At 41.2% G+C, this 60,948-nt stretch overlaps 1 protein-coding gene across 1 annotated transcript; it reads right to left on the reverse strand.

The window, feature by feature from the left end:
- Positions 1–32,535: 32,535 nt before the first annotated feature.
- On the reverse strand, positions 32,536–60,045 carry BRMS1L (BRMS1 like transcriptional repressor). Its single transcript, XM_054971430.1, has 10 exons — positions 59,816–60,045; positions 55,149–55,239; positions 51,906–52,033; positions 49,405–49,484; positions 47,555–47,651; positions 43,262–43,345; positions 40,655–40,719; positions 37,530–37,569; positions 36,598–36,724; positions 32,536–34,832 (listed from the first exon to the last, which is right to left on the reverse strand). The coding sequence occupies exons 1-10, from the start codon at positions 59,949–59,951 to the stop codon at positions 34,709–34,711; spliced, it is 972 nt and encodes a 323-aa protein (XP_054827405.1). The 5' UTR covers positions 59,952–60,045; the 3' UTR covers positions 32,536–34,708.
- Positions 60,046–60,948: the final 903 nt, after the last annotated feature.

Genomic DNA, 60,948 nt, shown 5'->3' on the forward strand with positions numbered 1-60,948 from the left:
GGTCCAGAGAACCAACAGGAACACACTCCTTGTGTCAGAAGGCCAGCATAGATCATCATCATCAGGGTGACCAGGGCAGTTTCAATGCCTCCAACAAGGCAGCAGCCAGAATGGAAATAATCTCAATAATCACACGAATTAAGAACTGAGTGAGAAACCTTTCAAGAATCCTACTTGGTAAATTTGATGTTGCTGGAAATTGTTCAGGTCAGTTTTATCCAAAGATCGCTTTTTCAAGAGTGATCTTACCCCTCCCTCTTTCAAAGCCAGAAGAACAGGCATACACTCCAATGCATTAATAATAATAATAACTATGCATTGGGATAACCCTCTTCAGATGGATTTTATTAGCCCAGTCGCACAGAAGGTGTTTGCAAGATCTCTTGCCGTCAGATCTCTGTCCACATTCTCAGGTTGCTTTAACTGAAATCCATAGAAACGTGACTAATGGAAGCCTCAGGAACACTCAAGGCCTCTGTAATTAATGTGGAGTTTGATGGATCAGGTACAACTGATTTTATCGGCAAAGTAGCCGAGGCAGCTTCCAATAAAAGCCATACTAAACAGATTCAGCAGAACTACATCTACAAAAAAACCTCTCATATAGCATCTCCAGCGGTGTAGGTCACAGTCTATTCCACCATCCAATAACTCCTCTGGAACAAGAAAATAGGGGTGGGGGCTGAGCAACTGACCTCCCTCCACTCTGTCTGGAACTCTTGCCCTCTGGCAGTTGGCAGTGTTTGTTTTGTTGCTCCCAGATTGGGTTGCTAATTCTATCTTGGGAAATTCCTGGATTTGGGGGGCAGGGGAGGGATGATACCTGAGGAGGGCAAAGTTTGGGGAGGAAGCTCAGTGGGGAGGAAGCTCAGTGGAGATGTGATACAACAGAAACTGACCTCTTTTGCTGCCATTTCATCCAAGGGAGCTGATCTCTGGAGCCTGAAGATCAGTTGTAATTCCTGGAGAATGCCAAGACCCACCCAAAGGTTGCTAATCCTGTTCCAAGAAAATGAGAGACTTACAGACAAAGTGATACTTCTTGGGCCAATGTCTGTGAGAATATTCCAGACTTAAAATAGCACATTTGCTGCCTTCTAAAGGCATTTATGACATGATTTATTTTGGATATTTTTAGTTCACCCAGTTTCACGGGCTCACAAGATATTGGCTATAATTAGAGCTGCAAGTTTTAATCAGTAGATTAATCCACTAAAACCATAGTTGATTAGCCAAGGAGGGCCAATTTTAATCAATTTCAGCAAATCTTAATTGATGGGTCTGAAGGTTAACAGCACACTAGTGCATGTGTTTGAGTTTGAGGGTATTAAGGTTCTATGTTGCTGTAACAGGAAAAAAACAAATATGGCCATTCTTTTATGTTATCCCAAACTTCATTATCCATCTGAAAAAGCATGTCCTTTGAAGGTTGTTGTGGACAATACATCATGTCCTTTGAAGTTTTGATAACATATATACATTTAGGTAAGCCATCCATTAACTAACTAACTTTTAAAAACAGCCTCCAGCTCTTCAGTTTCCAAAGAAATGTTCACACAGTGGTTCTTGAAAGAGTCAACCCCGGGTGAGGTAAAGGGGGCAAGTAGGCACATCCCCTGCTGCCCCCTTCAGATTGGTTGAGCCACCTCAGCCCCACCCCCCAAGCCTCATGCCCACTCAGCTCATATGGGGCTGAGGCAAACTGGTCCCTGGCTGAATAGCCATGAACCTCACTTTTCACACAGTGGTTCTTGGAAGAGTCAAACATATAGATTCTGCATATTTCATACCCACAAGCAATACTGGTATTGTGTCAGCTACCGGGTAGTAAGTACCAATAGCAGAGCAGGGCCTGGCAGGACATGCCCAAGTAGGAAAAAAATTGCACCAACTTCTGATTTTAAAAAATATATCTTTACATATATCTCCTCCTCATTATTGTTGTTGTTGTTGTTGTGTTCTCCCCATTGGGACCCAAACCCGCTTATATAGTTTTCCTCTCCTTTTTGCAATGACAACCCTGTGAGGTAGTCTACATTGAGAGAAAATGACTGGTTCAAGGTCACCAAGTAAGCTTTTAGCCCACTACAACACATTGACACTAGTCAAAGTCTGCTACAGTTCTCCATTTTTGTTATAACTAAAAATAATTCCAAAGCACCTCAAGTTGATTATCATCTATTCTCATGTGTCGAGAGATGCCCCCTCCTTTTTTCTCAGGGCTCCTGTGCATTTCACAGAAAAATATATTGCTGTCATGGAGAACCTGAGCTGATGTATTTCTGCCAGCCACACAGTCGTTAAAGGCATAAACACCTTCTAAGGAAAAAAATGGCAGCTCTAGATATGAGTCCTAAAACATAGCAATAACAGTATGGTCTAATGAGCACTCACTGAGAAGAGTAAAATTCAATAGCAGTGGACTTGAAGGGGTGCTTTAGATAATTCACTCCAGCCCATTAAAGTTACTAAGCTTTTCTTTGGCTGCATCCTGGGAAAAAAAGCAGCCATAGGTGTGTGTGAAAACTTCCTGCAAGCTCCATGTCCCTAGTTTGGTATTCCCTGGCCCAGCAATTGGGTTAGCATGCCTTCTCACAGTGGAGGAAACTCAACTCTGGTACCATACCATTCCTCTGACTGAAGGACATTTCTATTTGGGGAAGAGGTGTGGTGATTTCTGCCAATTCTCTTCTCCCACTGCAGACTCCCGCTTTTCTCTCTATGCTGTTCCAGAGGGTCTTCTGACTCCCAGCAACAACCTTTGGGGTGGGGGCTCAGGGGGCTGAGGGGGAGGCAGAACAATCACACTCTGTGAAATCTGCAAATTCTACGGTACCTAAGATTGCCAACTCTGGGTTGAGAAATTCCTTGAGATTTGGAGGTGGAACCTGGGGAGGGAGCTCAGCAGAGATTGGATGCCATAAACTCCACCCTTCAAAGCTGCCATTTTCTCCAAAGGGGTGTATTTCTGTAGTCTGGAGATCAGTTGGAATTCCAGGAGAACTCTAGGCACCACCTGGAAGTTGGCAATTCTAGGGATACCTGGCACTATCTAGAGTTAGGTCATCAGTTCTGAACTGCAAGATTCAAGTCCAGTAGCACTCTAAAGACCAACAAGATTTCCAGGATATAAGTTTTCATGAATCAAAGCTCCTATATCTAATGAAGGGAGCTTTGACTCTTAAAAGCTTATACCTTGGAAATCTTGTTGGTCTTTAAGGTACTACTAGACTCAAATCTTGCTCTTGTACTGCAGACCAATACAGCTGTGGCTACTATCTGGAATAGTTCTTTTTTTTTTTCAAAACAAAGAGGGGTACAGAAGAAAGAAGGGAGGGGGATAACAGGGTCCAAGGAACGGTAAAATTTTGCACTACAAGGGTTGTTAAAACACAGCATACATCAGAGTTCATCAATGTTAAAATGAAGATTGCATCTAATATTCCACCTTCTGTGTACCATACTAAATACATTCTTCTTCTACAGAGTGTTCACTTCTAGATCAACTAAAGATCATAACGAGTGGTCTCCATGCACATTCTTACTGCTATATCTTAATATAGTCTAATGCTTCTATACATATCATTTCTATTTCTTTTAACTATTATACCAAAGTTTCCATATCTTGTGTTCTACCTCATCAATGATATTTAAGCATTTTCCATCTTATTGGATCCTAACCTTATATTCAGTCTAGAACAATATATCAATATACTATCTTATTCAGATTTCTAAAACTAAAACATTTTATGCATTTTCTCCTTTGTAAGTAAAATAATTCCCCCATTTCTCTTCAAATTCTCTTATTGGTCTTCTGTTTAAATAGCGTGTCAGTTTTGCCATCACTGCGTATTCTGCCATCTTGTCTTTCCAGATTTCCCTAGTTGGACATTCTTCTTCCTTCCATCTGGTTGCAAATATCACCCTTGCCGCCGTCAGTAAATATCTAAATAGTTCGTGTAGTTTTCTATCTACATTTTCTGGTAGTATTCCCAACAGCATAGTTTGTGGGTTCATGGCAAACTCAAATTTTAAAAACTTTTGCATCTCAGCATGTATTTCTTTCCAGAAGCTTTTGCTTTTGTGGCAAGTCCACCACATATGATAAAAAGAACTATCAGCTTCTTTACATTTCTAACATGACCCCTCATATTTCTTGTCCATTTTCTCGATGTCTTTTGGTGTTATGTACCATCTGAAGAACATCTTATACCAGTTCTCCCTTAATGTTTGACTTGCCGTAAATTTTATGCCCTTTGTCCCAAGATTCTCCCACTGCTGAAATGTTATTTCTTCTCTGAAATTTTGTATCCGCTTTATCATGCAAACTTTAACTTGTTCTGTTTCAGTATCATATTGGAGTAAAAGGTTATATATTAGACCCAGGATGTGTTCTTTTTTCTGCATGATTATTTTCTCAAAATCGGTAAGATTCCTTAACTGTCCTCTGAGTTCCTTCAAGGCTTCTTGCATTCTAGAAACTGCCTGAAAATATATCAGCCATTGTATTTCTTCCCTTTCATCTTGAATTTCTTGCCATGATTTTATCTTTCCTTGAGGGTTTGTCATATCTTGGTACGATATAAAATCGTTATCTTTCTTCTGATTCTCATCACAAAAGGCATCAATTGGTGAAAATAGTGGTGATACCAACGGGCTTCTTCTTCTTCTAACCAAATCCCAAATTTGAATGAGGCTGTCTTTTATAACATGACTTTCTTGTTTTTTTCTTGATCTTTTTGCCACCCAAAGTAGGTTGTGCAGTCCGTCTGTCAGGTCCGCTGCTTCTAGTTGTATTAGTCTATCTTTGGGATTTCTTATCCAGTCTACAATCCAAACTAGACCAGCTGCTTCATAATATAATTTGATATTTGGGGCTCCCAACCCTCCTCTGGAAGTTTCATCTTGTAATACCTTGAATCTTACTCTTGGTTTTTTACTGTTCCAGATGAATTGATTAATTTGTCTTTGCCAATCCTTCAATGTCTTATCTTTTATGCTAATTGGTAACATTTGAAACAAAAAATTAATTTTCGGTAAAACGTTCATTTTAATTGCCGAAATCCTTCCGGTCCAGGACAGATTTAATTTAGACCATCTTTCCAAGTCTTTTTGAATTCTCCTCCACAATGTTTCATAATTATCTCTATACAAGGTGTCCTTATATCTTGTTAGATAAATGCCCAAATATTTCACTGGGTTTGCTGCTGTCTCACATCCTGATACTTCTTGGATTTTTTCTTCCTCCTGCTTTGTTAAAAATGTAGGGATAATTTTTGTTTTTTTCTTGTTAATTTTAAATCCTGAATATTTACCAAACTTCATAAGCTGTTCCATCACATCTAGTATTGTCTCCTGTGGGTTCAGAATCATCAAAACCACATCATCTGCATAGCATTTCAATTTGAATTCTTCATCGCCCACTTTTAAACCTATGATTTCGGGGTCTTTGCCTTATCTTGGAAGCTAAAATTTCCATTGCCAATATGAATAGTTGTGGTGACAAAGGGCATCCTTGTCTAGTACTTTTTTCTATTTGCAGTTCTTCTGTCAATACTTTATTAATTAAAATCTTCGCTTTTTGCTTTGCATAGATTCCTTGTATCCAATTTTCAAACTTAAGGCCAATACATAAATTTTGTATTATTTTTTGCAAAAAAGTCCAAGAAAGGTTATCAAATGCTTTTTCAGCATCCAGAAAGACAAATGCAAACTTATGTCCTTTCATCTGGAATAGTTCTGATTGTTGCAGCCAAAGTCCATTTCCTAGCCTCATGCACTGCGATTACTACTGGTCAGAGCTACAGATCTATCACAGTAAGGGTGTAACTGCAGGGGGAATGGTACTATCTGGGGACATACCAAACTTCTTTTGTGAATCCTCAGCTTTCACTTTTAAAACAAGCACATTTCTAGCTTTCCCTTGTCAAGAGATGGGGAAAGCATATGGGAAGCATTGTGCCCAATTGTTCACTAACAAACAAAACTGCCTTCCAGTGTTCTGACCAGAAGTGTGTACAGAGATGATGGATAAGCTGAAGAAACTGGAGAAGAATGATGTAAGAGGCTTTGGGTCCCCATTGGAGAGAAAAGTAGGAATAAATGAAGTACATAAACAAAACATATTCATATGGTGAATAATAAGATGCATTTGGCTACCTGCAGTTAGGATCTGGCTATTCTGCACTGGTTGCTCATCACAAAATTTGGGGAGTATGAGCACATATCATGCCAAGAATCTCAGGCACCACCTTTGCAGATGGCAGGAATCTTGGTGAAGGTGAAATTGCAGGCCACCATGAAAGGGATTCAACATGAATCCTGCTGTTAACATTCTGCTAACAGGACATGGGAACGATGAGCCCATTCCATGTATACAAAAGAGCCACATTAGACACTTTCCTACATTGAGGGGCGGGGGGGGGGAAATGTGTATATGCTATTGTGTGTAGTGTCATGCAGGTGCTTATTTTTGCCATAAGCACACAGGTCAGGAAGCTGACCTCCACAGAAGAAAAATGTAATGTGTGAAGCAGCCATAAGAGTTCAAGGACACTGGGTACATTCTATGAATTCTTTCTTTCTAGGCAGTGTTGTCTTGGGTATAGAACTGAGCCATTATGATGAAATATTTTATGTGATAATATAACTTAGGTTAAATTTGAGTAGAAGATAATGCTGCAACTGAATATTCAAAATACATCTCTGCATGTTGAATAACAATCACTAACCTTCCTACTTTTGCTCAGATGACCTCCCCTCTTAATAGAAAACTATATTTTAATGGGTACCAGTCTGAGGATGAGTTTTGACATTTGATCTCTCAGCCAGTGAGCTGCTTCTTCAAACATCATTTGTAGATTTTCATCTAGACGCAATGAAAAGAAATATGAAGGTAAATTAGATACGAGGGAAATTAAAAAAGATTTCCTAATTCAGATGTCTCCAGAACATCCAGACTACTCAGATCAGTGGAAGGGCGGGAAACAGGGAGAAATTGCACAGGGCCAGCAGTGGCATGGCATCAGTTCCAGTGAATACCAGATACGTTGTCACATCACTGGCATGAAATCGAGGTGATACTCAAGGATTTGAGCAAAGACCTATGGTAAAACTATAGAGATTTGCCCAAATCCTACAGTGTCACCTTGTCATTGTGCCAGGGATGTAACTTCTGGGTATTTGCCAGAAGTAATGTCATGCTACTGGAACTTATGTCACACTGCCAGCACAGTACCATTTTGAAAACATTTTTTCTCCCCTGTCAATGTAAAGAGGGAGTGGGAGACCTGGCTTTCCTATATCGACACTGAGCCAATGGGTTGTAGTGGTTACCATCTTGGACTGAATTCTGGGAGACATGAGTTCAGAGTTGGATTCTGCAGCAAAGGTCATGGGATAAGAGTCCAGTAGCACCATTAAGACTAACCAACTTTTTTGTAGCATAAGCTTTTGAGAACCACAGTTCTCTTTCATCAGATGCATGTTTTGCCTTAAAGGTGCTGCTGGGCTCTTTACTATTTTGCAATTACAGACTAATATGGCTAACTCCTCTGGATCTAACGCTGATGGGGTAACCTTGGGCTAATGGTTTCCTGTCCGTATAACCTTCCTCACAGGATTGTTATGAGAAAGGGAATATCATGCATGCTCCGCTTGACTCCTTGGAGGTAGGATCACCAGCCTCCAGGTGAGGCTTAGAGATCTCCCAGAATTACAACTGATCTACAGACTACAGAGATCAGTTTCCTTGGAGTAAATGGCAACTAAAGAGGATAGACTCTGTGGCATTGCATCTATTTATTTATTTATTTATATTTATTTATAGTCCACCTTTCTCACTGAGACTGATAGCATTCAGGGCTTTTGATAAAAGATGGTTAATGTGTTTTATGAATGTTTCCTCAATAGCAGGTAATTTTTAGGAAATCATCCCCTGAAAGCTCTTTACTTGACTGAGAGTTTGGAGAAGGTGACCTCTCCAGCTAAGGTGAGGAAGAAAGTGTTTTTGAAGAAACAGCAGTTAGCTCTTTGGAACAGTCAGACATCCTGGGAGAGGGGGGAGAGAGAGAGAGAGAGAGAGAGAGAATGATAAAAGTAGGCTTAAAATGAAGCATCTTGGAGTGAAGTGATTTCTCTCTCCCCCTCTCTGGATTTGATCTACGGCCTATAGGAGTCTCTTTGACTCCATCCATGTTTTAGTTGTACTCTTAAAAAAAAAAGTATAAATACTACAATGTCATATACCTTCAGTGTTTTCCAATCTAAAGAAAGCACAGACTGGGCAGTTCTACTTCTGGAACATCTCACCGCTTGGGAAATTGGAGTATTGATAAGAGTGCTAACTTGCATTTTCATTCTACCATTGTACTTATCATACTAAACATCCCTGCCTAGATTAACGGAGGTGGTCTCAGACTTAGGTCTCTAATTTCAGCTGTCTGGTGATTTTTGACAAAAGTGTGACTTGTGAGCAGAAGATCTGGCCAGGGATGTAAGATGTCACCCATTCTGGATGGGGTTGCACTCCCCTTGAAGGAACTGGTTCATAGTTTGGGGGTGCCCTGGGACCCAGGTCTACTGCTTAATAAACAGGTGGCATCTGTGGCCAGGACCGTCTTTTACCAGCTTTGACTGGGGCTCTTCTTGGGCAGAAAAGATCTGACCCCTCTGATGCATACTTTGGTTAGACCTACATTAGATTACTGCAATGCACTATATGTGGAGCTGTTTCTGAAAGTGTTCAGAAATTTCAATTGCGGCTGAATACTGTAGCCAAGATTTTGATTGGAGGGGGGTTGTCGGGACCATATCACTCCGGTCTTGGCCCATCTACACTGGCTTTCATTCTGTTTCCAGGTACATTTCAAAGTGCTGGTGCTGACACATCAGTTACCGGGCTCAATTCAAGGTCACAGTCAAAGCCCTTCATGGACTTGACCTCTCCTATCTGTCAGACTGCCAAATAAGTAGGTGGCAGCTGCTCCACCATGCTTTACCGTGGCAGCTGCACTCATCTGGTCAGGACCTTCTGCAGATACCATTGTGCAGTTGAGTAAAATTAACAGCTGTTCCTACATGTGCTTTCCATAAGCCCCCACCTTATGGAATGACCTCTCTAAGGAGGCCAAAAGAGGTCCCACTCTCCTAGCTTTTCACAAACTATGCAAGACTGAATTCTTGGGGTGGGGTTCTACTCAGATTATAGGGCCGTGTCATAAGAAATAGCTCAAAGAGATACCTTGGTGAGGGGCAGAGACTATAGACAAGGCTATTAGGTACAGTTTGCTGATACAGATATGCTCCTACTGGGTAGTTTGATGTTGCTAAAGATGTCATCTTAATTAATTACACTTTAATTCAAAAAGGCTTAATCTTTTTGTCTGCTTTCAAATTTACTGCTACCATACCCCATTGTATCTGTTTTCATTGAGTGTCGTATCTCTTGATCATATTGTATTTTTGCTCAATGAATAACCTAGCTATTGATAATATTGTATTCACTTGTAGTGTGTAATCCGCCTTGGATCTTAATGAGAAAGGCAGATTACAAATAAATTTCAAAAATTAATTTAAAACTGTATATGGTTTGGGGCCAACATACCTGAAGGACCACCCACTCTACTCAAACTGTGCCATCATCTTCTGAGGCCCTGCTTTGGGTGCCCACTTTCTGAGATTAGGCAGGTGGCAACCTAGGGCAGGATCTTATTGATCATAGTTCCAAAACTCTGGAACTCCGTCCCCAGGAGGCTTGTGTCTCTGCTTCTGTCTTCCACCAGTAGAGGAAGACCTCTTTGTTCCTTCTGGTGGTCCCTCAGTGATTCCTCCTTCCTACCTTAAGTTTTAATTGCTGTTTTTATGTTTTTGCATATGTATTTTAGTTTTAATTTAGTTTTGCATATGTATTTACTCATTTTAATGATGTTTTTGTTTGGTTTTAATGGTTTCGGCTTGTTTTTAATTATGTATGTTTTTAATCTGTAAGCCTTCTTTGTCGCCCTGATGAGAGCAGAAAAGCAGAATGTAAATTTTGTAAACAAATAGATAAACGTATATGCTGAGAAGTGGCCCATAACTTTAGGACCTTCGTATACTAGTCCCCTTTGCATACACACATTACACAAACACACACATGCACAAACCATCCTTCACCACGATGACATTTTGCCAGTAAAGATACAGATGACAACAACAATTTTTAAAAGCAATTTTTCATATGCTGATTCTTATGCTTGTTATAACTTTGCAGTTCAATCCAGTCCAAATTAAGCAAATTTAACCTCTTATTGGTTTGAATCAAAGAGTCAAGTGCACACTGAAATGTCCCCCAAATGGTACATAAAAGTTCTTAGCTTTGACTATAGCATTCCCTTGCATTGTGCAAGGGTGAGCTGCCTTACATATGCAGTTGAAAGCTAGGATATAATATCATATAGACAAAGCACAGCAAAATAATGCTACCAGTATTTTCTGATTATTATACAAAAATATGCAATTACAAAATCCTAGCCCCTGTTCAGATAACAAAAACCATGTAACTGAGCCAGTCATGAAGGGGAGAAAAAGTTCTGGAGGAACCCCCAAGTATGCAGAAAAATTCTACTTAACTCCTCCAACCTTTTTTTGGTCCCTTCACAAACAGTGGTTATTGTGGTCTGTGCATGCATCCAAGATATATCAGATGCTGATGAGTTTGCTCAGGAAACCAAATAACCATATCAGAGTTTAGGCAACATTTTGATTGCCATATCATCCTCCCCAGGTGCTGAAGCATTGCCACCATTGTACTAAGAGGAAATTGGAGAGGGGTGTGTGGATGGGCATTAGGAATGCTGGTCAGGAGAAGAGAGATCGGGGGACATGAAGGGTGGGCAGGGGGGCAAGAGGAGGAGATGACAGGGAAGTGGCAGGGAAATTAGGTGTGGGAAGAAGTAATGAGAGCCTGGAGGTGGGGTGAGAAGGCTGAGAAGGAATGGTACAATGGGGAACGGTGTGTGGGAGTCAAGGACCACAGAACGGGGCAGACAGTTAAGGAGCTGCTGTAGAGACAGTTGAAGAGTGATGGAAAAGGAGAGGGATTCCGATTTGTAAAATTCTGTTTGCAATGTTAGTAATGACAATCCTAAATCTTTGTTCTTACAATCCTTAGCTATTATGATCTTACAGTCCCATGAACTCTCCCACCCCACCTCGCCCCTATCATGCCTTCTTCTAAGCAAGCACATCCTTAATTAAGACAATGGCTCTATTGTAGGCAAAAGCCTGGTAAAATGGGAGATCATATGCGTAGTGGTTTAGAGTGCATCCAGTGCATTAGAGTATATTGGTGTAAATTACATAGTGGCAACACAACATAATTGCCAGAAGAACCAGGCTCTTACTAGAACATATATATTTAACCTTGGCATTATAAACCATTCAAATCCTGAACACAAAGCAACAGACTTATGTTTGAATTTTCATTGTTGGAGTATCTTAAACCTCTTCATTTTACAACTGACAGTGAAAACATGAAGCCGCGGTTCACAGCCCTTTTACCATTAACTCATTCATGTGACTTTGCATACTCTGCTGAGCTGAAATCCTACATTTGTGATTCAAATTTCCTACATGGTGTATAATTGGCAATGCCACTTGATCCTTCTGGCACTGCCTTGCATTTTGTTCATCAGGCAATTAATTTCAATCACTTTTAGAAATAGACTTTGAAAAGAGAAGTCATTTTTTAAAAACCCACACACAATTGCAAAGAGCTGGGCTTTTAAAAATAACTACTGTTGGAAACAAGTTTTTTTTTAAAAAAACAACAACCAAATTTCAGTATAATTTTCAGTGATCAACCTGTCACAAAGAAGTATACAGCACCAGAAATACAAAAGTAGTGCGGAAGATCAAAATGCTTCTGTTTAGCAGTTGAAAAATGGGGGGATGAGAATATGAAGGACACGTTTTAGAAGCACAATCTGAGGAAAGTGAATAGGGATGTTTGCTCTTTTGCATAACACTGGAACTTTGAAGGTGTCTGCCCCATCGAATGTGGGCTATTACCCCCAATATTTGGTTACTAATGGAGGAATTAGACATGAGAGACCAAGCTAAAAATAATCGGTTTTGTTTCAGAGGCAATCCCTTATCTCCTCCTACCCTCTCCGTGGGTAGCATCTAGTGAAAGAGAATGCTGTGATTTCATCTTAATTTTCCTGACTCCCCTTCTAATTAATTAGCTGTTAATTGGCTGTTTTTACTAATATAGGAGACAAAGAAAAAAGTCTCTCCATCTATTTTCTACAAAACATGCATCATTGTATAAACTTATTATCATGTCCAGCATTTTGTTTTACCAGAAGAGGCTGCTGAGAGACAAGGATGAGTAGGAGACACAGAATGTTGATTTTCAGGGGTAACAATGTGACCCCTATAATATCCAGCTCCATCCTCATTTACGGAGCCCACTGTCTGCTTTATGCACTCCAGTAATCCACTTATATGTATATGCTTTGTGTGGTAGAAGTTACGTAAGTGCTTCTGCTGAAGTAGCACTGCACATAACTCTTAAATTTTGAAAATAATTTGACTATTCAACACATCTTTCAAGGATGCCTTCCAAATAGTATGAATATGGGGGAGAACAAACATGCTGGTGATGATCGCTAGTAATGTCATAGGCACTAAGCATTGTATTTTCTTTAGTTCCTGGTGGGCAATGACTGCGCTCAGTCGTTGTTAGGCTACATGGGAAAGGATTTTTTTTTCTTTTTTTCAAATTTGCAAGCTAATTTTTTCTGCATACAAGCAGTTTCCAGGTACTTAGAAATTGCCATCTTGTCTGTAGATGGCTCAGTTTCATTTCCCTCCTGATAGGTACTGGACCATCCAGTTTTCCTTTAGAAGGAGTGACTGAAAGAACCATGCAATCAAACATTAAACAATCCATCACAGAAAGGAGTTTTTTCCTGTGAAGTTTATTACCACAGATGTCACAAGACACCACAATAAAAATCAAAAATGTTTAAAATATAATAAATAAGAAAATTAATGAAAATGAAAAATAAAAAGCCCCAGATTCCCCTCACGGGATCTATAAGTAGTAAATACTTCTACATCTCACTGTTGGAGACAATGTTGTTCTTGGTGGACTATCAGTCCTCCCCAGCAAAGCTGCATTATCTTCTCATGTATGGGGCAGAGCTTAGGATCAAAACAATCAAACTTTTCAGTTAACTTGTAAAAGAAGTTGTTGTCTTTCATGAAAACAGAGAGGCATTTAGAGGCTTGCCTCTAAATCTCATGTAAGACAAAAAAATTCAATCTTGGATTGCTTGCTTTTCTCATAACAACAATAACATTCAATTTATATACCACCCTTCAGGACAACTTAACACTCACTCAGAGCAGTTTACAAAGTATGTTACTATTATTGTAACTTCTATATTCTTTTTTTAAAAAAAGATACAGTTTTAAGTAGATTACAATTGAAGTTGTAAAGAGCTGGCATAATGGGGGTGGTGGTGATTAAAACACTAGTTAGCAAAGGCAACATCTGTAGCCACCCTATTGCTGAGAACCCCTAACTCTTTAGACTCGTCCACCATAAGGTCCATGGATGGACTTCAGGGGATCCATGAACAAGGAAATATCTTTTCTTTGATTTCCTTCCCGTTGCTTTGAAAATTGTCTTTGTCCAAAAAACCTTTTTAGGTCAAATTATGTTATTAAGTTATTGTTGCACTCCAAACAAGTGTAGGTGGCATGGGATGCTACTGTACATAGTCAATTAATGTACAATCCTCGTTGTCAACATGGTGTGATTTTTTTTTCTGGGGAGGTGGTCCATAGCTTTAATCAGATTCTCAAAGGGATCTAAGACCCAAAAAGTTTAAGAATGACTGCTTTAAGGGGGGGGGGCTTATCTCCTGACAATGGAGCATTGTAATTATGGTAGGGTCAACTGCTCTGAAGGAAAATGTTGTTTCCCTTTAACAGAGACTTGGGCCATTTCCACACACATTAAATAATGCACTTTCAATGCACTTTAGCAATCCTTTGGAAGTGGATTTTTTGTTCCACACATGGAAAAGCAGTTTCAAATGTTCACTAAAGAGTACTGAAAGTGGATTATCCAACGTGTGTGGAAGCAGCCTTAATGTTTGGAAATGGGCAGGTGAATTTTAGAAGTAAAAACATCACCAAGTAAATAACATCTCATGAAGCTTCTATTCAAGGGATAGGGCATTTTTTCTCCAGACCAGCTGGCAACTGTAATTGTGACACAGGCAAAAACAATTAGGTGTTTTAATGAAAGAAGAAAAGACAGAGGATACACCAGTTTCCACAATTAGTTTAGTTTAGTTTATTTGGTGTTTAACCTGCCCTCCCCACAAGTGGGCTCAGGACGGGGTACAGCAGTCATAAAATACAATTGCATAGCAAATTCTACAGTGACATTCAGCAATTAAAATTATATATATACAAAAACCTGATATAGTTGGCTACACACTCCTGCCCCCAGCATACAAAGAGGAGGTAGACAGACACACAAGCTGTACTCGAATACCAGAGACTAGTGGAAGGCTCAATGATGGTCCTGATGCTGGCCTCAGCCGTAAGCCTGGTGGAACATCTCCATCTTGCAGGCCCACCGAAATGATACAAGATCCTGGCAGGCCCAAGTGTCCTCAGACAGAGAGTTCCACCAGGTTGGAGCCAGGACCAAAAAGGCCCTGGCCCTGGTTGAGGCCAAATGAGCCTCCCTAGGGCTAGGGATCACCAGTAAGTTCTTACCCGCTGAACAAAGCACTCTCCAGGGCACATATTGAGAGAGATGGTCCCTCAGGTATGCTGGTCCCAATCCGTTTAGGGCTTTAAAGGTTAAAAACAACACCTTGAAATGGATCCGGAATTCCACAGGGAGCCAGTGAAGCTTCTGTAGGATTGGTGTAATATGTGTCCTGTATGGAACACCCATCAGGACACGAGCAGCAGCGTTCTGGACCCGTTGTAGTTTCCGGATCAGACCCAAGGGAAGCCCTGCATAGAGTGAGTTACAGTAGTCCAGCCTGGGGGTGACCGTTGCATGGATCACTGTCATTAAGTCCTGGGCTGAGAGATAGGGGGCAAGTTGCCTGGCTTGCCGCAGATGGAAAAAAGCAGTCTGGGCAACAAATGCGTCTTGGGTCTCCATAGATAGGGAGCAATCCAAGATCATGCCAAGACTTCTAACCGATGAGACGGGCACCAACCCCCCCCCCCCCACACACACACACAGGCTGGGAGATGGAACCTCGCATCCAACAGCCCAAGGCCCAAGTACAGGACCTCCATCTTTGCAGGGTTCAACTTCAATCTGCTCAGCTTCACTCAACCAGACATGGCCTCCAAAGCTCTCAGAAGGGCATCCAGGGCAGAGCCAGGTTGGCCGCCCATCAACAGATATAACTGGGTGTCATCTGCATACTGGTGACAACCCAGTCCGAAACTCCGCACCAGCTGGGCAAGGGGGTGCATATAAAGATTGAACAACAGGGGGGAGAGCATCGCCCCGTGTGGGACGCCACATACCAGTGACTGGAGCGTGGATACCCTCTCCCCCAGCACTACCCTTTGTCCCTAACAATGGAGAAAAGAGACAAGCCACTGCAAGGCTGTCCCTTGGATCCCCATATCGGCGAGACAGTGAGCCAACAACTCATGGTCGACCGTATCAAATGCCGCTGAGAGATCTATCAATATCAGCAGCGCTGATCCAGGTGTCTGCGGAGATTGTCCATGAGGGCGACCAACACTGTCTCTGTCCCATGGCCTGGAGGGAAACCAGACTGGTATGGGTCCAGGACAGAAGTCTCTTCCAGGAAAGCCTACAGCTGTTCCACCACCACCCGCTCAATCATTTTTCCCAGGAACAGGAGGTTCGATACTGAGCGGTAACTGGACGGGTCTGTGGGGTCCAAAGATGGCTTTTTTAAGAGAGGCCTCACCACGGTTTCCTTCAACGGCCCAGGAAAAAACCTAGAGCTTAATGATGAATTAATAATTTCCTCCAATTGGGCCCCTAACTTATCAGCACTGGATTTCACCAGCCACAACGTGCAGGGGTCCAGGGAACACGTAGTGGGCCTAACCAGCTGCAGGATCCTGTCCACGCCCTCCTGGGGGACCAGGCTGAAGTGACCTAAAATCAGACCAGAAGACAGCCAAGGGGCCTCCCGTTCCCTCACTGTATCAGCCCACAGCTGAGGCAGAGTCAGCGTCAGGTAGCTCTGAATCAGGCAACAAATTAGAGGCCACTCTCAGCCTGTCCAGCTCCCCCACACCCTTGCAGTGCTGATGCTGTCAGAGACACACAGTGTCAGAAGTGGAGTGCTAGACTCATGGGCTGGTGTCAGCTGTCAACTACTTAAAATAGATGAGTAGTTTCAGGATGACCTCCAAGTAATTGGCTTGTTTAGCTCATCAAGGCTGAGTTATAAGGTCAGCCTGAAGAAACAGCAGTTTGTGGATGCAACAAGTACACTTGGTGATTGCTCTAGTGACCTTGCTGATACCTGACTACTAGAACCTTGACCTCTGGACTGGATCTGACTATTGGCTTTGCAGGAACCCCTGACCCTGGGCTGGATTTGGCATACTTGCTTTCTGGAACCCCTGACTTTTGGACTAGGCTCTGACTACTCTCTGCAACTTTGCCATGACTGACTCCTGACCCTCTGCCCTAGACTCCTTGGAGTACTATACCAGTACAGCCTATTAGGAGCAATTGAGGGAAGCACAGAGGGCTTTAATGGGAAGGGAGAGCAGGAGAGCCCTATTTATTCATACATCCAACCCATATAACTCTCAGAGACCTGTTTGCTTGTCAAACTGCATAGTTTTGAACCTGTGCAGTACAGTAAGTTGCTCTAAAATGCATGCTTCAGATACCACAAACACATTCATTAGGTCCAAAAGGTTAATAACAAAAAGGAGTTAACCTTCCATACTGTTTAGCTATATAGATTTCTGTTTCCATTTCTATACCCACATATATTTTTATGATGCCAAAAAGGGTGGGGTTATAGAACTTACTCTTCTCACATTTCAAAAAGCTGGGGAGAACTGAACATTGAGTCATCCTGCTGAAAAGATGAAAGCATTCACTTTTTCAATGCAGGAGTTTTAAACTTTCTTAGGTCATTAGTTTAGCATTCTTTTATAGGAAATGCCTGCTTTCGTATAGATATTGGCTGTTCTGGTGAGGTCTGATAAACAAAATGTTCAAATAGTACAGACAAAAAATATGACCATTTTATATACTGACAGTATTGTATTTAAAAATGAGTCTATTACCTAGATCAGTCCTTGTGTAAGGCCTGTTATGCAAGAATGTCCCCTATACATGTACGGCCAAAAGACAAACCCAGGAACAAAAAGGAATCTTTTATACATAATTCCCAACCTGAGACAGTAAATCTCAAGTAAAGATAGAAGGTAAACAAGCAATTATTACCCTAAACAAGATACATATTAGAAAACAAGGAATCATTATTAAAAAGTAACAGAAGAGCAAAACAATTATATCAAGAGTCAATAAAAATCAGATACTTTGTACAAACCTAATGTGCAATTGTATTTCTTTAAGCTAGACACCCAGTTACAGTTACCTTTACTCCTAACTGCATTCCTTCCACTTGGCTAGTCCGGAGCAAACCAAACCAGAGAAGGGAGAGAACTCAGGGGTTGCCTGAATTGGGACCCAAAGGTGCAGTGAGATAAATGGAACAGAATTTAGGGCAGAGGGAAAGGAGCTGCTAAGCAAGATTCAGTGGGAAGGACTGGCAGATGGTAAGGTGATCCAGTGAATGGAAAACGGAGACGCTAAGAAAAGGGGAAAGGGTAAACTGAATAAAACAAATTATCTTAGGAAGGGAACCAGAACAGGAAAAAAGAAGACATACTGTACCTATCTTGAAGAGATGGGTCCTGTGGGGACGGGAGTGGGTTCTGTAGGGGATCCATCTACAAAAATGGGCTTGCAGTGCCCTTCTTATGTAACTGAATGTACCTGTGTGCCAATAGGGAAAGTCTGCTGTTGGACAGTTTTGGAGCAGAACTGAAACCTGCGTTGACATGGGACCAGAACCTCTGAACCTAGCTGCCCACTGGTGAACTTTGCATCATTCACCAACTGCTGCTTCTTTGGATCTGGGACCCTACTGATGCAGGTTTAGGATCTGGGCTACGATAGAAACTATCCTATCACCCCATGGTAGAAAGGGCACTTGAATATACATACAAAATGCATCTAAGGTGTGTGAGAATATTGACAAAGATCTACTGATAGCAGTCAGGAGATGGGAAAATGGTCCTCCCTGGGTTTATGACTGCATCACTGGGCAATTACCTTTGCAGAGGAAATTTCAGTACCTTTGATTATTTATCCAGGGTTGAAGGTCAATGAACAGAAAGGTATGAGGAATTCTAGCACTTCAAAGAAGCATTAATCAATGGATCCTTCGTGTATCCAGGAGTTCAAGCTACTCCCTTCCAGGAGCATTTTATATCAATTCTTGCTTTGATTGAGAAACTTTCTTTTAATGTGTAAAATAGATGTGTTTCCCTTCACTCCTGACATTGTAAGCACAGAATTAAATACCTTATATGCTAATAGCCAAGTAGCCTGGATACTTAAATCCAGAGACTGGAGCCACAAACAGACAAGACAAATCTTCCTACACACCTGAAAAATATCCCAGGTTTGCAGAAAAATCTGAAATCTTAAAAAAAAAATACATTGGGGAGTTTTAAAAATCCGAAAATGAAAAAAGTCTGTAGTTTTAACCAGATGTCCTCAGTTTAGTTAGCATTCCAGGTTTGGTTTCAGTCGGGGGGGGGGGCAGGGCCCTTTCTAGGGCTGTTTTGGCCATTGACAGAGAACTCATTAAGGCCAGTCCAGAAGTAACTGCTAGATAATTTAATACATGACTTGCACAACTCACTCAGGCCTGGCTACTTGCTACTGTTCAACAGCAGCACTTCCCACTAAAAGTCAGTGTACTATAGTGGTTAGACTTTCAGAGTAAAATCTGGGAGATCCAGGTAGGAATCACCACTCTGCTACGGTGGCTCATTAGGTGACTTTGATCCCACCACACACTGTCAGCCTAACCTGCCTCTCAGTGTTGTTGTGAGGATAATATGGAGGCCTGGAAAATACCTTATACAGTGCACAGGGTGGTCTGGCATGCTGGGGAAGAGATTCAGAGAAATATCCCAGAAAAATGTATTGTACTAAGGAAGCCAAAAAAGACCATTATAGATAGATGGTTCTTTGTAGAAAAAAGAGAGAAATGGTGGGTGGATTCAAAAGGAGCAGAAAAGGGGAGAAAATACAGAACACAAGGAAGAGCACACTATCACACAGCGCACAGTCTCTCAAAAAAAGAATGTTGAGCTAACTCAACTAAGCACACTTTAGCTAAGTTGTAGCTGGTTCCTGAGAGCATATACAGAGTTCCTTGCAGTACCAAGACAGTGAAGGGGTCCTTAAGCCCTGGCCCACTGGTCTTGGAGTCTCCAAATGTTCCAAACTGGGGGCAAAGAAGAGTCCAGTGCTCTCAGATATTTATGGGCAATGGAGCCTGACCTAAGCTAGCCTCCTCGGTGAGATTGATTAGCGGATCTAACCAATCCCTAGCAAAACTCCATCTCTTATGTCGGAGACTATTTCTATCAATCAGATAATTATTACTGGTCGGTCCCGCCATATTCATCATTCTGCACTTCCATGACAAAAAGGGGATCTGGCCCAAACCTGTTGCTCTTTGTCAAGAAAGGATTCAGTTGGTCAGTTAGCCTTAATGTGGAAGGGAGGATAAAGCATTATTCTCATAAAAATTAGTGGTAAGGTATAAGCTTTCATGAGCCACAACTCTCTTCTTCAGATAGAAGTGAGCTGTAAAGAAGTGAGCTGTGGTTCACAAAAGCTCATACCCTACCATTAATTTTGTTAATCTTATAGATGCTACTGGAGTCTTGTTCTTTTCTACTGCTACAGACAGACTAACATAGCTACTCATCTTGATCATTATTCTCACATAATTCCCAGGGGTCCAGGGATTCATATACTCTAGGTGGCACTCTTGAGCCTTATTGAATCCTGGGGTTCTGTCAGAATTGCATTGTGAGGAATGAGGGCAGATGTCAGAGTTAAGCTAATTGAACTGAAACTGTTAGGCATTAATGTAGGTTTGGGCAATAGGGTAGTAATAAGAAGTATATGTAAAGCAAAGTGGAAGGACAGAAACATTAAATACATAGAGGCTTAATTCTCTATACAAGATAAAGACTTGCTGAAGGATGACATCTGCCTAACTAATAAATAAAATTAAGCAAAAATGCACTTTTTTAGAAGTGCAAAAATGCACTTTTTAGAATTTAGAAGTGCACTTTTTAGAGTGCAAAAATGCACTTCTAAAATTAGAAGTCTAGCAGACTGGCACAATTGCTGTAGCAAAAATAAAAGTTTGCCCAAATTTAATTCTTTTTTTACATAGTGACAAAGATAGCTCAGAAAAAGAATAACTTTTATCCAAATGGATATATGTGGAATGACAACAGAAAGCTAAAGAATTTATGGGAAAGGGGATATGACACCTGGACTCTTCTCAAAGCATTATTCTGTGGCTTTTTAAAATTGTTTTACACCCGTGGTAGGAATCCAATGATGTTAATTTTATATCTGAGATCAAGCAGCTGGTTTCCCTATCTTTGAAGGGATGAATGATAATGAAAAATGAGAATGGAAGCCCTGCAACATTTCACATATAAAAATTAAGAACACTCCCATGTGGGACGGGTAGACAACAGTGGGACCAACACAAGGTAGACCAAAATGTGCCACAACCAGAAAGTACAAGTTAAACAAGCAGAGTATTGCAGATGGTAAAAGCAAGTGAGGCAAGTCACAGAATGCCAGGCAATACATGTAACTCCTCTGTTATTGTGCATTGGTAAGACTTACAGGTGAGGAATGCTACAACCCAACAGTAGAATTATAATGGCTCTCCCAGTAAAATTGCTAGTAACCATGGAGGGGAGCAAATTCCCTAATGGGAGGTAGACACACTTAACTCTGTGCAAACAGTTTATGATTTAAAGTGCAAAAAGTACTCCTATATTTCATACAAAACTCTGTCACAGTATACATATACAGTATTACAATAATTAATGAGTTGTATAGTAAGTAGTATAGTTCATGAAATAACAATGTCTTCCTGCACACATAAATGAATTCAATACAAATGTAGCGGATTTTCCGGAGAGATAAAGAACAAAAAGCGTAATAGAAAATTTATGTTCTATTCCTTCTTTTGTTTTTTCTTAAACTTGTATGACCGGACAGCTGGAAAGATGGCAGTATAACAGTCCCACGCTCAATCTGGGGCCAGCTATTGATGACACAGATTTCATACATCACTTCCTCAGGAGCGTTTGTACATTTGTATTGAATTTGTTTATGTATGCAGGAAGAAATTGTTATTTCATGAACTATACTACTTACTATACAACTTATTAATTACTGTAATACTGTATATGTATACTGTGACAGAGTTTTGTATGAAATATAGGAGCACTTTTTGCACTTTAAATCATAAACTGTTTGCACAGAGTTAAGTGTGTCTACCTCCCGTGAGTGAATTTGCTCCCCTCCATGGTTACTAGCAATGATCCAGGAATAAGCAGCTAGTTTAAGATCACTCAGTGAATCCAAGGTACAGTGTTCTGAAGTGGAAAAAACAGGTAAATAATAATGAAGGCTGTGTTTCTGAGCACATGAAAAATACTTTCACCTGCGTACTAACCAACTGTAGCCTTCCTACACCACACACACTTAAAATCAAGAAGCAGACTGAGAGTATGATGACGACATCCCTGCTACACAGATCTATGATCTCTCACTTCAGGAATTAAGCACTCACTTGCGTACACACACAGACACACACCATTGCCAGCAATCTACAACCAAAGATCTCATATATTCCATCCTTTTCCATATAAGAAACCTTATGTTTTTCTACTTGCTAGGCATACAAGCTTAAATTATTGAATTTGAACCCTTGGTAGCCACACAATTACAACGATAATCTGAAGTGCTCTGGATGTCCATGCAGTCCAGGACACTCTTTGACAAGTGTTTGTAGCCAGCGTGGTATAGTGGTTAGAGTGTCAGGCTAGGATATGGGAGAGCCAGGTAAAAAGCATCATTTATACCCCACCTTTCTCTCCAGTACAGATCCAAAGCAGTTTATATAGTCTTCTCCTGCCTCAATTTTATCCTCACAACACCATAAAGTAGTAAGGCTAAGAGTGTATGACTGACTCAAGGTCTCCCAGCATGCTTTCAGGGAGGCGTGAGGATTTGAACTTTTGTCTCCCAGATCCTAGTCCCAGGTAGGTAGCCATGCTGGTCTGCAATAGAACACAGGATTTGAGTCCAGTGACACCTTAGAGACCAACAAGATTTTTCAAGAGTATAAGCTTTTGAAAGTCAAAGCTCCCATCTTCAAACCCCTGTATCTGAAGAAGGGAGTGTTGACTCTTGAAAGCTTATACTTGAAACTCTTATACTTGAAACCTTGAAAACTCTGGGTAGTCTCTAAGGTGCCACTGGGCTCAAATCCTACAGATCCCAGTCCAACACCCTAACAATTGCACCACACTGCCTCTCATAGAATTTAGAACAACATAATTATATTCATGTATTTTCATAGGTCACTGTGGCACTTGTAGGCACTATGATGCCCACTGATGTGCTTCCTGGTTATTTATTCCACAAAGCCTTGATCCAATCCTGGCACTTCACTGGAGTGGGAGATGCTTCAGGAGTCCAAGGACATCATATTTATGTGTGAGGGGGCACCCATATGGAAACAGTGGCATCCATCATAGAAAGATACTTGGCTCAGAACCTCTTAATGTCTAGTCATTGGCCCCACCCCCATGGTAGCCATTTTGTTGTGTTGTTTGCTATCCGTTCTCAAAAATCAAAATGTGCCCATAGTTTCAGCAAGGCTAGGGACTCCTGGTGTAGCAGTTCTTGGTCACCCAAATCCACAAGCATGCATATATATTTAATTTACACCCAAGAATATCTTCACTTTTACCTCACCATAATGTGTTATTCATCTGCTTCTCAAACTTTTTTCAAAGTAAGGGTTAATTTTCAAATTTCTAATTCCTAATATAGATGTTGGTTTTGCATCAAAGATGAATTCACTTTGGGTAGTTTGAGGGGTTTTTTTTACAAAAAAACCTCAGTATATTAACGGGAAATGGAAGGGAGGAGAAAGAAAGTAGAACAGTCAAAAACTTTTAAAAGTGAATTGGTATTTGGCAAGATGAAAAGCTCAAAGTGCCCTCTTCTGGTAGCTCGTCATAATGACTGCTGTTAAAAATGATTTCATTGTTAAAATCTGAGCCTGATCTAAATGTATGAAGGGAAATCTCTCATACCCTATTACATTTCATGTGAGTCTGAACTTCTACTCTGCTTAAGTGCTGACTGCTGTCATAAGGCAGACTTCATGCTGAAGTGGAAGTGAAAAACTTTCAAGTGACAGTTAAGTGAAAAACTTAATTGATCTATTTCAGTCTTTTTCAGAAACAGATTAGAAAATGTGTTCCAAATTCTAGTTTTCTTTTTGAAACAATGTCTTTAAAATGATGTGTGCACACATACGAGTGGCACATAATACATGCAAGAAAGGATGGGCATAAAACTGTATTTTTCTTTTTTAAATACCAATGGTACTAAAATCTTAATTGCAAAACCCTACAGCAAAGATTTTAATCATAAAACAACATTTCACATCTATTTTGGTATTACTGTAGTTTTCTTTTTAAATGCTTTGGATTTCCCCAGTTTTGAATCCATTTTGGATTACTCTCCATAATATAGTCAATATAATTACAGTTCAGGATCATCTTCAGAACATTTTACTACTCTAGATGATTTTAAAACATAAATCCCATAAAATAAAACATCAAGTTTTCTTATCCCAAAACCCAAATGTCATTTTGTTTTAATTAAAGTTAGTGGTTGCCTGTTGATTCTCAGAGAGACGCCACAGGGATTCTGTGGGTCGGGTAGAAAATATCTCAAGTCTAAAAGAAATGAGTTGCCTACTCTTTTCTTGGTTCATCAATATAACTGTTGCAGTATGTTTCTTTTAATTACATACTTGTTACTATGGCAACTAAAAACATAATCATTTTCAGTTCTTAAGCCTTCAGCTTAGTGATTTTCTTTCAGCAAAGAGTAGTAAAAATAATCCTTCTTTAGAACTCTGGACTTCCCCCCCCCCCGAATATCCCTTAATTAGTATGCCATAGGATTAAATTCAGTTATAAACCTATTGCAACTCCAAGAAACAGAATAACTAATGCTGTATACAAGGGGGGGGGGGGGCGTGGAATGAGCAGCATATCCCAACCTGCTGCTCAGTCTGTGCGGCGGGAATTTGCTGCCATCTACAGGCTTTCAACAAGATGCATCCTTAATACCATATCTAATTGTTCTCCACTTCTTAAACGATGGACAAATTTAAGTTGAATGCATATCGGTTTTTTGCAACCACAATAAAAAATATCTAACAAGAAGGAAGAGCAGAGTGATGGATTTCGTTTCCCATATTCCAAGTGATTTGTTTCTCCAGCTACATACAGTGGCAGTTTTTGACTTCAGAAGGTTAAATTCGCTAAGTACTTTTGCAGCATAATTTACCTGATGTCAGCAGTTAAGAGCCATGTTTGGTGGATCCAGCCCATTGATGTTATTTGTACATAGGAATTATTGTTGCTTGTTTAAAGCATGCCAGCTTCAAGAAAACTAATGCAAACCTAGCTGATTTTTTTTTTAACTCACGTATGCAGTGAACAGAAAATAACACCTATTATATATATAATCTTGACTTACTGTGCAGGAAGAACATACCATTGCTGGACAGTGAAACCAATGACTTCGGATTCCAGTGCACCTTTCAAGTAGATGGCTAACTTGAATGAAATACAGGATCATGGCCTGCATGCAGAAATCCAAAGTTTGGGTCAACCTCCTTTCTAATAGTAAGTCAAAGCCTGTGTATTTAGGTTGCCACAGCAAACGCAAAAATAACATCCTCTTATCAGCCAGGCATGACTTTGCTTTCCTCCTCTGATCATCTGGCTCCTAATATGCTACGAGCAGCATTGTTAATGGCTGGGTCCCCCTCTCTACCATGCATTGCTGCAGCACACACATCTGTATGCAGCACCAAAGCAGGCACCTGGGGGCTTTGGCAGCTTAGCAACCCAGACAGTTGCTGTTGCTGTTGCATAGAAATATTTGTCCCCCCCCTCCCTATCTTCTTGGCTCAAGGCATACAGGCAATAACTAAAGCATTACAGAATAAAACCAGATAGACAACCCCTCCCCAATACATGCCCACACCCACTAAAAATGCCAGCTGTTTGTGCTCCACTCAAAGCCCTGGCAAACAAACAGGGCTGTTTCCAGGGTTTGAAGGGCCCTGGGTAAAGGATGCTCTAAAACCCCTCTCCTTTGTCAACCACCAGCCACCAACCTCCTCCAACCCACATACATCACACCTACATAGGGGAAGGACACCATATGTCCTTCCCCTGTCTGTTCACAACCCTTCCCACTTCCCATACTCAGTCACCTGCTTGCCCTTTTGCTCAGCACCATAGGGCTGTGCCTACATGTACTGCTGCATGCTGAGACTGTTGGCAGCATCGCTTGCACCACCTGGATGATCTTCCCAGGCAGTCCTGGGCAGTCCAGGCAGCCAGGATCACAAGAAGAGGCGTGCTTGCAAGTGAGCAAGTGTGCAGGCGTGTGGCAGAGGTGGTAGGCAGATGGAGCGTAGTGGCAGGGTGGCTTGCCAGAAGCTCTGCACCCTGGCAGATGCTGACACTGGCCCTGCACACAAACAAGCCCTGCAAACAAACAAGCCTTGCAGCAACTCTTATGGATTTCCAATGAGGGGGCTTCCCTCACCTCTCTAGGGAGCCCATTCCACAGAACAGGTACCACAATGGAAAAGGCCCAGGCTCTAGTTGATGGCTGGCAGGCCACTCTAAGTGGGGGGACAGCCAGCAGGTGGCACCTTGAAGACTGTAGATGGTGCATGGAAATGCATGGCAGGAGACAGTCCTTCAGATACGTTGGCCCATGCCATGGAGATCTTTAAAGGAGGCTGGCTCTGACCAGCTGCGGTTTCCAGGTTGTCTTCAAGGGCAGCCCAAAGTAGCACATGTTGCAGTAATCCAACACAATGTTACAAAAACATGGATCAGCGTGGCCAGATTGGTGGAGCCTAAAAAGGAGGTAGTTGGTGAACCAGATGCTGTTTAAAAGGCGCTCTTGGACTCTGCATCTGTCTATGTTTCTAACAGCAAAGATAGGTTCATGAGAACCTCCATGCTCTTAACCTGCTCTGAAAAAGCCAGCTCTAGTCTGCCCAGGAAGAGTGGATCCACCTGACTAAAGCCTCAAAGCACTGGTTCAGAACCAAGACAGACACATCTGGAGGCTCGGATAAAGAAATATAGAGCTGGGTGTCATTTTCATATTGATGACATTCAAAGCTCTGAATGATCTCATCAGTGGCCTTATTTTTTTGTATATTTAAAGAATATGGGAGAGAGACTGGAACCCTGTGGCAGATGATTCTGCTCCTCTTGTGGAAAATGTGTCTGGTCAAACAAAAATGCCAAAACCAGCATAGGGTACTTCCTAACTCCATATTCCAGTTGGTGAACAAGAATGGAGTGGTCAACAGTGTCAAAGGACGCTGAAAGATCTAACAGTATCAACAGCAAGTGAAGATTGTCTATCAGTGCAACTAAGGCCATCTTGATACCAAAACCCAGGCCTTAAACCAGACAAAAATGAATCAAGATCAAATGTGTTCCCTGGAACTTCACTGCCACCACACTATCACCTTCCCCAGAAAAAAAGTAGATTGGAGTCTGGTCTTTATGTAATTGGCTACCTCACACTTACCTTTCAGGAGAGCTCCCTCAGTCAACAAGGGATTAATGATTTTCATCAATACTTTTCCCCGGCATGATTTTAAAACCAGGATGGGCATGGATCAAAAGTACAAGGTCCATTCACTGGCTGCTTATTAGTTTCTGGGTCAAATTCCTAGTATTGGAGCTTATTTTTAGAGTCCTTCATGACATGAATCTGGAGAACCAGGTTTGATTCCCCACTCCTCCACTTGAAGCCAGCTGGGTGACTTTGGGTCAGTCACAGCTTCTAGCTCTCTCAGTGCCACTAACCTCACAGGGTGTTTTGTTGTGGGGATACTGATAACATACTTTGTAAATCGCTCTGAGTGGGTGTTAAGTCATCCTGAAGGGTGTTATATAAATTGAATGTTGTTGTTGTTGTTATGAGGCCCACATACTCACAGGCTCACCTCTCCCTGCGTATTTTCTGTGTTGCATCTTTGTTCTTCCCAGCAGGGTCTACTGTCAGTACTCCCCTTCGTACAAGGCAAGTTCTGCAACAGCACAGGCTTGAGCCTTTTCAGCAGCTATCCCTTGCCTTTGGAAATTTGGCTGGGGAGCTCCTACCCTTCTGGTGAGGCTGCAGAACAGCTCTGGCTGCAGATCAACAGTCGGAAGGCTCAATTAGACATGATGGTCCCCATGCCCACTACAAGGCTATAGTCATTTTAAGCCTGGGGCTGTCTTCTTTCAAAAAATCTGCAGCGGCTCAGTTCCGAAAGCCAACTTGACAGCCCAGTTGGTTAGAGACCCAGGCATTCTTGCCCCAACTGAGAATTGAAAATAGCATGGGGTGGGGGGTGGTTAGGTGCTCAGGTGGCAGCAGAGGTGAAAGGCAGTGTTTGCCGGGTAATGGAGACGCCTGCTTCTACCCCCCTAGCTGTTCTCTGCTGACATGCACTGCTCCTCGCCTCAGTTACTACCAGGGCTCCTGTCTTTCCCTCCCCATGTGCCATCTTCAAGCCTCCTCAGCCTGGGAAGACTATCTGGGTCTCTGTCCAGCAAGGAGCACCCTCAGATTGTCTTTCAGGATCAGGCCCTTGCAGAAGACAACCCCAATCTCCAACTAGTGGTGGCATCACCATGGCCAACATAGGATGCCATCATGTCTCCTTAAGCCCTGAACCCAGAAGGGAGATATTCATTAGCAGAGGGCACGAGGTCTTTTTACACTGGTTTTTATATTTTCATAATCTATTTTTTTAAAATTTTTATAAAACTCTTATTATAAAACTCTTTTTATAATTTTATTACCAGCCTAGGGTTTTGAGATCCTGAGATGCTCAAGGGGAACAGGGGGAAAATGGGTATTTTAATATTTTAAATAAATAACTACATATGTAAAATCATGCTATCCTGCATAATTTAAATGAAAATACTACATCACTATTCAGAACAGACTTTAATGCTTCTCAAGGACTACAGCCTCCAGTTTTTAGATCCCTAGAACATGACAAAATTGTTCTTTTATCTTTATCTTGACAGCTAAAACATGTAAATATAATTTTCAGTTGATTTTAGACTTTCAAGTGTTCCTTTATATTGAGTTAAAACAAACGTATGGGGACAAAGAAAAATAATACGGTGGTATTTTATAAGCAACCCTTAAAAGAATCGAAACAAAACCTATCCAAAGCAGTTTCTAACATGACACATAGCACTTATGTATTGTCAAAGGCTTTCACGGCCGGAGAACGATGGTTGTTGTGGGTTTTCCGGGCTGTATTGCCGTGGTCTTGGCATTGTAGTTCCTGACGTTTCGCCAGCAGCTGTGGCTGGCATCTTCAGAGGTGTAGCACCAAAAGACAGAGATCTCTCAGTGTCACAGTGTGTAACAAAAGTCTCAGTGTGACACTGAGAGATCTCTGTCTTTTGGTGCTACACCTCTGAAGATGCCAGCCACAGCTGCTGGCGAAACGTCAGGAACTACAATGCCAAGACCACGGCAATACAGCCCGGAAAACCCACAACAACCAACATAGCACTTATCTTTCTTGCCTGTAAGGAGGTGGTTCTTTACAATTTCTCCAATTAACCTTATGGGATCCATTGCCTCATGATGTTATAACTAATTACAGCAATATTTTAGGAGTACTAGATATTGAATGGGACAGTAAATATAACCATGGGATAGGCAATCTCTGCATTCAAAGTATACTTTTGACAGCTATATAATGTATGAAAGATACGTATTGCTAAGCTAATTTAATAATTCAAAATCAGTATACCTACAAGTACCTGTATGCCCTGCTTGTGAACTCCCAGAGCCATCTGGATAGCCACTGCTGTCAAACAAACACTAGAAAGAAATTTGGCAGATAATCCTCTCCTTTCCAGATACTTGAGATTCACAGAAGGGGGAGAAGTCTGCTGACATCTCTGGTCATTGTGAATGGTCAATTCCAAAAAACCTCAAGTTTTGTTGGGAGAAGATAATTAGTCCATGCTCTTACCTTACCCCAACAGCACTTGTTGACGCTAAAAAAAAAATGATGCTGTGAGTCGCAGGTCCCTGGTGAAGCAAAGAAACCACAGATGTCGGAGGGCTGCAGTGAAGATGAGAATCAGAAGGTATCTCACTTCCCACCTCTTCAAACAGTGGTGTATCAGCTGGATCAACACATTTTGTATTTATCTGACATGTCAAGTCTTAGGACGGTGTTAGCAGCACCTTCTTCTATACCTTGTTAATACCTTCAGATTCTCTATCCTTCTTTCACTATAGGCCAAAAAATACCTGAATTAATAAACTCCATGCTTTCCTTTTTTCTAGTTGTTTGGTATTATATAGTTATATAAATATGTTCCTCAGGCTGCAGGACATACAGAGGCTTAAATATTTATGCTTCGGCTGGCAGAGAAGTGCTTCTCTCCCTCTCCTTCCCTCTGTCCCACACACACCCTTTAAAAAGCAGCTCTCAAGTTTATAATCACTACAGCTCCCACATTCACCTTGGTAACAGACGGGTATTTGCTTGCACAGGACTCTTATTCCAGTAGTAACTGACACTGCCTCTACAACTCCATTTGCCTTATCTAATCCACTGTTAGAGGCTGGCTTGCATCAGATAAAAACATATGAGGAATACCATCCCAGGGAGGAATTTCAACATGCTTTTTTTGCTTACCTCTTTCCGAGGTGTTTTCTAATAAAGGCCATGGCCACCATGGCTGCATGGGCATGCAATACTACAGAACATATATTCCATTTTAAAAAACATAGTACAGAAGAGATCATTGAACATAATTTCAAAAGAAAATGAAACAGATGATACTGAACAAGCCTTCTTACTTCTACTTATGATTGTTGTTCCAAGGAAATAGATTAGTTTGCTCCAACTCCACAGCTGACTTTGGCAGGAGGCAGGGGGGAGACATTCTTTTCAAATGTTTCAGGGAAGGTGAGGGGCTTGACCAATCAAAAAAGTGTGTGTATGGGGGGAATTAAAGTAACTTTTTGTACCTTAAAAGGACAATGGCAAACACTGAGTCTCTCTACACTAGAAATCTGACAAGTGAAGAACTACCCAGGAAGGGTAGTTTAAAACAAGAGCTGGCAGCAGGGCAAAGGCTTTTCTATACACTGTAGCTGTGTGAAGGGGCTGGGAAATGCCAGTAGGGAAACTTCAGCCTATTATAACCTCTCCAGGTCCAAGCTTGGCTCTAGAATACAGCTCCAGCCCATTTTCATTCCTGGCTGCCCTCTGGTTGTGATCCCACAGAGTTTTAGACTGGAGAGGTGAAATTGACAGAGACTTAGGAGGCGAAGATGAAATTAATGAACCCGAGTGATCTCCGCTGGCTCTATCTTTCTAAACTACACTTCCTGGCTAACATTGCATCTCCCTACACTTGACGAACATGCACCATGGTGTCTCATGTAGAGAGACCCATTGATGTAGGGTCAGATGGGATTGGCCTTTGGCATGGAGGGGCAATGGACAAAAATCATTGGGACCAGCAACATCTGGCTTGGGCAACTAACAATAGTTGGACCTGTTATCATGCAGTAAGATTGCTTGAAGGATAGGACATCTCCTAGACTCTGTGTAGCAAAAGAGCTGAGCAGGACAAATTTTTGCCTCTTATCCTGCAATCCTAAGCAGAGTTGATGTCAACGGGCATGGAAACACTACAAGGGAACAGCAGTGGAACAGAGTGCCCTCAAGCCATAGGTGACTTATGGCAACCCCTGATGGGGTTTTCTCAGCAAGAGACTAACAGAGGCTGTTTGCCATTGCCTGTCTCTGCAACTCTGGTCTTCATTGGAGGTCTCCCATCCAATTATTAACCAAGGCCAACCCTGTTTAGCTTCTGAGATCTGATGAGATCAGGCTTGCCTTTGCTATACAGGTCAGGGCATTACAACAAGACAACCAGTTGGTGTAGTGGTTAAGAGCAGCAGGACTCTAATCTGGAGAACCAGGTTTGATTTCCCACTCACCTGTAGCCAGCTGGGTGACCTTGGGTCAGTCACAGCTCTCCAGAGCTCTCTCGGCCCCACCTACCTCACAGGGTGATTGTTGTGAGGATAATAATAATATACTTTGTAAACTGCTCTGAGTGCACGTTAAGTTTTCCTGAAGGGTGGTATATAAATCGAATATTGTTATTATTATTATAACCTTTAAGCACCTCTAAAACACACCTCTAGATAACTAGAAAGCAGAACAGGAGGATTATATTCCTTCGCTAATGACATGTTTACAGCAAAGCAAGTTTTAGGCATGTTTCCAGAAATTAGCCAGTTTAATGATTTAAAAGGCCATGTGATAATCAGAACAGCATTCTGTTACTGAAAAAGATACACTGATGCACGGACCAATGAAGTGACAGTTCCCACGGTAGTGAACCTGTGATAAAGTATCCGGGTGGCTATAACAGCTGTCAGCCCTTTCAACAGCTCTGCCAGTATATTTATTTTGCATTCTGCTTTTCAAGAGCTCAAGAGCCCAGCAATAGAAAGTTTTAGAAGTATTAAGATTAAATACAGAAGGAGGCAGCAAAACATAGTAAAACTCTTTGATCCATGTTGCCTATTTCGAAGACTACCACTTGCCCGCACACAGAGCTCTTCAGCAGTACCTTTCTTGACCTTGCCATTACCTGCAGAAACCAGGCACTGCTTAAGAAAGCAAGCAGGCACGTGGCAGCAATCGGTCAGTTACCGTGCCATACTATGCAGAGCGACTCCAATCTAAACCCATTTCACAGCCTTGCACTGTTAGATCTGACATTTGCTACAAAGAGTACCCTTCTCACAGCTGCTCTATTCAGCTCATGCCAGGCTGACTTATAGCCTATTAGGCCAGCTCCACCACGTTACAGAAACAAATGGTCTGACAACGATAACTGCTTTAGTTTTTTGTACTGGAGATCTGTTAAGGCCTCATTGTTTTCACTTTTGGAGCCACAGAATACAATTGTATTTACAAGAGTTATGCTACAGAAACCACACATATAATGCACAACTGTTTGGCTTCTTCATGACAGGTCATTTATTTATACACTAGGTTAAAAAATACAAATATTTCATTACAAAAAAGGCTTTATCAAACTGTATACATACAACAGGTTTTGTCAAAAGCCCACCTGTCATGATTATGTTATATACAATTTGGCTATTACGAGTGACATGCAGAGTAACAAGAGAGAGTGTTGCTTTAGATGGATTTTAGAGTTTGGGCAATGGTTAAGTAGTTTCCCCCATACCAGAAAATACATTGTCACACAAACATAAATGCAGTCTATTGAATGGAAGAGACTTTATCTCAAACTGCAGTAACTAGGACCAGTGACATTGGCTAGAAAGAGACCACAGTTCGTTGACACACAGATGCGTCACTTTCACCACCACTTTCAAGTGGGGTTGCACGAGCACATAAAAAGTAGTTCTCTTAAAAGAGCAGTGGGCTGCCACTCAATGACTCCATGCAATGTTTTTTCTTGGGCCCAACTTTGGAGTGCAATGCTGACCATACACTGCACATACAGAGAGGAAAGGTCAGCTGCACTTCCATCTACACATTTGTGCAAGACCAAACACCTTGAAATCCTTTATTCAAAAATCCCAATACATTAAAAAGCCTTCGCTGAGCAAAGTAGAGCTCCTGTCACTAAGCTTAGCTGAAAAAGATTCAGCTCACAAAGAACAAGAGAGAAAAATTGTTAGGACTGAATATATATTTTAATGCTGCTCAGCTTCAAGATTTTTGAAAGCTCAGCTTAAAGATGAGCCAGTAAATTGTACGTTATCGGTGTCTGCCTTGAAAATGCAACGCTTCTTAACATATTGGGATTCTAATTTAGGATTTCTGATAGGGCGAGGATGCACGTTAGTATTTCAGATTTAGCACCAATCCAATCTAGAACATAAACACTCTTTTGGCAGTCTGTTCCATCAGGTGCAGGCTTTCTTTAAAGATGCATCTTAATGGATAGTAAAGTGCACATAAACCACCAAGTAATGCCCCCCTCCCAATCCTTTCTACATGCCTCAAACATGTATGGTAAAACTAAAGATCCTACTCCTGATAATAAGCTTCTGAACTGCAACCCTGTTGCAGTAGCAGAAGGCAAAAGATGTTGGGGTATGTAGTGAATTCCATTATTTTTTCCCCACTAGATTGTTTCAAAGGATTCCACTTCTTTTGGCTACATATCTTATAGAATGTTTAGAAACACTTTTGGTTATTGTTTTGCCAGTTACAGAACAGGCACATGGAGGGGTGGAAGGAGGGGGCTTAATACTAGCAGAAACCACATCATCTTCTTTTCAATTGTTTCTGGCAAATTCCTAGCTTAGTGCTAGAAAGGAAGGAAGCAGACACAATGTTCCGAACAGGTGTTAGCCTCAGTGAATGCCACCCATACACATTAAATGATGGCTTTTTTGTTATTAATTGAGATTATTAACAGTTTAACTCAGGTAACAGAGCTACAACTATTAGAGATCTCCATTTTTTCAGTTATACACCTAAGAACACCTTGTCATTAGACTACATCAAAGTAATATCTGTGCAATCTAACATATGTTTACAAGACAAGCATGGCATGTTCTCTACAATACAAGATGAGTTCTTAACACATAGTGATAAACTTCACAGTCACCACATCATTTTTTTAAAATGATAAAACACCACTTTGTTTCTATATTGTATAAACAGTTATAGCCAGCAATCCCAGAAACTGGTACGTGTGCGCAATGAACTAAACACATATCTGGGAGAAGTGTCTCTACTGCAGCTTCTCACACGGATTCAAAAGAAAGTTTAAAATTGGCTTTCCCATTCAGCTGTGTAAGCTGCTACAAAAGAAACTTCAAAGACACCTGAAACGGTGTATATCCCTTCCCATCCATGTTAATTAATAATGTTGTTAATTAATAAGAATGTGTGCAGCATAACTTATAAGGATTGCAGCCATTAACGTTCTCAGACTCTCCAAAGGTTAACATTTCCTATCTTAGGCACTAGACCCAAATGAGAGGTCAACATGATTATATGTCACTTATTTCAAGACATCTGTATGAAGATTACTGACACTATTACAAATACACAGATACGGCCACAAAAATAGATGAGAACATACAGTAAATACATCTGTCATCTCATGGCACATCAAGCAGGGTAACACTGTCTGGTTAGTTTAATGGTCAGTTGTGATTATGTTTGATTGAATATTTTCCTTTCTGTAGCTGAGAAATATACAGTTTGGATTTGCTTCCATCAGGCCTCTTAAACCACACTTCATCATGGTTAATTGTTGTAATTATGGCACTGAAAAGAGGGGGGAAATCAAGAGCACATTAGTGTCCACATAAAACTAAAGGATCACCCTCAACTGCATTGCCATTTCTAAACAGTACAGTAATTATTGGTAATAGAACACACTAACATTATAACAAGTACCTCATTAAATTAAGGATAGTTAATAGAATGCTGGAACACTGATACTGGAAAATGTACCAAACATTACTGCATTTGTTTACAAAGCATTCACATCTCCTAACAGCTCCCTTTTTGTAAAAGGAAAAAAAAAAGACTGTCATATCACGCGGGTTCAACAACAGAGTGAGTGGCTGGCAATGGTGTAACCATGGCAGCTTTCTTAGAGGCAAGTTCAGCCCATAGTACTGCCTACCAGCAGCAATCCAGCAATACAAACTATCTCTTTCAACATCATAGCACAATCAACTCCAGGTCAACTGAAACTGTCCACATGACAATGGGGGACACTTCCCCAGACTTGTTCTGACTTTCCCATCTTTTTTTTTAAAAAAAACTTATTTTCAAAGATTTCATAAAAATATATACTAGGTGCTTCCCCACTTCATATGCGAGCGAACACTTCTACATGTATTAATGCTCAGCCTCTACTGAACCATTGTATCATTTTATCCACTTAAATTAAATGCAAATGCATGCTCTTGTTCTCTTGACCCAACTCCATTACGCTCTCATAATTGTCAACTGGAGTCCATGTTTCAGGGAAGCTGCCTGTTCTTTCTTGGATCAGAGTATTTCTGTGCTGTTAGTTTTGCCATTTTAAGGGTCTCCTCCATACCTTGCTGAAGCACTCTTTGCTTAATGGGATGAGTGCTTGGCTTCCAGTATCTTGCATATACAATTCTTGTCATTAAGAAAAGATTCAATACTGTCAGCATCTTATTGCTGACATACATTCCCTTACATCAGTCAATTGACACATTAATGGACTGCAATCCATATTCAGCTATAAAATGGCTGGGTACAGGTCTGCTATACAGCTTAAGGGATGATAACAGCTGCAGCAGCTATAACTATCAACCCACACTGCTGCACTGCAGCAACACCTTTGACGACCTTCCTATGCACCCCGTGAATAGTAGAATGCTAAACTGTACTTATAAGGATTTAATTACTTCCAGGGCAATGCTAAACAGAGTTACAGCCTTCAGAGTCGACTGAAGTTAATGGCCTTAGGAGGATATAACTCTGCTTAAGACTGCACTGTTAGACAAGAGAAAATAGTCCTGGAGGAGGAGATATGGAGTCTATGAGAAAAAAGATGGAGAAATGAAGAATGGCTGCTTGAGAAATGTGTGTGAGAGTGCACCACATAATCCTATTTTAACCTAGAAATGAAAAAGAGTTTGCAGAGAGCTGCTACTTTAAGAATGTTTTAAAAGGGGTCAAAGATATCTTTGCATGCCAGCATTATATAGATTCCTCAATGGACACAGTGGCCATGCAGTAGCCTTGACTTACATCAAACTGTACATAAGGTTATCACTTGATGCTCAAAATAGATGGGTGATGCCGGATGTTCACAAGGTGGAGCCCCCTCTTGCAGTTCAGGAAGATTGAGATACATTCCTATAACATCACAACCAACAGAGGAAACAGGGAGAAGACTGAAAATTCAGCCCCTGGGGCTTCTCTGCACCTTTTTCTTTATGTACAAGTCTGGTATTAAGTGTGGTTATTTCTACCACATATGGAAGACAGAATCAAGTTTAATTTATATCCTACTAATCAAGAGACCCACACATGCTACCTTTACCTTGTAGGGCACTCATCTTTCCTGTCAATACATATTGTTTGTCCACGTCCATACCACTCCCCATTATAATAGAGTCTTCCTTCTTCAGATCTTGCACTGTACAGGTGTTTTTCCAACTTGACAGGGGCTGAAAGAATCAGTACAAATCATACTGACAAAGCAGAAAACAATTTTTAAGATTTCAACATTTGCCTCCCTTGTTCACACAGAAGCAGAGAGTTCATCTTTTTTCAAAATATTAACAGTTCTCAGACCAGAACTGGACAGAGAATGATTGGCAATGTTGCTTCTATAATTTGTTTATAATGTATTTATCACGCTTTTCAGCTGGACTACCTCCCATAGTGACTTTAAATTACATTCTACCACATTTTTTAATTCAACGTTGCCAAAAAGCAGTTACAATGGGATTTCTCCTTAACAAAGCTTCATGAAATACCGCAGCATCTGTCAGCAGAACACTCAGATTATTAGTTGGTTAGAAATAAAAGTGGAGATGGAAGCACCCCAAATGTTAGCCTTCTACTCTCACCCTCACCTTCTAGCTGCTGTGGCTCCCAGCTGGAACCTATCGCGCCCTTGCACAATGATAAAGGTTTCTCTCTGGGAAAGAGCCAGTAGCTATTAAAGCCTGGTAAAACACTGAAGCTTCTTCCTTGTGAATGCCAGTTCATGATCTAAAAAGCAGTTTTATTGATTTTGTTATAGTTATTTAAACTTTGCTTGTTAAGGATCTCTCCATTTCTATAAGTAAGATCCCCTGCGAGGCTCTCTGAAGTGGGTGAAATGCTTTCTAAATTACACAGGGGCAAAAAATCAGTGACTCACTACCTATTGAAATGTGCATGATTAAGAACTTCCCAGCACACGAGTGGATGGTTAAGAACTACATAGCACATGAGTAAACCAAGTGTTAAGAAAGTTGCCCTTACGTTCCGTTTTCACTCTGTGTGGTCCCAAGGTAGCCATTGCCTGAAAAGACAAAGAAGTAAAATCATTCTTTCAGTGAATCAACTCGGTTCATTCAAAAGAGCAGCTTCATGAGAACTCCTGTTCCAGCATAAATAGATGTTCACACAATATACTCTAAGGGCTTATCTACACATTGCAAAGTCCGCATGTTCATTGGAGAAGAACACAAGGACTTTACATCACACATGCACTGGCAGTTCTCTCTCTCTCTCTCTCTCTAATACACATATACACACCGCCTCTTTTCTGCTTGGGGACAAAACGGGAAGGGGGGAAACAGCTGCGCCTCTCCCCCAACCCTGCTGCTTTCACATTTGCAAACTGTCCTTTGAAGCTGCTGCTGGCTCTGCTTAAAAAATTATGTGTAGCTACATAAGTAACGTGATTTTAACAATGGAACAGCAACTCCATCAGGGGTTTTGTAAGCCACCTTGGTGGTCCTGATTAGGGCAGAAAGGCAGGGTATACATATTGTAAATACATAAATAAATACATGAATGAACAAATGTGAAAATAGCAGAGGGCAGAGACCACCGCTGCGTTCTCCTTGCTTATTTTGGTTGCAAGCAGAAAAGATCCGGGGCGGATGTGCAGGAGGAAGAAAACTTCCAATGAACGTCTGATGCAAAGTGCTCATGTTCTTCCCCACTGTATATCAGGATTTGTAACGTACAGATAAACCCTAACACTCCAAAGTATTAATCCCAGAAGGGAAGCCATGTTATTCTATTACAGCAAAAGGAACCAGAAATCCCCTGGCACCTTAAAAGCTAACAAAGATTATTCCAGTATAAGTTTTTGAGAGTCAGGGGCTCAGGATCATCTGATGAAGTGAGCGCTGACTCAGGAAGGCTTTTAGAATACAGTTTGTTAATCTTTCAGGTGGCACAAGACTTCTGTTTCACTTCACTCCAAAGGACTGGCAAGTAGCTCAACAAACAGAAATATATCCATCACCCACTTCAAATTTTTATTTTGAATACCATAATACAGTGTTGCCCAGAGAACTCTGAAGCAAGTTTGCTCTCTGTAGGCATCTGAGCAAACCAAAATTAATTAAAAAGTTCTAATTAAGTCTAAAACCAGCACCAAGATGATTTTAAAAGACTTCAGATATATGCTTTGAGACTGTTATACATAGTTAATAACATACTACATTAAGCTGTCATTCATAAGCTGTCATTCATAACCTGTCATGTGTGCACACACCCATGCCATTGATGTATTCTCTGAACTGGTAGATCGATCTGATCTGTTTACTGTATTGATCTACTGTATGACTTCATGCCATGCTCACTTAGTTGTGCTTTGTAAGGTAGCCACATGTCATGCCATTCTTGGCTTGCCTGAAAACAAAAGTACTAATGTTGATTTCACAGAGAAAGTAACCAGCCTGTTATCTCTGAAAATATGTGGCACTGGCCTTGCAGCTGGAACCAAAAATGTAACCGTTTCCCAGGGGAAAGAGAAAGACTTTGCTTTCTTTGTAATCTTCTGCCATTTCTATCCAGACTAAGCTATTGTGTTCTCACACAACTTCTTAGGTTTTCACGCCTAAATGCAAACTGCTGCAAGGGAGGGGGGAATATTACTCCCTATATCAATAGTGCCTTTGCTTGTATAATCATTCCTGCCAACTCTCTTACCTATGGATGTACCCATGAACGTAATGGATCTCTAAATAAAATCCTTTCAACCAATGCACTGGAGTGCTTGCTGTGAGGGGTTTGGGGGTCTATCTGCCATGGACTGCTGTCCCTAGAACTGACATAATCCTCTGTGCAGTTTACCCCTGCATATACTGGATTGCCTGTACTACTCCAGGTCCCAGTGACATGTAGCTATTTTCTGCTACTCCCATATGGGCTGAAGATGATACTATACCATGGGTATTGTTTAACTTTAAAATAAGCAATCTTTTGTTTTAGCAATCCATGTAAATCTTCAGTAGAACCAGCACTGCAGTCTCACTAGCTTACTGTTCTGCCCTCCTACAACCCAGTAGTAATTTCTAGGGTAAGGTTTTCTTATCAGAATCCAGCCAAGGTGATTTGCTCAGGAATTAGTAAAATATACATTCACAGAGAATTTGGGAAGGACAGTTCTGATCTAGCCAGTGTACAAAGGTAAGGAACTGAGCAAACCAACTAAACAATCTGAGCTGTCTGTTCTCAAACTATCTCTGGCTCTTGCAGCTGCTCATCCTCCAACGTGATATATGACCTCATGTGCCAACAATGTCCATCTGCTCTGTATATTGGACAAACCAGCCAACCTCTGCACAGAAGAATAAATGGACACAAATCTGACATTAAAAATGGCAACATCCAGAAACCAGTGGGAGAACACTTCAATCTACCAGGACACTCCATCAAGGACTTAAAGGTCACTGTAGTCCAACAGAAACCTTTCAAAAACAGAATCCAACAGGAAGCTGCTGAATGGGAATTCATATGTAAATTTGACTCAGTCAGGCTTGGACTGAATCGGGACTACGAAAGGTTATCTCATGATAAGAAGTAACTGATTTCATTATCAGAAGCAAACTGATCCCATTTTCAGAAGCTATTGATTGCACTGACTCCCCCCTCCACCTATATATCTGACCAGTTTCTTCCTACCCTCCATGCATCTGACAAAGAGAACTGTGATTCTCGAAAGCTTATGCTACAGTAAAGTTGGTTAGTCTTAAAGGTGCTACTGGCCTCTTTTCTATTTTGCTACTACACATTAACATGGCTAACTCCTCTGGATCTAGGTTCTCAAACTGTATTTCACACCACTTTGATTCTGTACAATATTACAAGTTGGAGCTTTCCTCATGCAACTCATTCAACCATTATGATCATGCTTGTTAAAAATTAAGCTGTGAACTACCTGCATTTTTATGTGCTATATAAAACTGTGGCCTCAGTTGCTCCACCCACCAGGCCCCAGTATTGAAGGTATACTTTAGCCCACACCCTTCTCCCCACCCAATAAAGCCACCTGGCCACCATCCCCATTCCATGCATACCACCACACCCAGGTTAGTCCTTGGCTAGTCATCTGCATGACCATCAGAGATAATGACATGCAATCATACCTTTCTTATTGTTGTCCAGTCTTCAAGTATGTCAAGATCTTGTAGCATATATACTATATAGGGTCGTTGAGAAGTTAAGGAACTTACATTCTGATCAGATATAGACCTTGCATATTTCTACTGGATGACTGAAGCATGCTTGGTATAAAGGAACCAAATCTGGAAGCCAGGATGGTATAATGGATAAAGTGTCAGATTAGAATATGGGACACCCACGTTCAAATCCCCATTATGCCATGGAAGCTTGCAGGGTGATCTTGGGTGAGTTATACACTCTCAGCCTAACCTACCTAACCTGTTTTGAGGATAAAATGGAAGAGAAAAAAATGTAAACTGCGTTGGATTCCCACTGGAGAGAAAAGGAGAGTATAAATGAAAGTAAGCAAATAAGTAAATCTAAAGCAATGGTAAGTGAGGTTCCAAATACATTTGCAAATGTGAAGGAATGCTTCTGAAGCACGGATGCTTATTTACTGAAATAATGTTTAACCCACACTTCCAGAGAAATTTCCCCCAAAGCTGCTTAAGGAATCTTATAATCATTTCATACCTACATCCAAGCTAAATTTCTAAGAGGGCAAACTTAACCAAACTTTATGAGGGAAAAGGTATCTCCTGACCACCTGGGAGAAAATTTAAGCATACAGTAGACATGAATTAAAACTATAGGTTGAAACACAGCCTTATGGTTTACGCACCATAAAAAGCCAACTCATACATTACACAGGGATACTTTGCTATGTCAACTATTAAAAAAAAATTCATTCTACTTTAATTCAGTCCTTTCTTTTTCAGCCCATCTCTGTTAACTTCTTTTTGCTACCAACACAGAACTTGCAGCATGCCCAATACTATTAACTGCCCCCTCAGCTTTCCAGATCCCCCAGGCCTTGCTATATCATCTGTCAGTTTCTCCCCCATTGTTTGTTTCTGCCTATATTTCACTTCCCCTAGCAATGTTCCAAGGCAAGAACACACAAGATACTTGCTCTTTCAGAAATTCATACAGGGAGGGCATCTCAGCACAGGCAATGTTGCTGGCTGCAACAGACTAAAATCTGAATCCCGGAAAGGAGTGGCAATGCAGGCAGAGTGAAGCAAGGATTCTCCCACCCCCACCCTTGTTTCTGAAGAGGTTTCTTGGACATTTAAATAAATGTCCCAAATAAATAAGAAAGGGCCATTAACAATGGATTTTTTGTAATTCCTCCAATGGCCACAGATAGTCAAGTATGGTGTTGCAATGAGCCCATGGATTTTTGTACCATTGCATTTTTCAAAACATGTTATCCCACTTTTAACATGAAAGAGTCCTGAAAGCAACTGTCAGCCATATAAAAAAGCATTTCATGCACATTAAAAAGAGAAACTGGCACTTCCAAAAACCAAACAGAACAGTGACAGTACCATTAAAGATTCTAAAGGCCCAACAGAATCTGGAGTGTGACCGTGCTAGAGGACAAAAAAGATTATTTTAAATGCATTGTTTTTACACTGTTTTTCCAACTGTTTTCACTGAAATCTGAAAATTAGCAGTGCAGTCACAGTGCAGTCCTAAGCAGAGTTGTGCCACCAGATCTTAGGCTGCGAATCAGCACTCTACTGGTTCGAATCCCACTACTTCCATGAGCTCAGTAGGTGGCCTTGGGTAAGCCTCTCAGCCCCAGCTCCCCAGCTGTATTGCGAGGATAATAATAACACTAACTTTTTCACCACCCTGGGTGAAGCACTAAACTGTCTAGAAGAGCGGTATATAAGCAGTTATTATTAAGCGCAGTTATTAAGAGCAATGTTACACAAGACCATAAAGTTTCACCCACCTCAGTCATTAATTCACATGAAGTGTTATTCAAACTCAAGCTTAACTATTATGGAGCCAATTTTTCCCAAGTTTCAGTCTTTCCATAAATGCATGCAGTTGTCTGACACAGAATGAGGCCATTGGCCCCTCAAGGTCAGTATTGCCTACTCAGACTGGCAGAGGCTCTCCAGGGTCACAAGCAGAGGTCTTTCACATCACCTAATACCTGGTCCTTTTAACTGGAGATGCACGGGATTGAACCTGGGATCTTCTGAATGCAAAGGAGACGCTCCACCACTGAGCCACAGCTAATCCACCATCAACGTCCCTTCCCCTGCATCTTTTAAAAAAGACCACATATGGACAATGGCAAACATAATTCCATGCATAAAACAAAGTCAAGTTGTTTCAAAACCAAACTGGCATGCAGAAACAGCTATACCTTGCTTCAGAAAAAAGGGAAAAAAAAGATAAATGGAGGGAATACCATTGAACAAGAAGACAGAAGATATCACAACAGGTTCAAGTTCCAAGTTCTCCTTGTTACCCCATGACAATCCTTCATGTTCATAATGACAATCATCCCAGCATAATAAACACACCAAACAACAGATAATCACAGCAAGTAAACCACCTCCAAGGCCCTAGTAAAAATGCCACTAACAATTCTCAATCATTGTCTTTAGATCCATTCAGTTTCAACCCACCCCCTTTGTTTCTTAATTAATGTTTTTATTTGAGTAGCTGCTTTGTTTAATTCAATTAATATCACAGCCAGTTAGTAACAGACAAAAAGAAAAGGATATCTGATACAACAACAGGTTTTTTCTTGTCCGGACTAAATGGATCCTTCCTTTTCTTCCTAGACTGAAGTTCATCATTCCATAACTCTGAAAACATAAGAATGCTACAGTTAAACGATTTCTCTCTATAGAATCTGAGTCAGTCAGTCCTCAAATGGTAGACAGGCTATACATTTTGTGCAGACTATTTATGCTCTATACTCATTTAGGAACAGCAATGGCCATTAGCAGCTGTTATTTTTTAGAGTAGATGTTATGACATTTTGCCAGCATTTTACTAATTTCTTGAATTTGATGGTTATAAATTATGCTTCTAACATTAATTAATAATTTCTTTGAATATATCAGAAGCAAGAACTCAACTGGAGAGTTGAAAGGGGGAAGTGTTGGAGGTAAAAAGATTACTAGAGGAAGATAGGGAGATTTCAGAGAAATGGAATTCATTCTTTGAATGTTTTCACTATGGAAAATGTTGAATGGGTGACTGAAGAACTTGATCAAACAGAAATGATGAAAGATGAAGTTCTAGGGTTAATGGGCAAACTATAAACAAAGTAAGTCTGGGTTCAGATAGCACAGAGATAAGGATTTTTAAATCAACAAAGAAACTGTTGATTTAACAAAAATATTCAATTTGTCACTAAACATGGCCTACTTATCAGAGGATTGTAAAATAGTCATAACATATTTTTTTAAAGCAAGAGTTATTATGAGGGATATAAGAAGATACAGGCAAATTATCCGAATGCCATTTAACAGATAAAATCCCCACCTTTAAAGGAGTTAGGCAGGGGTGTATGTTAGCCCCAGTGGTGGACCATCTAAATGGGGCTGATCTCCATTCACCTAAATTGGCACAGCGTCCCATTTCCATTCTCCTGTATGCGGATGATGCGGTCATTCTCTCTAGAACTCCAATTGGTTTAAGGAGAACACTTAAGAGATTTGCCAGCTACTGTAATAACAATAAACTGAACATTAACTATCAAAAGACGAAGGTGATGGCCTTCGGCAAGAGACCCCAAAGTAGAAATTGGAGTATAAATGGCCATAATCTTGAACAGGTCACCCATTATCGTTATCTTGGAATGATTATCCAAGACTCAGGATTCAAGGCCGTGCACAGTCATGCATCGGCATGTGTGGGAGATAGATCTGCTCAAGGTATACTGAAGTTCTTTCGCACTTCAGGGGGATATTTTGTGCCGGCGGCCATAAAATTGTTCAGGGCCAAATCACTAACCCAGATGCTATACGGGTCACTCCTTGGACCACCAACCTCCTGTTTTGCACCTTTAGAGTTAGTTCAATCGAAATTTTTGAGAGCGGTCCTTCAAGTTCCAAAGTGTGTTTCTAATGCAATGGTTCGCCTTGAGACTGGCATGCAGAAAGTTGAAGCAAAGATCACCCTGCATTCCATTTTCCTATGGATAAGGATAAATTCAATCCCTTGTGGTTTATTACCCCTAATCTTAACTGATGGTTTCCAGTCTAAGTGGATGATTGCCACCAGACAGAAAATTATGGAAATAGGATTTTCCCCTCAAGAGCTTCTCATGATGGGAAGTGATCAGGCAAGGCAAATGGTTAGGCAAAGGATCGATGATATTGAACGACAATCTAACTTACAGGGCACCCCAGCTTTTATAGCTCCTCTTAGTAACAGATATATTTCTGCACCTGCTTCTTACTTATTCATTTTGGAGGTAAATAAACTCAGGAGAGCGCTTACTTTGGCCAGATGCTCTGCCTTACCCTCTGCTGTTCTCGATGGCAGATTCAGGAAGATTCCCTGGAATGAGAGGCTATGCCCTTGTTTACTTGGGGAGGTTGAAACCCAGGAACACGTGTTCCTGAGTTGCCCTCTCTATAAGGAAGCACGTACGAGATTTATTATTCCCTTTCTAGAAGGTATCTCAGAATATTCAGATAAGATCAAATTAGAGAAACTGTTGTCAAACTCAGATTTGACTGCACTACACCAGATAGCGAAATTTTGTGCTCTGGTTGTTAAATCCCATTAGAGTGTAGACCTCCATTTTGGTTGCTTGCTTAGAACTATGCTGACTTCCTGGTTTTTACAAATTTTGATAGATATTAGGATTTTATGTTCTCAAATTGTATATATTCATATGTCCCATGTTTTAATGGTTGTAAAATGTGCACTTAAACTTCTATGGTAAATGTACTGGCTAAGTGCTGTAATAAAGTAATCTGAATCTGAATCCTAATGATTGTTCTAGGTAAAAAGGTAGAAATGGTTCTTAAAAGATAAAATTATTAAGCATAGAGAGGAACATGTCCTATTGCTCATCAATCAGCACTGCTTCTGTGAAGGGAAACCCTGTCTCACCAAACTTTTTTATTGTTAGGCATGCACATAAGGGTAATCAGGTTGACATTATGGGCTGGATTTCGTGGACTCCCACTAGAGCTCCTGAGTCCCACCAAAATGCTGATGCTGGAGATTGTGAAACTCACATAGGAAAAAGCACCACATGACTGGGGGTAGGGCTAGCCCAAATTGATCTCCTTTCCTCTTCAGTCAATAGATATCCCTTTGGAGGTGAAGCAATGTCAACTTGGTTGTCTCTTCCCAGCGCAGCCTGTTGTGATTGTATTAATTTTCTGCAAACTCCAATACCAGCATTCTGGAGATCACAGCTGACTAATGAAGGACAGCATGAAAGAACCACACCTGCATGTGTGCATATTCACAGCTTCTACGCCACTATACTTGCATTTTCAAAAAAGGTTTCTGGAATGTCCTTTATCTAAGGCTCTAGAATAAATTTTCCAAGCATGTGTTAAGAAATTAGGTTCTTTCATGGATTAGAGACTGGTAGAAAAGTTAAGAGTAAATGGACTTTTCTCATAATGGTGGGGAGTATGCAGTGGGGTCCCACACATTCAAGTTATACATAATGGGATTAAGAAACCCTAACTCTGGATATACCTGGTAGGTTACAAATGAGTAATGACTGACTGGGAAAGATCTTGGGTCATCATGGACAGTCAATGAAAATGCCTATTCAGTGTGCAGAACCAGTGGGAAAAGAGCAAATGGGATTATTAGGATTATAAAGGATTATTATAAGGGATTATTAGGAAAAGAACTGAAAATAAAATGGCCTGTAAGTAACGCCCTTACACAGATTTATGGTGCTGCTCCAGTTCTGAAAATTGTGAACATTTCTGGTCACCATATCTACAGCAGGAAAAGGTGTAGAAAAGGGAAACTAAAACAATTAAGAGGTTGAAACATCTTCCCTACAAGGAAAGGTTAAGGATGTATTGTCGAAGGCTTTCACGGCTGGAGAACAATGGTTGTTGTGGGTTTTCCGGGCTGTATTGCCGTGGTCTTGGCATTGTAGTTCCTGACGTTTCGCCAGCAGCTGTGGCTGGCATCTTCAGAGGTGTAGCACCAAAAGACAGAGATCTCTCAGTGTCACAGTCTTTTGGTGCTACACCTCTGAAGATGCCAGCCACAGCTGCTGGCGAAACGTCAGGAACTACAATGCCAAGACCACGGCAATACAGCCCGGAAAACCCACAACAACCAAAGGTTAAGGAGTTTGGCACTTTTCTATTTAAAGAAAAGGTGACTTAAGAGGTGAGAAGATATGATAGAGGTTCATAAAGTTAGACATGAGGGTGGACAGAGAGTACCTTTTCTCCCTCTCCCATACTACTAGAACTCTTGGCCACGAAATGATGTTGATAGACAGCAGATACAGACAAACAAAAGGAAGGACTTCTTCACTCAAAGAGTAATTCATGTATGAAACTCACTGCCACAAGAGGCAATAATGACCACAAAGTTAGATGGCTTTAAAAGGAGATTAGGCAAATACATGGAGGATTGGTTCCCACAGCCACGACAGCTAAAGAGAATTTCCATATTCAGAAGTGGTAAGCCCTATATACCAGTGCTTGGAGCCAACTTTGTGCCTGTTCCTGTAGGCCTTTCTGAGGTTTTGAAACAGGAAGCCAAAGTACAGGAACCGCTGGTCTGATGCAGCAGGGCTTCTCTTAGATTCTTACACCTTGATAAGTAAAGTCCTTCATATATGTGCCTTACTTTCTATTACTGTGCAGCAAAATAGTCCAAGAAATACAGTATTGTCAAAACATTTTTCAGTCATATTATTTTTCCTACGATCACCTTCTATTGAACAGAAAGACCTCAGATCAGCCCAGCTGTATGCTGCAGTTCATTAAAAGCTTTTACAAGCATCCCACCTACAGGTAATTTATTCACCAGATAGCTGACTAGCTCTTCAAGCTCTAAGTTACCTGAGGTAATGTCAATACTATGTCTGTCTTCTTCAAGCCGTCTGATTTTCTCTTCGAGTTCACTTTGAACTGTGTCATACAGCAAGAGCTTTTCACTCTGAAAAGAAAAGTTGCTAGAGATAAGTTAATAATGTTGTTAAACATCAGCCACTAAATGCACATAATGCATCTCTTACTGGATTGGGCACTCAAGTTCAATGCAAAGCAACAATAGCTTTCTACATGGGGACGACTCATAAGCTACATTCTTTCACTGGGTTGAGAGTGAAAGAGGCAAGATGGAAAAAACGGTGTCTGATATGGAAGACAAGCTTTCTGAGATTTGGATGGCGCAACAATGCAAATAAAGGGTTTATTTATGTCTTTGTAGAATATTCAAGTAAAAAGCTGGGTCAAAATGGTTTTCTTCAGCCTACCAATAAGAGTTTTGAACCTGCAGAAATCAGTCTGATTAATAAGATTTTGCCAATACCAATAATTTAAGAAGAGTGGAAAGGTATGCAATATAAGAAGTACTGGATATATCACCATCACACACTTCTTAGTCTTGTAAGTGGAAGCCCATGATTCCCAGCTGTCTACTTAAAACAAGACCCTTAAACAGACATACAAGAATTCCAGACACAGTGAGCGAGTAAGGCCTGGTACTTAATATATATTTAAAGGACTGGTACTACTCCTGTGGCATGTCTATTTGCTTACACATTTGACCATACTGTGTAATTTTGAACATTAGAACATATTTGCAGGGCTCTTTTTTTAAGAAGTCTTACTTTTCCACAGAGTATTTTGGATGCATGTACATAGTGTTTTATTTATCACTACAAATATGGTAATCCAGGCAGTTAGCCTGCCCAGCAAGAAAGTTCTTATTTCAGAGTGGCGTCATCCTGTCATTCTATAGTCTATCTATACTTTCTTGCCATTGTTGGCAGATGTGAGGTTTTGCAGATAACACCCTATAATTTACATTATGGAATACTATTTGGTCACTGCTCCAAACTTTTTCCACATCCCACAAATGACTACAGTAGGAGCAGCATTCAGATCCATGCTGATCGTGAGAACATGCCATGCAAGCAATATGCTACATAAAGAAGTATGTGGTTATCACATAATTCACAGAGTGAATACCTAATGGGGGTACCGGGTTCGGGAGAAACTATATAGCTGATATCCAAAAGACGTTGCAGCTACACTCACATGCCTAAAGGGGCTTTAAATGTTAACCATTTGTATCTCAAACATCAATCCAACTCCCCCTTTTACAAGCCCCACATTGTAAACTGGAAAAGTTTCAAAGACAGCATGTTATATAGATTTGGGGCCTGCTGTTCAAAGCCAAGCATGCATAAAATAGCTCTGGTATTTTGTACACATCCTAAGTGAGTGTATTAGCAATGCTTGCACACCTACTTTGCGACATTCTTCAGACTCCTGAATTGCTACACGACATGCTGTAAGAAACTGGTCTGAAGGTGGCATCAAAGCAGTGAACCACATCACAAAGAAGCAACCTGATCAACCACCACATCTGCAAGCTTCTCGTAGATTGAATTATCTCCCGTTAACTTAGCTGTCCGCTGCAAGTTTTTTGGTTCATTATGTGTTTCTACTTAATGAAAAACAAGAGCCACGTTTTTCTTCATTTCAAATGCAAACTTCAAAAGACTGCTCGAATAAATCACTAAGCATGCCAGCATTTTAAAATATAAACCCACAGTAAACCATTGCTCTGTCGTTTTTGCTATGTCCAAAAATACTTGTCAGCTGCAGAACAATCCATACTTCCCAGCAGTAAATCCCATTGGTTAGAGAAAAATGAAAACTCTCCCCAACAAAAACAGTACCTCACAGTGTTGGCGGGAAGCTTGAATTTCACATTCATATTTGTTTTTCACAGACTCTAAACAGAGCTCTCTGTAGATACCTACAAACAAACAGTTTTGTGTAACTTTTTAAAGGATATGAATCATATGGCTCGCCAACCTCATGCAACACCCTACATTATTCCCCATTTATTTTTTATTTAAAATCTTAATATCCTACATGTTTAATTTAAAAAGAAAAACAATTTTGAAGTGGCTTGTGTCATGCATTAGAACGAGTCTAAAAATAAACACACACAGCAGTGCAGTAGTTTAAACTAAAGCCAACAATAAAAAACAGCAAACAAACCAGTAAGAATAAAACTGAGCGAAGGTTTGTATCCTATCCAATACAAGCACAGTAGCACTCGTGGTTCTTTCCTGCCTCCCCCTTTTCCCAGCAATTCCTCCAGAGCTTTCAAAAGCTGATTGTGGGAGTCACGAGAGCCTCACAGACAAAGAGGCTGGGGCAGAGATGGCTGCAGTAAGGAAAGGGGAACTGGGCGACATAGCCCCTCCTCACCCATCCACCAGTGACATTTCCACTGCTACAATAGCAAAATGGAGGTGAGGGCTGTATCACTTAATTCACCCTGGTCACTGTCCCCCACCTCACCCCTCCCGCAATGCCTCATGCTGTTTTGTCAACCAGGCTGCTGCAAGTCCCAGAAACAATTTTTCAGAGGTTAAAGAGGGCTGCCGGGGAAAGTGGAGGCAGGGAAGATTATTCACCTGCTTGTGTTTCATAGTGTACAACCCAGAGTGAGTAAGTCAGCAAAAGTCTTAGAAAGTGTGCTTTGCCTGGGGTGTAGAAGAAATTTCAAATTTGGCCCAGCGTTAGCATCCGATCATCTACAACTTATTAAAAACTGAAAATAATGATTCTGAAAAGTCACAAAAAGCCATTTAAAAAATTAATTTGCCTTCTATTTTCCTTTGTGCAATGCCCCAACAAGCTTTTACCCAAAGGCCACTGAAACATCTCCATTACTTTAAACAGGCTCTGTACCTTGCTTGAGAATCGCTTACCCTCCTATAGATTCTATCAACATAATACATGGGAAGTCCTTGCTCTTTACATATTTGCTAAAGTCAAATTCTTATACAAACCCAGAACTGGATATATTCATACCATTGTAACCAAGAATGCCATGTGCAAGCATGCAACTTGGCCCACCAAACAAAAAGCTGCATTTGATTGCTTGAGATAATATTTAAGGATTACTGCTTTACCATCAATTGTCCACACCAATATAAATGTAAGAGACAAAGGATTGTGCAGCTGGCTTACCCATCTTCCAATCCCCTCTCAAAAGCAGCCACTTGCATTGTCCAATAAGTCACACACCCCTCCACTTGGTAAAGTTTTGATAGTAACCTCTAAAGCCATGAAAGAAAGCATGGGGCAGGGGGGAGATGTGAAGGCTGTGCACGTGCACAAGTGTGTTAACTGCCTCAAGAGTAACTATGACTTGCAGTCCCAGATCCTGGCCACAGTCCAGAACTGGCATTTGCAGCCAATTTTCCCTTCAAAAGTTCCCCTTTCTATTGGGTTCCAGAACAATTTGTTAAATGGATTTTTTTTAAAAGGAGGTAAAAATATCTGATGCATGTTGATGAAAATGAACCACATGTCATATTCCACAAATTATTTTATTAGATGGACCAACAATAGCAGTTATGGAGTAGTGGTTAGAGCATCAGCACTATACAGGGACCCCAGGTTTGAATTCCTGCTCTGCTATGGGAGCTGACCAGGCGACCTTGGGCCAGTTACTCATGCTCAGCCCAATCCTACCTGAACGGATAAAATGGAGGAGGGGAGAACAATGATGCTAGCTGGTTTGGGACCCATTGGGGAGAAAAGTGGGGCATAAATACCTAAATAAATAAATACATTTTGATTTTAAAAGCTAACTTCAATCAGGATTGCAAAGTTAACTTCAGTAGTCTACAGATAATGATCACAACTTATTTTCTAGCAATACTGAACACATGTATATACCATAAAACTATCAAAAAGATGTGTATGTGATTGGGCAAATACTAAGGCTGGTTTGGTGCAGTGGTTAAGAGCAGCAGGGCTCTCATCTGGAGAGGCAGGTTTGATTCCCCACTCCTTCACTTGAAGCCAGCTGGGTGACCTTGGGTTAGTCACAACTCTCTCAGAGCTCTCTCAGCCCCACTCACCTCACAGGCAGAGGATAATAACACCACATTTTGTAAACTGCTCAGAATGTAGCATTAAGTTGTCCTGAAGGGTGGCATATAAATTGAATGTTATTATTATTATATAGCTCTGCCTCACATAGGGCTTCACACACTTCTACCATCCAGCTACAGAGCTGAGAAATCCTTATTTGGATTCAGCATTCAAGAGTTAAAGACTAACATATTTAAATGTTTTCCTTAACATTTTACTTCTACCTAGGCCCTGCAGGATATATCTAATTGAGTCAACAGCAACCACTTCATGCTCTTACCTGCCACTTTTGTTCGGATTTGCATGTTTTCTTGCAGAGCTGCCAGTGGTTCTAAGTACTCTGGTGCCTTTCCCGCTATAACCTCCTGCAGTTTTGCATCCACTTGGCTTAATCTCTCTTTGTAAAGTCTTAACATAATGAAGATGGAGTGCATTACATTAAAAACATGCAGAGAACATTGTATATTAACATTTCTAAGAATTCTTTCACCCAGTCATCAATGGACAACCCAGCAAACCATTAAACCTGTCAACTCTAATGAAATCAACAGGATTTAAAACAGACTAATCTGTACACCAAATTATGGCCAATTCATCATTTAGATGTTATTTGTCTTCTCTGCGTGCATCCTAATTTTAGCTTTTACAGCTGAAGATAAAGGATTCATCTAGGATTTTTTTTCTAATAGCCAAAATCTATACAAAGGGTTGTGCAACGTAAACATTTACATGATTTATTACTACACAATTTGGGCCTGCAAGACTGAGATGTTCCACCAGGCATATGGTTGAGGCTGGTCCAGCAGTCATCTGGACAGTCTCCCAGCCGGCCTCTTGCTAGGGGGGCAATTAGACCATCTGCCCTGCCCCCCATATGGGTAACTAACTAAAGGGGGTCCCTCCGATATGCAAACTGTAAAGTTCAAGACAACTCGGAGGTAGTAATATTACTGCAATATGAAATATGAATTATGTTAAATTTAATAAAGTGCTAAGTGCAACCGTGTTATGTCACAATCAATTAAAGCAATATCATAAATATTTCATATACCACGTCTCATGAACAACATTCAAAAATGGTTAAGATACACAGAGCTAGCAGCAATATACCCGTCTATGTAATTCATACAATGTCTACTCAGACAGTAGTTCATACAGTGTCTATACAGGCAGTAGTACAACCGGTGAAGAGTCCATAGTACATATGAAGAGGCAATGACGATGGAAGGCAACCTGGAACTGGAACTCTTATTTCGAGGACCACCAGGAGTCAGTCGAATAGAGAACGACCTTGAGCTGAATCTCACACCAAGAACAGCCCTACGGGTCTAAGCCAGCAATTTCCAATCCCCGTTTCGTGCGGGAACTTCCTCATGGGCACAGTGCGTAACTATATCAAAGAGGTTTGTTATAGTTTGTTGAGCCTGCTTGTGGGGAGGGTGGGATAGAAGCCCAATAAACAAACAATTTATTATTTAGGTATGGTAACTGTAGAACTGGCAATTTGGGGCAGAAGAGGTGCAACAGTTACACTAGCAGGGGATGTGTAATATTTAGGTGGACAGCAAATGCAAAGCAGCAGCAGAGCAATGCAGAAGCCGGTTTTTTTGACCAAGAAGTTCACCTTTTCTAAAAAAATTGCCTTTGCATTGTTAAACATTTCTATGTCAGCAAAACTTATCACTTAAAACTTTGCACCAGAATATATGTTGTAGCATGTATTGTCGAAGTTCCTATCCCTACCATATCCAAGTGCCAAAGTGGTCCTCTCCTCAACCCCCTAGCTCTTTGCTTAGCAACAGAGCTCAAACTTTGCATGCATATGGTACTATTTTCAATCTCCAACCTCTCTTGCTAAAGGATCTGAAGTAGCTGGCGATGGGAAAGATCTTCCTTTGCCTGTGAACCTGGAGTGCAACAGCAAGTCCATCACAGCCACCATTTCAAACTGGGTATAGTATATGCAAGCATCTCAGGAGCTCTCTCAGCCTCACTCATCTCACAGGGTGATTGTTGTGGGGATAATAATGACATACTTTGTAAACCACTCTGAGAGAGAGTTAAGCTGTCCTGAATGGTGGTATATAAATCAAATGTTATTATTAATGTTCATATATGCCTTGCCCACCCCATGCCCAAGTAGCTGCATTGCCAGGGAAAGGCCTGCTTTTTATGTACAGTTTAGAATGGCAGCTAGGAATTAAGTTTCAGGTCTATTTTCATGGAATTTTATACCTACACCAACTTTGGAGAAGTTAAGAAACATTCAAAGATACTTCCAGGACTGAGCCATACCCGCACACCCGTCTGCCTCGTGACAATCCAAACACTGAGGGCTGGCATAGCATAGTGGTTAGAGTGTCAGATTAGCACCTGAGACAACCAGGTTCGAATCCCTGCTGTGCCACTAAGTGACTTTGGGCTCACAAGGTTGTTAAATGGAGGAGGAAAGAACAATGTGAAAAGTTGCTTCGGGTCCCAACCAAGGAGAAAAGTAGGATATAAATAAAAAATAAATAAATATGCTATTATTTAGATGGTGCAAATCATACCCAGAATTTTTGAAAACTGGAACTCAAATGTAATTCTGAGGTAACCTTACATATGAACCTCATTTAGAGACACAAGACAACACCAGAGGGAAACAATGTCCCTGGGGAGGGTGTTACAAAGTTTTGGTACCACAAACAAGATGGCCCTTTCTCGGATTGCCTCCCATGTAGCCTCAGATGGCAGGGGCAGCTAAAGCAGGGCCTCCAAAGATGACTGGAGTGCATGGGTAAGTTTCATAATGGGAGAAGACAGTCCTTGGAGCATGCTGGCCCCAAGCCATACATGGATTTAAAGGGCAATGCCAGAACCTTGAATTAGGAACAAAAGCAAATCAGGAGCCAGTGAACATGGAACAAAACTGAAGTTATATGGTCCCTATTACCTTCTGTAGTCAACACCCTGGCTGCAGTATTCTGTACCAACTGTAGCTTCCGAACACTCTTCAAGGGCAGCCCCATGTACAGTGCATTGCTGTAATCTAATCTGGATGTTACCAGAGTATGCATCACAATGACAAGATCTTTCCCATCCAGGAAGCCCACAGCTGGCTCACCAGCCAAAGCTGTTGAAAAGCACCCCTGGCCACCATTATCTCCTGTTTACCTAACAGGAGGTCCAGGTCCAGCAACACCCTCAAGCTACAGACTTGCTCCTTTATGGAAAGTGCAACCCCACCCAGAACAGGTGATATCCCATTTCCTGGGTCAAACCTCCCCACCCCCTCCATAGCACAATATGGAACCTTGCAGGATCCTGTAGGCCAGAAGCTAAGAGGTGAAGCAGCAGTTATATAATTAATAATATCCAATGTTTGCTGTAATCAGCTTCTTTTAATTGTTTATTGTGCTTTTACTGTAGAGCATATTTATAGTTTCTTACTGGATTTTTACTACTTTACACTCCTTTATAAGCTGCCTTAAGAGCTATTTCAGTGGTCATGTGCAATAAAGAGGCCTAAATAAATACTTACTGATCTTTGAGGTCTGTAAACTGTTTTTCAAGATCGGACATCTCATCTAAACACTCCATTCTTCTCCTTTCACAGTCCTCATCATCCATTTCTGAAAACAGAATTAAGAAGACATCAGAACAACTTGTTCTTCTCATCCAATCTATTTCACAGAACTTAACACCAAGATAAGCAAGTTGTTAATCAAAATGAAGCCACTAGTTAGTGCTCTAGATGCAGAAGTTTCATCAACACCCTTAGAGGGTTTACTGACTGGTTCAAATTTCATGTCAGCTTAAGACTTTCTGGCTCATATCTAACACTCTTAGCCACTCAAGTATGCTAGGGTCTTTTGAAATACTCCCCCACTCCACCTTGGAGTACATTCCAGAAAATCCTCCAAAATTTCCTTTGAAAGTTAGCAACATCTTTCATGTTTGTAAAATAGAAATAGCTGGCAAGAACGCACCCACAGAACATAATGCACAACTGCCAAAACTTATCTGTTAACACAGTTATTAGGAATGAACAAAAGCTTAACTGCTTGCCTAGTTCAGAAACAACAACAACAACAACAACAAAAACATTTACTAGAAAAAGAAGATAATTTGAACAGTGCCAGGGAACTGCTCTAGAACTCTGAAATGAAGCCATTTTCCCAAGTGCTGTTTACCTTGTTATTAGAAAACTTGACCAGTTCTATGCTTCTTAAAAATCCCATCAGAAGAAGATGGAAAAAATCTCAGCATACGCTCATTGGCATTCTTGCTTGTCACATTAATGAAAGAGCAAAAGCCTGAGCCGGTAACAACAGTACCCTCTTTAAGTACTGGATTGGCCTTAAAAAAGAGTAACTCTGAACAACGTAACTAAGGATGCCATTCCTCAGCTTTCAGCTCACAGAGATAGTAGCACTATTACCTGGCCTAAAAGCAACAACAGACCAAGCTAGGATTTCAAAAATCCAGGTCAGAACTGCTCCTTAAATCACACCGGCAGCTAGGGCCTCTGGTACAGCAGGATTAGAGGTGAAAGGCAGCCTCTGGCCTAGCTACAGCATAATCATGTCCTCACTGTCCCATTCCAGAGTGGTATCTATGTTACAGAGCAATCCTATGAAGTGTTACTGTTTTCAGTAGGCTTAGACTGTACAAGTTAATAATAAGGATTCGCTGTGTGTTCAAACTAACAATGTGCACTCATCATGCAACTGCAGTAGCACATTCCCGGTTGCACCAGTTTATGCAGAATTAAATTAGATACATACTGAAATACTGCTTTGGGTCCTCATTGGTTGAAAGGTGGAGTTTAAATCAATTAAATAAACAAATTGTTCACTCTTTGGATAACCTTTGCAACTTTCAGGGAAGAAAGGGATGAGATAGATGCTCCCTATCACAGGGTGGTAAAAGAGCACTTAAGTACTTAAGCCAAAGAATACAAATTTTAGTGCATTGGGGAAAGTGTCCAAGTATATGCAGAGGTACAAATATTTTGCTTTGGAGCAGCATACTGACCAGCTGAGAACTAGTCACACAACTCTCAAAAATATTCACCATTTTCTTTAAACCCAGAAATTATCAGTAAGATAATTCTTCACTCTCTCTTCTATCAAACACTAAAGCCATTTCAGACTACCATTATTATTCATTGCTTCATAACTGAAGAATGACAGAGAAGGATACACATCCCCAAATCAACTTCTTCAACTAGAAAAGCTTTAACATAAGACAGTAAAGACAAGTAGTCAAGGGACAATTCAGCTATGCTCAGTATTAGTGCAGTACATAGTACAAAATGAAAATGTCATAGAGCATAACTAAGAAAAATTAAGAACTAGCTTCATCACACCTGCCAATTGTGAGGCAACCTGTCCTCAGATGAACATCAGCACTAGATTTGAATAAAATATGGCAGGCAGAAATACAACTGTCCACAGAAGTGAATACTGTCATTAGTATAATCCAGTAGAGAATATACATAGGGGAAAATTAGTAACTATGTTAGCCCGTTGCAGCAAAAACAAGGAGTCTTGTGGCACCTTGAAAACTAATAAATGTCATTCCAATATAAGCTTTCATGATCTAGAGCCTACTTCTAGAGTAGATCCTCATCAGGCAAATATTTTTATGGAGAAGATATAGGAAAAAACAGGGACAGAGGGCACATAATGCAGTAAGCACATACTGAAATGTAACTAGCTAAAATTTAAATCTAACCAAGAAAAATACAGAGACTTTTCCCTGGTTTTGCTAAGATGTTTGACACCTAGAGTGAGATATATATCCCAAGTCCCCATGCAACCCAAGGCAATGGGAGATAATGCAAAACTAAATTTCAGCTCAGCAGTGTCACACTGGAGTCTTCCTCTGAAGTTCCTTTGCAGGAGAACTGTGCCTTTTAGATCAGCAAACAAAAATGTCCAAGAAGACTGAAAAGTTCTCCCACTGATTTATTAACATCACTACATTTATCTTAGTTATTTCTGTCCATTTATTCTTTTGCAGACACTGAGCAGTTTGTCCTGTGAAGAGAGCAAAAAGGGCATTGTAGACACACAAAGGTGTACAACACATTGGAGAATGGGAAAGTGTATGAACCCAAGAGGGTATAGATGATCTTACAAGGTACTGCCTAGTGATGATCTACTCATTGCATCTGAAGAAGTGAGCTCTAAGCCAGTAATTCTCAACCAGGGGTATACATACCACCAGTAGGGACACAAGATTTTCATAAGCATGATTAAGAATTCACTTGCTATCAATCTCCATATCCACTCATAATGATGATAAATATCATGTCAGAATACCAATAAAGCATGTCAGTGTCCTTGGGAAAAGTGAGCATTTTTGTTCCTGTCATGGTGGGAAGCAGATTCTGGACAGACTGACTTGTGAGATAAAAGATAAAAGTGGTTGAAAACCAGTGTTCTAATCCATGAAAATCTGTTAATCTTTATGATGCCACAAACTCCTACCAAAAATAATATTCATGTAATACGTAAATACCCTATAGAATTCATTGTCATAAAGTTGGGTTTGTCTATTAACCAATATAGTTAAAAATGGAATCTCTACATTCAAAGGCAGTATATTCATTACCAGATGATGAGGTTAAAGCCATTGCGCACACACGCACACACACACACACACACACATATCTTTTTTGTCACTTGCACAGCAAGGCAAATGAAAGTTTTAAGCTATTACTTTGGACTGTAAGACTGCCATTTCTATTGCAACAAACTAATTTTTTATGTAAGGAATGGGACAGGTCACCAATTTTTCAGGGAGAGCAGAGGGTAGGAACATGTGGTATGGAAGATGGGGAAAATCCATTCATTAAAGCAAATGCAGAACACTCGTCCATATGTTTGAGGCTAGGAGAAGAGAAGGTAAAATAGAAACCTAGAAAATGCAAACCTAGCACATTTGAGATAAAACTATGGATAAAGTTACTTAATCTATGAGAGGAAGAGCTTCCATGCACCAACCCAGTGACAGCCTGAAAACAAGAACCAGCTTTCTTGCACTTCACAAGATCTCCAGCTGCAGGCAGTTCTTACCACTGGCAAATAAGCCATTTCTGAAGCCTACCCAACTGGGGATAACTTCTGGGGAATTTATTATGCTTCCACTTACAACTATGGCAAACAAAGTAACCCTGCAGTGTCTCCTAAACCCCTCTAAGGATGACAGCACCCTCAGGAAGCCCATTCCAAGCCTGAGTGACAATGGTCTCTAAACCAGGGTCACATCCTTGTACTCTATGTGGACTGCATAGAACTAGAGGGTGACAAGTCACCAAAATCTACTTCATAGGCAATAAAAAGGGGGGGGGGATCACGACTGGAAAGAGTGCTAAAGGCAATAAATTTACCTTAAACAACCTCAGCTGGGGGAGATAACAGAACAAGTCCTTGGGGAAGACAGTTTCAGGTGGGTAGCCCTGTTGGTCTGCAGTACAAGAGCAAAATTCAAGATCTGGGTCCAGTAGCACCTTAAAGGCCAACTAGATTTCCAGGTACGAGCTTTCAAGAGTCTCTAAAGCTCATACCCTGAAAATCTAGTTGGTCTTTAAGGTGCTACTGGACCAAAATCTTGCTCCCTGGGGAAGGGAGCTGATCTGCATTCCCCAATATACTCAGCATACAGGAGATAACATGCGACGGAAAATATTCTCAGTGCAATCCTATAAAGAACCACGCCACTCTAAACTCATTGAAAACACTGGCTAAACTCAACATAGGAATGAAATCCACTGAAATCCCTAAGATAACGCTGCGTAGGATTGCCCGTTCTGCCTCCTGGGCCAAGAAACGAGTCTGCTCCAGGCTTGATAGAGAAAGAAAGGCTTTTGCACCCTACTCTCCCGAGAAGCATGCGAGCGGGCGGGCGGGCGAGCGGGCGGGGACCCAGGCAGCGAGAAGAGGGCGGGGACGCCGTGCAGGCAGGAGGAGCTTTCTTAGCAGCCAGGATAGCCATATTTTAGGATGGGTTTGGAGAGCAGCTCTTCCATTCTCTCACCTCCCCCCCTCCTTCTGATTCCCTACCCCCGGGATGAAGGCTAGGAGGGGGCGCAGAAAGGGAAGCGAGGCTGGCCAAAAGGAGCGGGGCGGGACAGGCAGGGCTGCGCCGCTCTCCCCGCCCGACCCCCCTTCACCCCTTCCCTCCCCGCCCGGGCAGCACCTGAGCTGTCCCCCTCCTCGGACACGGACGAGCTCTCGGACTCCTCCTCCTCGGAGCTGCTGCCCTCGTTCTCCCCGTAGTCCACCTCCATCTCATCGTGGTTGTTCTCTTTCTTCTCCCGGGAATGGACCGGCATTGCGCCCTCGACAGCCGCCGGGCAGCAGGGCGGCCACCTACGCCAGCCAACGCTCCCCCAGCTCCGCCTCAACGAAACCCCGCCATCCTCCTGAGCCCCGCACCGCCTCACTCCCCTCTTGGCTGCTCATTGGCAGCGGCGACGCCGACTGGGTGGGCTCTCCGGCCGGGGCTCGCGTGGCTCGACTCTCCGTCGCGCTGAGCGTCTCGGGACGTGTAGTCTTTCGGGAGGACGGCCGCGTAAAGTTGGCGAAGGGCGGCTGGGAGTGGTACCGAGAAGAAGCAATGGGCTCTTATGGCATGGCAGGCGCACCTCCTTCCAAGGCTCATAGTGAAACCTTGTGTGAAATCTCAAATTCTAAAGCTGGCTTTTAAGCATCACCATCATTTAAGTGCTCTTAGGAACTTCAGAAGAGCCCTGTAGAGAAAGCCCAAGGGTCTTTCAACTGAACAAGTCATAGGCAGGGGTGGCGGCGACGGTATTTCTGTAATGATTTTTTATTTTATTTATAAATTTAAAAAATGATTGCTACCCTCCTAGCCCCAAACAATTAGTATTCAGAGCAATACTGCATGTGAACATAAGAGATTCCATTAAGCTGTCATGGCTAATAGCTGCTGATATCCTTCATGAATCTGTTAATTCATGAATCTTCTTTTAAAGCCACCTAAGCTACTAGCCATCTGCACATCTTATGGCAACAAATCCCACACGAAAATTGTGTGTTGTGTTAAGCAGTATTTTCTATTGATTTTTCTGAACCTACAGCCAATTTCATTGAGTGTCCCTCACTCCAACATTAGCATTGTGAACTTTGGGGGGGGGGCAGTCTAGCTGGTCCTTATAAAAACAAAGTCATATTCCTTTTAATGATCTTATTTCTAAAGTATAAATCACCATGGGCTTTAGCCCTTCTTCAAAGGGAAGGTGGATCAACTCTTTGATTATTGTGTCTGCCCTTTTCAGCACGTTTTACACTATCATTTTTCAGGTGGGA

The sequence above is a fragment of the Eublepharis macularius genome, chromosome 2, assembly GCF_028583425.1.
Source record: "Eublepharis macularius isolate TG4126 chromosome 2, MPM_Emac_v1.0, whole genome shotgun sequence".
Classification (NCBI taxonomy): domain Eukaryota; kingdom Metazoa; phylum Chordata; class Lepidosauria; order Squamata; family Eublepharidae; genus Eublepharis; species Eublepharis macularius.

Bases quoted from the DNA above. Each gene is read 5' to 3' on its own strand.
- BRMS1L (XM_054971430.1), bottom strand. From the start codon at position 59,951: ATGCCGGTCCATTCCCGGGAGAAGAAAGAGAACAACCACGATGAGATG. The intron at 52,034-55,148 runs GTAAGTATTTAT...CATTATGTTAAG, and splicing joins TTTACAGACCTCAAAGATCA to ACTTTACAAAGAGAGATTAA. The intron at 47,652-49,404 runs GTACTGTTTTTG...TTTTCTTTTCAG, and splicing joins CTTCCCGCCAACACTGTGAG to AGTGAAAAGCTCTTGCTGTA.